This window comes from Setaria viridis, chromosome 5, assembly GCF_005286985.2.
Source record: "Setaria viridis chromosome 5, Setaria_viridis_v4.0, whole genome shotgun sequence".
Taxonomy (NCBI): domain Eukaryota; kingdom Viridiplantae; phylum Streptophyta; class Magnoliopsida; order Poales; family Poaceae; genus Setaria; species Setaria viridis.
The window spans coordinates 19079168-19150878 of NC_048267.2; the positions used below are offsets into that span (position 1 = coordinate 19079168).

The window sequence follows — 71711 nt, forward strand, 5'->3', positions numbered from 1 at the left end:
CGAAGACTTGCTCCTATACATCTCCGCTACTACTCATGTCGTCAACACGGCAATAGTAGTCGAACGGTCTGAACCGGGCCACGCTTACAAGGTCCAACGACCTGTCTACTTCGTCAGTGAAGTACTCTCGGACTCCAAAACTCGGTATTCACCGATACAAAAGCTATTATATGCTATTCTGCTCACCTCCCGGAAGCTGCGCCATTATTTCCAAGAGCACAACATCATAGTCATCTCCGACTTCCCGCTCGGCGAAATTCTCCATAACAGAGATGCCACGGGTAGAATCTCCAAATGGGCAGTTGAACTCGGTGCTCTCACTTTGAATTTCAAACCAAGGACGGCCATCAAGTCTTAGGCTTTGGTCGATTTCATAGCTGAGTGGACCGAAAATCAAGTTCCAACTCCAGTCAAACGACCAGAACATTGGGTAATGTACTTCGACGGATCCCTCAAACTTGAAGGGGTCGGCGCAGGCGTCTTACTCATCTCCCCCAAGGGAGACCAACTCAAGTATGTGCTGCAGATATTCTGGGAAGCATCTAATAATGAAGCCGAGTACGTAGCTCTGCTACACGGCCTTCGCCTCGCAATCTCCCTCGGCATCAAGCGACTACTGGTATACAGCGACTCCCTAGTCATCATAAACTAGGTCAATGACGAGTGGGACCGAAACAAGGACAACATGGACGCTTATTGCAAAGAAGTCCGTAAACTGGAAAACAAATTCTCCGGCTTGGAGTTCCATCACATCGTCCGCGACAACAATGTTGCCGCCTACGTCTTATCCAAAATGGGCTCAACTCGTGCAGAAGTTCTAGCAGGAATTTTCGTACACGAACTACGCAAGCCATCCATACCTGAACAGGTCACACCGCCAGTAGTCCCGACTACTGATGCCTCCCGAGAGATCATGATGATAGAAGTCGACTGGAGGACACTCTTCATCGACTACATCAAAGATCACCAGCTACCATCCGACAAGAATAAAGCTGAGCAAATCTCCCGACGAGTAAAGAATTACGTTCTAGTCGGAGACAAGCTCTACAGGAAAGGTGCATCATCTGGAGTACTCATGAAGTGCGTCACCAGAGAAGATGGCCAAGAAATCCTAGAAGAGATTCACAGAGGAATTTGCGGCAATCACGCCTCTTCGAGGACACTAGTTGGCAAGGCTTTCAGAGAAGGGTTCTACTGGCCAATGGCTCTGGCCGACGCCAAGCAACTAGTCCAGAAATGCAAAGGTTGTCAATTCTTCACAAAACAGCAACATGTGCCGGCTTACAAGCTAGTCACAATACCTCCAACATGGCCATTTGCCTGCTGGGGGCTCGACATGATTGGTCCGTTACCAACTGCGCCAGGAGGATTCAATAGAGTACTCATGGCAATTGACAAGTTCACCAAATGGATCGAGGTCAAACCGGTCACTTGCCCCAAAGCAGACCGAGTCCTCGACTTCTTGGATGAAATCGTACACCGCTATGGTTTTCCCAACAGGATTATCACAGATCTTGGGTCAAACTTCAATAATCACGACTTTTGGGAATATTGCGAGAACAGCGGCATCGACGTCCGCTATGTCTTGGTTGCTCATCCGCGAGGCAACGATCAAGTCGAGCGTGCTAATAGCATGATACTCGATGCTCTGAAGAAACGACTACATGACGTCGGTAACACCAAAGGTGGCCGATGGCTCAAAGAGTTACCCAATGCCTTGTGGGGCCTACGTACCCAACCATGCAAGACTACGGGACTCTCACCCTATTTTCTGGTATATGGCTCAGAGGCCATACTACCCGCCGACATCATGTGACAATCACCATCCGTTGAACATTACGACAAAGAGCTTGCAATAGAAACGCGGCGAACGGATATAGACAGTTTGGAAGAAACAAGATGCGCAGCACTAGTGCAATCTGCCAGATACATTGACGGTTTAAGGCGTTATCATGACCGCAACATCAAGGACCCGGATCATACAGACTCCAAGAGCTCTCAGGAGAACAGGTGCCAAACTTCTGGAATATAGAACACCTCTGTCGCTATTACCCATAGCAGCACTCGAGTACTCACTTCAAGGCAACTACTCGGGACGATTACTCGACTACCGACTTCAAGGGGTGTTCGCTTCGATGAGCTATCAATACAACAAGGATCCTTGCCCTGATACAAAATCTTCATATCAATCTTTACTGACACAAGAGTACATCAAGTTACATACGAGTACAAGGACTCGGCTTACACGAAGACTACAAGCAACTGCCTACTGGCGGGCTGCATTTAAGCCTCAGGCTTTTACTATATCACAAGGCCACTCAGGTCTGCCGACCGCAGGAAGGGCCCACACGCAAGGAAGCTGCACAAACGTAGCCATGCCCAGGTATCCTACCCAAGGCACTGCTAGGTACTCCATCACCGCCATCGCCTGGACAGCGGCAACGCCAAATTCGGCAAGACGCGCCTAGAGGGAACCAAGGCTGCTCTTTTGCTAGCCTTGCGAAGCCCATCTACTCTACGGCCGCACCTCCACCTCTTTCAGAGCGGGATGAAGACCGCGGCACTCATCACCCATCACTCGCGAGTTCCAGCGCGTACTCCACTGGATCAGGAGCTGCAAGATGAGGCGTGCGAAGAAACCTCCTACGAGGATTCTTCTAGCATCGCGGCTATCCCTACGAGCGCAGGAGTCTGTGGAGCGAAGGTGGCCTCAATCTACGAGGAATCTTCTAGCACCGGTGCACTCTTTGATGGCTCTCTACACTCAAACAGAAGCAACCGCAGGCAATCCATCGCTACTCAGGAGCTTGAGTTGGTTCGCCCACCAGATGGCCCTATTTATAGCCGAAAGCTCCAACTACCACCTGCTCAGGAGTTACTGTGCACCCATGATCAATAAGTCTAACAACTCCTGACTCTGCCCATATGACTGAACTCATGCCACAACAGGCAAAGGAGCACAGTACACCCGTGCATCCGCAAAGGACAAAGGAGCATAGTACACCCGTACATCCACAAAGGACAGACAAGTACAGTACACCCGTGCCCCTCAGAAGACGAGTACTCACACAGCATTACGACTACTCGACACTCGGGACTACTACATGCCAAGCATGGCCCACATGTCGGGGGCTTTGACTTCTCCGACCTCAAGGTCGGGCGAGGCGAAGTTCCACCCTCGAAGGGTCGGGCGCATCCGACCCCAGGACTCGGGGTCGGGCGAGACGGAGTTCCACCCTCGAAGGGTCGGGCGCATCCGACCCCGGGACCAAGGGTCGGGCGAGGCGGAGTTTTCACCCTCGAAGGGGTCAGGCTTAGCCGACCCTAAAACTCAAGGTTGGGCGAGACGAATCCCCTCCTCAGAGTTGCAATACTTCGGAGCTACTCTTCGCAAGATAACGACAACAAATTTAAAGGCTTGGCATTTCAAATTATCAATGTACTCAAATACAAGAGTATACAAACAGCTCAAAACTCTTCTAAGGAGACAAACTCCGACATTTTGGATGCAATAGGCTCCGCCTCCTCGAGGTACTGCGCATAGGCCTCCTCTGTGCAGTTGCGAGCCACGCCATCACCAGCTGCCGCCAAGTCTGCCCTCGAGTAGTAGGACTTCACAACCGCAAGAACCTGTTTGCAAACAGTCTTGCAAAGTCCCGCCACTTTACTCGGGGCAGCTCTTAGTCGCTCTACTAGCGATTGCGGTCCTGCGTCTTCCTCCACCGGGGCTATGGCATTCACCAAGTCTTCGGCCGCTCCAGACAACTCTTGGAGTTCACCCCGAAGTCTTCCCAAGGTCTGGGCATGATCTCTACATGCCACCATGGCCATGGCGAGCATCACGCCATTCTGCATCTTTCGGTCCCGCTGGTGCTCGCACGCAGCTTGTGCTTCAGTGAGCGCGGCTCGAAGATGTTCGGCTTCATCTGCCACTCGGTCATGAGCGTTCCTCCAATCAATAACTTGGCTCCTTGCAGCCGCCTTCTGCTTGTTGAGCTCTACAAAGCAAAAGAACTCAGGCAACAGCCAACTACAGTTGGACATACCCAAAGTAGTCGCAATGCTTACCTTGATACTTCTTGTTCAAGGATTTGTAGCGGCTCTCCAGTTTTTCCTGCAGAACCGCGTGATCCGCGCGTTCCACGGCAAAGGACTTCGCCCCGACTTCATGCACCCGAAGAGCTTCTGTCAGTCGGGCACACTCTTGCTCCAACCGATGGCTTCTTTCCTGAAAACATCCAAGTAGGGTATGGTGAGTCTTAAAGCCTCACAGCAACTCGGGTCATACAACAACATCAACAGGGATATCTACCTGGAAGCCCCGGAACACATCAATGGTCCTCTGGAACTCCAAGTTAGAAGGTAGACTGAGTACTGGCCTTTGGGTACTCTCCACAAGATGGGGAATCGTACCCAGAGCAGCACCTACAACATTCACCATGTCAGCTACCAACTACGACTACAATAAACAGACTACATGCATTTATCAGGAGCAGTCGCCTGTTTGGCTTTTCCAACATCTACTACGGCCAGCGATCCGCCAGCAGATGATGACAAAGCAGCGCCTCCTGAACCTGATGCCGTAGCAGGAACCTCCACTGAGTGAATTACGTCTTGCAGCATTGACATAGTAGCTCCAAGACGGCCGGCGTCAACCTCAAGTACCTCTTCAACAATGAAGTCCTCCAGAGGAATAGATGCTGTAGTCAAAGGTTTCGGCACTATCCCTGTCTCTACAGGGATAGTTTCCTCTGCATCCCTGCACCAACAAAGTGTCACTACATGACTCCAAAACAAATCCAACGTCATTCAAAAAGAAATGAAAGCTCACCGGGTTGAGCGTGGCGGCAGTCGCACACGTTTCTTCTCGGCGATAGGCGGCCGCGTACTAGGAGCCGTGGGAATAGCCGCCGGTACCGTCTTCTCACCAAGACCTACAAAACTGAAGTCAAGACTACAGTACTACTCAAATAACTACAATCGAAAGGGACAACGCTTACCACTAGCGATCACATTAGACAGCAAGGTACCAGTAGCAAATACTGGTGACACCTCCTTCGTTGTACCCGCTACTCCAGCAGGCAGCCCTAGGACCTCCTGGTCAGCAATGGGCAGCATGGTAGCCGACGGAGTTGGCGCGGTTAACTCGGGGGCTACCACAGTTTCTGTTGATAGCACCCTCTCCGGCACCGTGTCAACAGACGCATCACCGAATTCAGGGTCGGACACGGCCATTTCTTCAGAAACAGCCTCATCTGCAGCCTTTACGAACCAAAAACAAGATTCACAACGAATTTTCAAGATCATCAGTAATACACAAGTTATCGACTACACACCTTGGTACCCCGAGACTTCTCAGGGGTTGAAGCAGACTTAGCCGCAGCCATCTTGCGGACTACTCTATGTCTCTTAACAGGAGGAGAAGGCTCATCCTCCGACTCCTCGACGACGGCTTCTGACTCTTCTTCCGACTACGCCAAGTAGCCAGCAAGAACTCGGGACTTCAAACAACAAATCGGTGTCAGCAACAAGAATCACAAGTCAAAGAAGAACAAGTCAGGAGGAAAATACTTACCACTTCTGGCTCGTACTAGGATTCATACTAGCGAAGGGTTGCAGGGATTACTGGTACTCCCTGATAGTTCCTAAAAAACTTAGCCAGCAGCGCCTCTACGTCATCATCAGATATGTCCTCATCAAACATACGCGATGGATCCTTCAGACCTCCGTACTTACTTCCCGAGCGAGCACGTTTTTGAAGTGGTTGGACCCTTCTCTTCAGGAAGATGGCCGCCACGTTGATCCTAGTCAAATCGAGCGCTTTCAACTCGATAATCTGCTGCATCAGGTTATCAAGCTCTGGGGTGTCCTCGGGCTCGCTTACCTAGTTTTCCGCATGCTTGGGCGCGTGACCAGACACCACAGGCAAGCGAGGATCATGGTTCCCGATGTAGAACCACCTTTTCTTCTAATCCCCATGGGAGTCGGTCAGATTATACTCAATATACGCATTCGAGTTCCTGAGTTGGAACCCGGCGCCTCCAAAGACTTCCGTCCGCTGGGCACTCGGCTGAGGCTTACAACGGAACAGCTTCCTAAACAACTCAAGACTTGGAGGTACTCCCAGATAAACTTCGCACAGATGTACAAATATAGACATGTGCAGTACACCATTGGGATTCAAGTGGACGAGCTGAAGATTGTAGTACTCGAGAATACCTCTGAAGAAGTCGGAGGTGGGCACTGCCAGTCCCCTTTCCACAAAATGAGCAAGCATCACCATCTCGGTAGGATGTTCCTCAAACTGCCACGCATTGGGAAACGCGGGGCGCCACTCAAGTATCTCCTTCGGCTGAAGGAGCTTGGCATCAACTAGTGCTTGAACAGCTTCTTCCTTCATCACCGAGTGTTGCCAAGTCACCCCAGGTGGCGGCGGCGCAGTTTGGTCCGTCCGCCCCACCTTCGGCGCCGGCAGCACCAACTCTTTCCCCTTCTTGGATTTGACGTTGCCCGTCGCCGGAGCCTTGCCTTGGATCTTCTCGGGTTTCTTACCCATCTTCTTGGTGCGCATTCGATGGACTCAACCTCAAGATAAGAGGGGGCTCACACTCGGATCTTTCTCCAAAAAGCAGGACTATGGCGGCGGCGGCGGTTTTCACGGAGGCAAAAAGCGGAGCGGAGCAGCAGAGGAAAAAGAAGAACAGATCTAATGCCCGTGCGGCGTAACAGCAACCGAAAAGGGGTTTTCTAGATTTATCTCCGCCAGCTCCGGTTTTGACGCGTCAGTTACGCAACGGACAGATTAATCGCGTATTAATCGCCTTAAACACCCAACGGCTACTCTATTCAACGGACTGCTGACCACTTCAATGACAGGAATTGCCTAAGTGCTCGGGGGCTGCGGGTACCGTACCCATTGGTCAGTTTTTTCTTTTTCAAGATCTCCGAGGGTAAAATGGGCAAAAGCTGGTTTGACCCTAAGCCTGATTCTTCGACTCAACCTAAGGCTCGGGGGCTACTCCATATGGAGTGCGATTGACATCGCACTACCATATAAAATTACTCGGGACGGAAACAACTCGGAGAAGCAAAAAGAGTACATTCCAGCCGCGCGACAGTACTCGTGCACTTCAATCTACAACCTCTACGACCAAGCTACTCGGATGGTGCCTGCAGTACCCAAGACTGTGGCGCACGACTACAAAGTACTCGGGGGCTTGTCGGGCATGCTCCCCAAGCTCACGAGTAGGCCTTGGATGGCCCACTAAGGGACGTACTCGGACGAGTCTTGTATGTTTATGGAAAACTACTCGGGCCAATACTGAGTAGAACTCTGTAATAGTACCCGACTAGGACTCAGACTTGTAACCCTGCCCTCCCGGGTATATAAGGCCGGGCAGGGACCCCCCCCTCAAACACAATCCTTAGGACCGGAATATACATCAATACAAACCAACACACAGGACGTAGGGTATTACGCGATCTAGCAGCCCGAACCTATCTAAATCGTGTTCCTTGTGTAACCATTGATTCCTTGATTCTCGATGACCCTTACCGCATAAAAGACCACCCAGGGTACCCCTAGACGGGTTGCCGGTCTAAAACACCGACAGCTGCTCCCTTGCACGGCACGTGTCTGTAACGACCCTGGTTAATCCTTCAAGTTAACCTTAATCCGAGTCCCAAATTCCTCTGTCTCAGCCCTTCCCTGAGCTTAAGCGCTCCACCTCCGGTCAGGGTCCCGACCCCTGAGACCCCGACCAACCCCGTCGGTTCCTTCTGAGTTCCCCAAGGCAGTGTCCCTTCGATCTTAAGCAGAGGAGAAACCGAGAATGACCGGTGGAATGATGGGTGAAATCTTTTTCCCCAGATCTCCCGAGGCAGACGCACTCGAGCGGCCTGCATCGCTTCAGAGCTCTCCCGTCGCGTGGCTCAACTTCTCCGACGCCCGCCGTTCCGCCCAGTCGCCGGCCGCGACAGAATGGATTCTCGCGCCCTCCTTCCCAATCGCAGCGAAAGCCCCTCTGCACCCCTTTCTGCAGCGTCTCGTCTCGCTCGCGCCCTCGCCAGCCGCGCCTTGGTGCTCCGACGCCGCTATGGCAGAGCTTTGCCGCCTGCTGCGTCCAAACTGCCTCGCTGCTCGCGCCCATCATCACCTCACCGGATCTCCTGCTGCAAGGCCCGATGCCTTCCGGTTTTTCCGCCGCCTCTCCACAGTCGCGCCGCCCCGAACTCGCTACGCGACGATTCCTCCATCGTCAACCCTGACTCCGGCCGCGACAGTTCTTTTCCGCCTTGCCAGAACTGTGCCCGGCAGATCGCCGCTCCGCGCTCGCCCGCGCAGCCACAGCCCGCCTATCTTTTCATCTGTGCAGCCTCGCTTGCAGCGTCGTTCCCCCTATCACACCCATCAGATCCGCCGCACGACGACGCGCACCTCCACCAAATCTCAACCACCGGCAAAACCGCGCCTGCGCCGCCTTGTCTTCAGTGCCCAATAGCTGAGGACGCTATCTTCGAAGTCCTGTTCCGCCGCCCATCGCCGCTCAATCGCCGCCATGGCAGCGCACTCCATCCTTTTCTTCCGGTCTTCATGCTACTCCAACTCCCTCTCTCTCCGCGCAGCTATAAAAGGGAATGCCAAAGTCCTACTAGAGTTCCCTTCGCCATCGTTGCCTCACCGCCTTGTTCCCCTGTTTTGTACTTGAGCGCCGCCACCTAAGTTCTTGAGAAACTCTCATTCCCACTCAACACCCGCACCTCCCCAATCCACCCAGCCGCCTGCTCCTCCACGTTGTGCTAGAGCTTCCTTGTTGCTCACAAGAAGCTCCGCCGCTACCGGAGCACCGCCGGACATCGCCTCCACCCAAGCCTTGGTGCTTAAGTGCTTAAGCCCTTCCGCGCAAGTCTACTCCTTCCCGACCCCAAAGCTTCACCTATAAACCGAAGGTAAGCTGCCGACCCCTCACCGGTTTGCCCGACCTTATCTGTTCGCCCGACCCCTTTTCCGTCTCGCCCGACCCTACCTGTTAGCCGACCTTTATCTGCTCTGCCCGAGGACTCGGCTGTATCTTTTTCCTTGACCCGAGGGTATCTGTAAGATTTCGGGGACTTCTCTGTAATAGATATGAGGACCCCAACCACAGTTATCTCTTAAGGTTTAAGAGTCAGATCATAAGTTTCTTCCAATCCGACCCTTGGTCTGTTCTCTATCCACGGAAGCTTGAACCCCCACACTCTTTCCATAGCTTTGCTACAAGTTTCTGGGCTAAGACTTGCAAGTGTTGCTGTTGAAATAACCGTCTAAACACTAATCCCTGCATTGCATGCGTGTAGAGTTCCATCTTGCTGACGGCGTTTACGAGCTACACTCGGTGCCAGAAGACGGAGCCGTAGCTGAGCTGCCAGCTCTAGAAGCCAAAGTCGCCCCAGCTGAAGACCAGCTTCCCTCCCCTCCGCTTGAAGGCAAGCCCCAGAGCATGAATCCCAAAGTTTCCCCAAACTTGCGCATGCCTTCTTTCTCGTGTTTGTGCATTTACATATAGGAGTTGTTTGCAATCGTAGATGCATGACATAGTTCCTTGATCTGAACACTAGTTGTTGGACCGAGTAGTTGCTATGCTTAAATAGGAAAGCAGTAAAAGTCGAGTGATTTCCTGTCACTCGCGAGTTATAGGAATTGATTGTTTCCCTTCTATTACAACTATAAGGACGATGGATGGGGCAGGTTTTTGGTTAACTCTTTGGTGGTCGGCTGATCGTCCCGTCTGTCTATGGAACTTGTTAAGGCCCGACAGTGGTGGTGTTCGTGATCAAGTTTTTGAAAGTACAAATCTCATACCTATTATGGGATGGGGAAGCCTAGTACCTGATTGAACTAGGGCGTGGCTTATACCCCTGCTGTCCCTGGAACGAGGTTCCCATGGTGCATCATGTGGGTGCAAGTGCGGTCACAGTACGGTAGAGGCCGGGACTGTGGAGCATTGCATGCCAAGGGAAGTTTGGACCTAACACGTGCCTGGGAATTGATGGGGATGGCCGACACAGGAAGCGACCCTTGTGGTGCGCGGATGTCGTGAGGTTAGGTTCACCATGCATGGTTGAGAAACTCAAATCGATTCGTCTGCCTCTCACAGTTTGAGACTGCTTGATCGCTATGCTACACTGAGTAATGAAAGAGTCTGATGATGACATGGTTTTGATGATGAGTTTATATACATAAAGTTGGATCCATGTGTGCTTAGAGTAAGATGCCAATGTAGACTGATTAATGAACTTAGAATTGGAGCTAAAAAACTTGAAAGTAAGGACCAAAATTAGTCGCTTTTGGCAAACAAACCCTCAGCCAAAGAGCCTTGCATGTCTAGACGTGGTGGAGTAGTTTTACCACCGGTTGGTTAAGTCTTGTTGAACTTAGCAGCTCAGCCTTGTTTGTGGCTCTCTTTTCAGGTGAAGTCGCAGCTCCTGAGTTCACTTCTGTTGGCACTTGGCCGCCCCAGCTCCCTCCGGGTTGGACGGTTGAGTGGGATCTCTCCTCGGACGGTGAGGAATGGGGTCACTGATGTCCTGATCGGCCTCATCAGGGACATCCGACCCCCGGCGCTAACTTCCGTTATTTTACCCTTTCCGCTGCTTGAACCCTGTAAAAACTCTGATTTTCGTTTGGATGTTGAACTAAATGATCAAATTTGGTTAACTCAGTGGATCTGTTGTATTCTCTGGAACCACTCACCTTCGTGTGAGTTTGCTAAACTCGGTCCTGTTGAGTGGTTTAATCGGATGAAATCCGACGGCACTTCGAGTTAACTTGACTAAGGCATGAGTGTCGCGTGTCAGGCGACTTAACTATGCTTTAATCAAGGTAATCTGAGGTGGATCCGCCACAGTGTCCTTCCATCTTGATTGAAGATTCCACATCGTTCTCGTAAGGGGATGTTTGATACTAGCGGCTAAACTTTAGCAGTGTGACATCGGATGTTTGGATGCTAATTAGGAGGACTAAATATGAGCTAATTATAAAATTAATTGCAGAACCTATACTAATTCGTGAGACAAATCTATTAAGGCTAATTAATCCGTCATTAGCAAATGGTTACTGTAGCACCATATTATCAAATCATGGACTAATTAGGGTTAATAGATTCGTCTCGCGAATTAGACTCCTATGTGTGCAATTAGTTTTATAATTAATCTATGTTTAATACTGCTAATTAGCATCCAAACATCCAATATGACAGGTGCTAAACTTTAGTGGGTGTATCCAAACACCCCTAAATCAGGTGCACCACCTTCTCCCTCAAATCCGTCTCTTAAATCAGGTGCACCACCTTCTCCCTCAAATCCGTCCCTTTCATCAATGTCACCCTCCCCTCTCGACCTTATTCCCAGCGCGTTCCACCGTCTCCTCCCTCCTTCCCTCCCTAGAATTCCTAAAATCTAATTGTCGCATTGACGGATTAATTCGTTGTTGAGCACAGCTCTGACCACAGTATGTGATGCGAATGCTATTCTTCCAAAGTCAGCCTGTTCGATCTTAGATCAGTGCTTGGGAAGAATCGAGAACGGTGGCGGCGGCGGGTGCACCGGTCTAGATCTAGGTTATCAGACCTGGTTTTAGGTTCCTCCAACTCCTATGAGTAGTTGTGCTGGTGCTGGTGCTTCGGGATGTTTAGGGGCGTTTGGTTCCCTTTGCTTATTCTTAGCACGTGTCACATCGAATGTTTAGATACTAATTAGGAGTATTAAACGTAGACTATTTACAAACCCATTACACATATGGAGGCTAAACGGCGAGATGAATCTATTAAGCCTAATTAATCCATCATTAGCAAATGTTTTCTGTAACAACACATTGTCAAATCGTGGACTAATTAGGCTTAATAGATTCGTCTTGCCGTTTAGCCTCCACTTATGTAATGGGTTTTGTAAATAGTCTACGTTTAATACTTCTAATTAGTATCTAAACATTGGATGTGACGGGTGTAAAAATAAGCCGGTGAACCAAACGGGGCCTTAATTTTTTTTTGTCATTCTAACGAATGGCCAGCTTTTAAATGCAAGTTTAGAATTGTGCTAACATTTTTAAAGAGATGATTTGTTACGTCTGCACCGTTTTGCTGATGTGGCGCGACACACCGGACGTTCAGCACGGCGAAGCAACGAAATGACACCTTTGCCATCGTTGGCCCCCTCCCTACCACCTCCGTCTCCCTAGACGTCATCGCTAACCTCCGTGGACGGGAGCGAAGCCCCTGATCCAACGCGCCGCCGGCCGCCGCCCTACATCCGTCGTCGCCGGTGAGTCCCCTCCCCCCGCCCCTTACCCCTCTTCTCTCTTCTTCGCGCGCGAGTGCTCGTCCCTGCGCGCCCTGCAGCCCCCGCCCCGTGCGCCTCGGGCAATCGGACTGCTGTCCATCTAGCGACCCAGCGCCGCCGGCCCGCTCTCCCCCAGACCGAGCAGCGACCCTTCTCTTGTCCTCTTCCTGCTGAACAAAAGGGAGCCGCGCCACCTGAGGCTTGTTTCTGTTCTTCTCCAATCGGAGGCAGCAGCTCACCCCTCTCCACTATCTCTCAATCTACCCCGCAGAGCAAACCAGCAATCTAGCACCAACTCCAATTAATTCAGCTCCTATCTTGTCCCAATCGGCAAAAACAACAGGCAGGAGCTGATCTTCCTGTGAGGAACAGCTAAAACGAGAGATAATCCGAGCAGGAATCGTAGAGAATTCGAAAGAGAACAACAAGAACTCGAACAGCAATTGGTAAGATTAGCTCTGCAGTAAACTGAATCGGAAAAACAGGAGTTCAGTACCCGATACAGACGCTGATTATGAGACGGTGAAGAAGTACAGAAACTATCCTAACCTAGGGTTCTTACGAGTTCACCTCCTTCAATAACCCTATTACAAGCCAGACCAGAACCTAAATAGCAGTGGTTTGGTCAAAGTGAATTAAAAGAAGCATTACAGCTAAACACTGTTTAACATCTGGCAAAACGGTTTACGCAGTAATGTAAATCATCTTGTTGCTGAGCCGTCAGATGGGCGATGAAGGGTTGGATTTGAAAATGGTAGACTTGAGAGAGTATCTTGTTGGTTGAAAATGGTACATTTGAAAAGGGTTGTATGATAGGTTTGTTGGTTGTGTTGGGGTCTGGCAAGATTATCTTGTTGCAGATACTTTGTGTTATGCATTTCTTCTGAAGCAGTGGCATAAAAGGCTTCAAGCTCTTGGGCATCCCAGGGGCAATCATCCCATCAAGCTTGTTGGGTGGACCAGTTCTGATAGTCTTGGTGATAGTCTTGTGGTTTCCTCAGCCAATCATTATCACAGTTGTGATTGATATGAGCTTGTTGGGCTGGAGGTGGTGCGTAGAATTGTCTTTGGGCCATCACAGATCATGTTCCTCCATGTACAGATTTATTTGTGTGCACCATGACCTTGGGATCTTGTGGCTGCAGGTTGGGATGAGGATCTTCAGAAAACTCATGACCTTTAACATTGGAACCTTTGTCATAAAAGGTTTGTGGACATGAGATCATTATGCTCCTGTTGTTTCTTCATGAATGAATCAAGTGTGCGCCTGATTCCATCAACTTCAACAGCTTTTGCATAGTTTATTTCTCCACAAGATTCCTCCACTTCGCCCACATTAACCATCTTGCTCACTTGTGAATTCGGCTTAGGATGAAACCCTCCCCACAAGATTCACAAATGCAGTCTACCGCCGCCAAGGTCGCGGCTTTGGTCTTGGAATTTTACACAAGGACAAGCCTTGCAACCCTAACCATAGAGCAACCTTCCTCCTTTGCCTCCACGGATAGGAATCTGTGTTGGCTCCTGGCATTTTACGCAAGAACAGCTGTCTTGCAACCCTCGCCTGAACTGATACTACGGTTAGTGTTGGGAAAATTTGGGAGTTCCTCACAGATCCGGGTGGGTGGGTTTTCACCTAGGTGAGCTGCAACCATCAACCATCGTGCCAATCGGACAAGATCCGTGAGATTTGGCTCTGGAAAGGAGAGTTCGTGCCAAGGATGCACTGGCTCTGAGTACCAATTGTGAGGAACAGCTAAAACGAGAGACAATCCAAGCAGGAATCGTAGAGTATTCAAAAGAGAATAACAGGAACTCAAACAACAATTGGTAAGATTAGCTCTGCAGTAAACTGAATCGGAAAAACAAGAGTTCAGTACCCGATATAGACGCCGACGATGAGACGGCAAAGAACTACAGAAACTATCCTAACCTACGGTTCTTACGAGTTCATCTCCTTTGATAACCCTATTACAAGCCAGACCAGAACCTAAATAGCAGTGGTTCGGTCAAAGTGAATTAAAAGAAGCATGATAGCTAAACACTGTTTAACATCTGGCAAAACGGTTTAGGAGGTAATGTAAGCCATCTTGTTGCTGAGCTGTCGGATGGGTGATGAAGGGTTGGATTTGAAAACAGTAGACTTGAGAGAGTGTCGCCGACATGCTCTGAATGAAATGAAGGTGTCTTCGCTGACTGAAGGACTGAAATTCTTGATGCTCCCACACGCCACTTCTCCTCCTCTGAATTTCCTACAACACAATCAGCTTTAGCTGCCTCCAATCCACCAGCACTAGCACTCGTGCTCCAAATCCAAACCCTCCACCAATCAGAGCAGCGCGCACACCATCTGCTGCTTCGCTTCTCCACAGCCCACAGGACGTGAATGGGAGGGAGGAAGGAGTTCGAGAGGACTCAACACCGAAGGCCATCGCGATCCATGTGCCAGTGGCTCACCCAGCTCGAACCGGCGGCCATGGCGTGCTTCTGAGGTAGAGTGATGAGTGACTGTGCATGTCACGCAGGCAAAAATGTCACAAATGTAAGAAACCATCTCTTTCTGGTGGCAAAAGTGTATGAGCAATTCTAAAACTGGCATTTGAATGCTGGCCGTTCGTAAGGATGGCAAAAATTTAAATATCCCTGGTGCTCCTTGTTTCAAGGTGAGAGTTTGGGCATTCCCTTTTGCTCCATGGTCATCAATGGATTCTAACTCCCTAGCTAAAGGAAACAACCCATCTTTTGACATCAGATTTCACAATCTAGTTTTGCTGGATTGTAACAATCCGACAATCAGCTTAAACACTTTCATGGATTGTGAAATGCAAATTTACCAAAGTGCTCACCGGACTTCACCCTCCTTGCCACCCAATCCTACCTCAACCAACACATGGCATGCCCTCGTGGTTCGCCTTGACCATGTTGTTCCCTCGTGCTGTCTCCGCTCGGCCAGCGCAAGTTTTTATGGGCAACGATTGAAGTTTATGGATAATGCATTTTTGTTGCAATTTATTAACTATGGATTTTTCTTTTTTTTAGGAAAAAGTTCAAATTACTCCCCTCAAGTATAGACAAAGTCCAGATAACCCCCTAAACTATTTCTTGATCCATTTTACCCCCTAAACTATTTCTGATCCATTTTACCCCCTAAACTATGCCATTTGATTCAATTTACCCCCTAACACAATTTGTCCTTTTTATTTCTCCATGCACAATTTTGAGAGATGATAGCAGACATCATAACACATGTTAGAAAAAATACATCATGAATTTTTTTATCACTATTTTGATAGGATATGATATATAATAATAAATTAATTCTTGGGATAAAAAATATATGAAAAATAATGATGAAAAATTCATGATATATATTTTTGACATGCATTATGATGTCCACTATCACCCTGCAAAATTTTAAATTGAAATTCATATTGTGTATGGAGAAACAAAAAAGATAAATTGTATTGTGGGGTAAATTGAACTAAATGGTATAGTTTAGGGGGTAAATTGAACCAAAAAATAGTTTAGGGGTTATCCGGACTTTGACTATACTTGAGGTAATTTGGACTTTTTCCTTTTATATAAATGAGTTGCAAACGTGTCACAAAAAGATAATCATGCCTCCCAAAACAGTTGAGGGTATTATGAATTTTGACATCCAGAAATAGCAATCCAACCCACCTAGAGTCTGGATTGCCAAACAGCCATTGGCTTTTGGACCCTCAGCTTTCTGCAATCCAGTACAAGCTGCTTTTTAGAACAAACAGGTCCTTAGTCCTTGGAATTGGATCAACGTCCAACTAATTATTTGTTTAGGTGTCAGGTGTTGATTCTGTTTGGCAGGGCTTGAGCTCCATCGATTTGGAGCACGGAGGCTTCCAGTTTTGCTACTTTTTGGTGCCTGAAATCACCTTGTTTTTGTTTTCTAAATTATCATCATAGTCCATGCATCAACACCCAACTTGGTTCTGAGTTATAACTAGGTCCCTGTCATGTCTAGACATTCAAATGTAATGACAGTTACTCTATCCCGTTTTGGGTTCCACAGGTTGAGTGCAATCAACACATTTAAACATGAACCTTCAACATCTTTTTGAGTATTTTGATTGAATTTGAAAATGTTTCATCTTGATTCCTCTTGAAAAGAAGTTTCAGAATGGTACAACTTTTCTATATTTTGCTTACATGTTACTCCCTCTATTTCAAATTGTAAGTCGTTTTGGCTTTTCTAGATAGATAGTTTTTCCTATGTATCTAGACATAATGTATCTAGATGCATAGTAAAAGCTATGAAGCTAGAAAAGCCAAAACGACTTACAATTTGGAACGGAGGGATTATACTAGTAACTAGTTGTCAAAGTTGTCACCGGAGGAAATATTTCATGTCATTGTACCTGGGCAAATAAGCTGACCTCATGAAAATAGGTCAAAAGACTACCAGTCCCTGTAAATATTACTAACAATACCGCTCAATCACATTAGGTTAAGATAACTCATTGTCTCACGAATGCTGCCCTGCCAGGCGCTTTGCCATTCTCCTGTCCAAGTTTAAATCACATGAACTTGTCATCCACGCCTTCTCCACACATGCATCAGGCATAGTGACAACTTCTCTTGTTTAGCTCTCCTTTTGGGCATATTATTGTTGTGCTATTATCAGATGAATATTTGCTGAAGGTATTGTTGCTTGTACCTTCAAATAATTCCGCGGACAGTTAATGTTGGTGACCGGAATAAGAAAACCTGCATATTGATATGTTGCATGTGCTTGCAGCCACTAGTCTCATTATATGGTTATAGTGGATCTGACATCTGAGTTCCTTATGTTAAGCACCCTCGGTCGCTTAGATTCAAGAATTTTTTTGGTAGCATCTGATGGCAAATTTGTCCTATCCACTGAATTGTGGAAAAAACCACAGATGAAGGTAGACATAGTTATAGTTGCTGTTCCTAGCATTTACTGATGGTAACTTTCTTCATCAAGGAGCTTTTATTTTCTTACTTTCTTGGTATATCTCATTCATGCCATTTTTTTTATGTAAAACAGAGACCTTTTCTTTGTCCAAGAGATAACTTATCCTGGGCTAGGCTAGAAAAAAGCCCATATGAAAAGTTTTTGTTTACTCATATTTGATTTGTTTTTATTATGTTGTTTTAATAGTTGCTTTTGCTATCTGCGTCTTGGTTGGCTTTGGAGCACCCTATGATAGTACTAATTTTTTGCTGTTGGTAAAATTTTGTATGCCTATAGGTTGGGTGGCCAGAAATGGATATTATGCTGCCTTTTAAAGTTGGAGACAGAGCAGAGTCAAGGTCCTTCTCTCTTGGTTTCAGGGGTGCATGGTTCCGCAGTAAGGTACACCTTGTAACCAATGGAAATCATGCGTGCTCATGTATTTAAATGCCTTGAAGTTACCATGCATTTGGAAGATTCTTGTGTTATAACCATGAATTTTGACCTACACACTTTCTTATGCTTTCCACAGCAGTCACCCAATACTAATCTTGATTCATGAATTATGCAACCTTATGCAGCTCTTGGTTCAAGAGGGTTTTCTGTGGAAAATTTTGATAGACAAAACTTTTTAGCATTTTCTTGAAAGAGTGCTGCCGAGACCGCGCTCCCATACCTTGCTTCTCTTAGCTTGTGCCACATGCTTATCTTTGATAGTCTCTTCAAGGCCTTTTCGACACCCTTTTTCTCCTCCACAGGTCTGGCTTCTCCTGTTGTCTGATGTCAGGTTGGCATTGTGGCATGTTAGTAAAAATTGCAAAGCAAAAATGCTGGGTTCCACACTTGACGCTCTTGTTCTGACTCCATAACCCTGGCCTCTCTTATTGTTGTCTGATTGGGCATGCCTGCGTGTTGCGTGCACTATGCTTTTGCAATATCAAGGCGCTTATGCCAGGTTCCATGCTAGCACAATGCATGCTGCAGATGTGGGTAGATCCTAACCAATCTTGTTTGGATCTATCATGAACCACTCATGTTAAAGGGCCTAATATGTTTTCAGAGTGATGTGTCTAGATGATTCAACGGGACATGTTTAGGGGCTGCCAATTTATTTTACTATTGAAAATGCGACAAGATGGTGGTGGTGGTTGGGGGATTTAAGTGCACGAACAGGATAGCTGGGGGTGTAACATGGAGTTTTCCGTCGATTGAAGTGTGCGAACAGGATAGCTGGGGTAGAAAAATGGACTTTTTTTTGCCAGACTAAAAGTATTGAACTATTCTTTTCAGATAAGCCTTATGTGTATAAGGCAAGGTCATCTGGAGTGTCTTTTGGAGTATCTCGACTTTCCAGATGAAAGTAAGCAATTCTTTCTACCTTGGCCTGCTGTTTAACTTTTTCTGAGGATCTAGCAGTATATGATGGTAAGGTCATTAGGACTTACAAAATTTTCATTTGGTATGCTACCTTGAGCTGGGATATCCATTTTGTTTGTGTTCTTTGTCATGCTTTGTATAAAAAGATTTAGCATGATCTTTAATGCACAGTTTTTCCTATTTTTTTTTGTTTTAGCTGAGTTGTGGTTTAGCTCGTAATTTGTACACTGCTGGATATGCATTGCAAATAACAAGCACCATTACTTGGCCTCAGCATCCAATTCTAGGTGTTTGTTGCTATTGAGAACCACCTCACATTGGGTTGGTGAATTCCTGGGGTTATGACTTATGATTATGCCAATTGCCAAGTACTGCCCAGCCTCTATTTCCAGGCATTTGCTAGGGGATGCACTTGTGTGTGTGTGCATTTGTGTGTATGGTGCATTTGAGGTAGTGGTGTGGTGTGTGCGTGCATTTGCCTTATCACCTCAAAAAAATGAAAAAAAGAAGAAAAAATAGTTTGGTACTATCTTGGATGACATTTTCTATGTTCAACTACACAACTCCTGTTTCTTAAAATACACGATGCCCTTCTTTCAGAGAAATCCTAAATTCTTAGTTTCTTACATGCAGTGCATGTGACGTTGTTAATGCATACAAAATTTCAAGGTTCAATTCATCCGCACATGTAGTGCGTGTGATGTTGTTCATGTATACAAAATTTCAAGGTCATCTGCAGGTTAAGAAACAACAAAACAAGCACTAAATGTGAATTGTGCTTGGTACAAAGCTTATTCTATTTATTACTCCGTGGGAAAGGGTGGTTTACCATTAAATTTTTCAAAAACTGAAGTAGTGTAACTTGTAGTTGTAACAAAATTTTCAAATTGGGGATGCGTGCATAGAAACACTAGGTAATTTCCATTAGTTATTTCAATGTGAATGTCCTATAAATCATGAGGTCTGGTATTATAATGTTGGCCCAAATTGATCTTTTTCATTGACACTCCCACAAAGGGGTTTTGGGGTACATATAGGCCAACCATGGGTAGGTGGCTTAGAAGCTAAGCAAAGCATCTGAAGAGCATCTAAGGCCCTGTTTGGCATGGCTCCAACTCCGGGTGGAGCTGCTCCACTCCAGAACTCCACATGGAGCCAGCTCCGCTCCAAAACTCCAGAACAAAAATGAGGTGTTTGGCTAGATGGGTGCTCTCAGCTCCAAAAAAGATCGATTTCAGTGTGGATTGCCATTGTTGCCCCCCAATTAAGGCCCCACTTGTCATCCTCTCTATCCCATCTTCTTCTTCCCCTTTTTCCACTGCACTGTGCCGCACACGGGAGACCCTCCACGGGCGGCGGGGTGGGTAGCGATGGGGCGGCGGGTGGCGACGGGCGACGACGGGCGGCGACGGGCGACGACAGGCGGCGGGCGACGACGGGCGGCGGGCAGCGACGGGCAACGGGCGCGGCGGCGGGTGGCGACGGGCGGCGGCGGGCGACGGGCGGTGGCGGGCGATGGGCGCGGCGACGGGCGCGGCGGCGGGCGGCGGCGACGGCGGCGGGCAGGGCTCTGGCGGCGAGTGGGGCTCGGGAGAATAGAAGGGAGAATAGAATGAAACGTTTTTTTGTGTAACCAGTGGCATTGGTGGGTAATTACCCACCAACTCCACGAGAAGGTTCGAAAGAGAGGTTTCTGGAGCAGCAAAAGAGGTGCTCCAAAACTCCACCTCCATTTGCACTACAGCTCCATGGAGTTGGCAACTCCATGGAGTTTTGGAGTTGGGGTGTTTGGCTGAATTTTTTGATGGAGTTGCTGGAGTTTAGGAGTGGAGCCGTGCCAAACAGGGCCTAAGTAGATAAGGTGCACACAGGCACATTGATAGATAGATAGCACACCCAACACACATGAGTTAGTCTATCAATCTCCCCCTAAGTCTTGTGTGTCTTGAGCAGCAACTGGACCATCCTAATCCTAGAGCAAAGTTCTCGGAACTTGATCCTTCCAAGTGACTTGGTAAGAAGGTCGGCGAGTTGATCCTTGGTGTTGATGTAGTTTGCCCTGACACTCCCTTCCTCCAAGCTACCTCGGATGCAGTGGTACTTCACTCTGATGTGCTTGCTTCGCTCGTGGAAGATGGGATTCTTCGCTAGAGGCAGAGCAGACTTGCTGTCCACCCTGAGCTCCACTGCTTCAACGTCCTTGCCAAGGAGATCACTGAGCAGCTGAGCAAGCCAGAGTCGAAGCGGAAGAAGCAGTGATGTACTCAGCCTCACAGCTGGATAGGGCCACCACCTGTTGCTTGACCGACTGCCAGCAGACGAGGCACTTGCCAAGGAAGAAGAGCATCCCGCTCGTGCTCTTGCTGGTGTCGATGTCGTCGGCGTGGTCGCTGTCACTGTAGCCGATGAAGTGTGCTGCCCCGGGACACCTCAGGTAGTGGACGCCGTAGTCGAGAGTCCCCGTGACGTAGCGGACGATCCTCTTGATGGCCTGCTGGTGCTCCGTCGTCAATCGCTGCATGAACCGACTGACGTAGCCGACAGAGAACGTCAAGTCTGGCCGCGTGTGGTTAGGTAGCGAAGGCTCTCCACAAGGCGCCGATACTGTGTAGCATCCACCTCCTCAGCCGTGCTGCCGCGGCTCAGCTTGAGCCTCTCCTCCATCGGAGTGAGAGTCGGGTTGCAGTCGGTGAGGCCACCCAGCTCAGCGACGCGCTTGGCGTAGGCGGTCTGTCGGAGTGTAATGGCGGAGTTGTCCTGGTGCGCTTCGATCCCCAGGTAGAAGGAGAGAGGCCCCAAGTCACTCATCTAGAAGGCGGCCTTCATCTCTTCCTTGAATGCCTCCACCTCCTCGTCCTTGGTGCTCGTGATCACCAAATCGTCGACGTAGACGCCCACCAGCAGGGCATTGCCTCCATTGCCCCGCCGGTAGACGACCGCCTCGTGCGGGTTTTGCTCGAAGTCCACAGTCTTCAAGGTGGAATCTAGCTTGGCATTCCAAGCTCGCGGTGCCTGCCGTAAGCCGTAGAGGGCCTTGCGCAGGTGCAACACCTTGTCCTCCATGCTGGGGATGACGAATCCCGGCGGCTGGTGGACGTAGACCTCCTCCTTCAAGTCGCTGTTGAGGAACGCCGACATGACGTCCATGTGGTGGACGCGCCAGCCCTCTTGGGTGGCCAACGCAAGGAGGAGACGCACGGACTCCATCCGTGCAACAGGAGCGAAGGCATCATCGAAGTCGACCCCCTTCTGCTGATGGATAAGTCTTTGTTTAGTCTTTGCGGGGCTGCAGCCATAGTACAAACCAAGTGCTGCAGCCCCACAAACTGCAGCCCCACAAAGACTAAACAAAGACTTATCCATAATTCTCCCCCTAAGTCTTGTGTGTCGTCTTTTGGGAAAGTTGGACCATCCCGGTCCTGAAGCAGAGCTCAAGGAACTTGATCCTCCCAAGGGGCTTGGTGAGTAGGTCCGCAAGCTGATCCTTGGTGTTGATGTAGCTTGCCTTGATGCTCCCTTCCTCCAAGCAGCCTCGGATGAAGTGGTACCTCACCCGTATGTGCTTGCTCCGTTCATGGAAAACGGGGTTCTTTGCCAAGGCCAGAGCGGACTTGCTGTCCATCATGAGCTCCACTGCTTCAGCGTCTCTGCCGAGGAGATTACTAAGCAGCCGAGCGAGCCAGAGCGCCTGAGTTGAAGCGGTGGAAGCCGCTATGTACTCAGCCTCACAGCTGGACAAGGCCACCACCTGCTGTTTGACCGACTGCCAGCTAACGAGGCACTTGCTGAGGAAAAAGAGAATCCTGCTCGTGCTCTTGCTGGTGTCGATGTCGCCAGCGTGGTCGCTGTCGCTATACCCGACGAAGTGTGCCACCCCGGGACACCTCGGGTAGAAGAGACCGTGGTCGAGAGTCCCCGCAACGTAGCGGATGATCCTCTTCACCGCCTGCTGGCGCTCCGTCGTCGGTCGCTGCATGAACCGACTGACGTAGCCGACGGAGCCGACGAAGAATGCTAGGTCCGGCCGTGTGTGGGCGAGGTAGCGAAGGCTTCCCACAAGATGCCGGTACTGAGTAGCGTCTACCTCCTCCGTCGAGCTGTCGCGGCTCAGCTTCAGCCTCTCCTCCATCAGAGTGAGAGCTGGGTTGCAGTCGGTGAGCCCAGCTAGCTCTACGACGCGCTTGGCGTAGGCGGTCTGTCGAAGCGTGATCCCGGAGTTGTCCTGGTGTACCTCGATCCCCAGGTAGAAGGAGAGAGGCCCCAGGTCACTCATCTGGAAGGTGGCCTTCATCTCTTCCTTGAACGCCGCCACCTCCGTATCCTTGGTGCCGATGATCACCAAGTCGTCGACGTAGACACCCACCAGTAGGGCATTTCCTCCATTGCCCCGCTGGTAGATGGCCGCCTCGAAGCCCATCCCTTTGAGCGTGGAATCCAACTTGGCATTCCACGCCCTCGGTGCCTACCACAAGCCATAGAGGGTCTTGCACAAGCGCAACACCTTGCCTTCCTGGCCGGGATTGCAAAACCCGGCGTCTGGTGCACGTAGACCTCCTCTTTCAAATCGCCGTTAAGAAATGTCGACTTGACGTCCATGTGATGAACGCGCCAGCCTTCCTGGGCGGCCAGCGCAAGGAGTCGCACGGACTCCATCCGTGCCACGGGGGTGAAGGCATCGTCGAAGTCGATCTCCTCCTGCTGCACGAACCTGCGTGCCACCAAGCGAGCCTTGTGCTTGACGATGGCACCAGCTTTATCCCTCTTCAGCTTGAACACCCACTTAAGGGTGATCGCGCGATGAACACGATGGAGGTCAGCAAGCTTCCAGGTGCGGTTCTTCTCAACCACGTCCATCTCCAACTGCATTGCGGCGTGCCATGCAAAGATTGAGGCTCGCCGTCGTCGCACGCAAGGTGCAACTGCGCCTCCAGGTCGTGAGGCACCAGTCTCGGTACCGGCTAGTCACCGAGAAGGTCCTCCATCGTACGGTACCGCAACGGCTCGCCGTCGTGGTACGCGTCGATGCGCTCCTCGTCGTGAGAGAGCGGAGTAGCGAACTCCACCGGGTTGTGCCCGACATGAGCTGGTGCCGGAGTACATGTGCTCGGAGGGGTGGCTGTCGTTGCTGGAGTACGTGGCGACGTCGGCTATGGTGGTGTTGGTGAGAGACTCGTCGCTGCCGGAGTCGTGGCTGGAGAGTGTGGCGCTACCGGGGTAGCTGGCGCCGGAGTCGGTGGAGGTTCGAGACTGGGGTAGGCATGCTCGGCGAAGAAGAGCTGCCTACTCCCCCAGCTCCCTTGAAGTGGACGTACTCGATAGTGAAGTCGTCGTACGTCGGAGTCGAGCCATCGTCCACCGCCTTGTCCCACGCCCATCCTCGCCCTTCGTTGAACACAACGTCGCGCGCCGTGCGCACACATTGTGTCTCCGGGTCGAGAATGCGGTAGGCCTTCGAGCCCTCCGCGTAGCCGATGGGCACTCCCGGAGTGCTCCTGTCGTCGAGCTTGCCGATGTGGCCAAGCTCCTTGGCGAACGCGAGGTAGCCAAAGACCCGCAGGTGGGACACCGCCGGCTTACGCCCATGCCAAGCCTCGTGCGGCGCCCTGCCATCGAGCGCCTTGGTGGGCGAGCGGTTGAGGATGTAGACAGCCGTCACCACCGCCTCTCCCTAGAAAGCAGCCGGCATCCCCCTCTGCTTGAGGAAGGCCCGAGCCATCCCCACAACCGTCTGGTTGCGCTGCTCGACGATGCCGTTCTGCTGCGAGCTGTACGGCGCGGAGTAGTGGCGCTGAATGCCCTCACCAGCGCGGTACGACGCGAATTCAACCGCCGCGAATTCGCCGCCGTTGTCGGTGCGCAGCACGCGCAGCTTGCGGCCGCACTCCGCCTCCACAGCAGCCTGCGCGCGCCTGATGGCGTCCACAGCCTCTCCTTTGCTGCTGAGGACCACCACCCACATATAGCGGGAGAGGTCGTCGACAAGCAGCAGGAAGTAGCGTCGTCTTCCCGGTGTGGCCGGTGTTACCGGGCCACACAAGTCCCCGCGCACGAGCTCGAGCCGCTCCTTGGCTCGAAAGCTCGCCTGCTGGGGAAAGGGGAGCCGCCTCTGCTTTGTCAACACACAGACGTCGCAGAACTGCTCCACTTGGTCAAGGCGTGGCAGGCCTCGCACCATCTCCTTGGCATTGAGCCGCTTCATGGCCTCGAAGTGAAGGTGCCCAAAGCGCTCGTGCCACTGCCACGCCTCGTCATCCTGACGAGCAGTGAGGCAGAGGATTACCTTGGCAAGAAGGTGACAATGGCGATCACAAATCCTCATGACTCTGTCCTTGACCTCCACGCGCGAACCGTTCTCATCCAGCTGTCCCAAGCTGATGATAGAGTTCCTCAACGCGGGAATGTAGTACACTCCGGCGAGCAGCCTGTGCTCTCCAGACTCGGCGGTGAAGATGATGGAGCCGACGCCCTTGATCTCCACGCCGGAGGCATCCCCAAACTTGACGGTGCCTTGGACGCTAGAGTCAAGCTCGGTGAAGAACTTCCGTCGACCGGTCATGTGTTGGGTGGTGCCGGTGTCGAGGCACCACCCATCAAACTTGCCGTTGCTGGAGCCGTCGCTGAGGAAGGCGCATGCTGAGAGCTCGTCAAGGTGGAGGAGAGCCGCTACGGCTGATGCCGCTGGAGGTAGCTCGATGCTTGCGTGTGCCAGGAGCAGAGCCGGCTCCTCCTCCTCTGCCAGTGCGACGTGAACCTGGCCGTGTCTAGGTTGCCGACAGTCCTTGGCCCAATGGCCAAGCCTGCTACAGTTGCGGCACGCGTTGTCTCGTGCTGGCCTGCGCTCGCCGGCGGCACCACCCTGGGCGCCTCCTCGCGCGCCGCCGGCACCACCCTGGGCGCCTCCTCGCGCCTTGGGCGCCCTGCGCGGCTTGCCGCGCCTGCGGCCGCCTGTCGAGGGAGAAGGCTCCCTTCTTCCGATCCTCCCACTGCTCCTGAGTGAAATGGAGCTCCCCGCCAATGATGACAGGCTTTGAGGGAGGCGATGGCTCGTCGCTGTCGACGACCTTGAGGCAACTTATCGCCTCCTCGATTGACATCCTTGAGAGGTCCAAGAGAGACTCGATCGAGCGAGCGATCTGCTTGTACTTCTCGGGAACGCAACGGAGGAGCTTCTCAACAGCTCTCTCCTTGTCGTAGGTGTCGTCGTCGTACTGCACCATCTTCTGCAACAGAGTGTTGAGACGGAGAGCAAAATCATTGACGTCCTCACCTGGCTTGAAGGTCAGGTTCTCCCACCCCTTGCAAAGTGCCTGCAGTGTGGATTTGCGGGCGCGGTCGCTACCGATGCGTGCTGCAGCAATGGCATCCTAGGCCTCCTTGGTAGTCCGCTTCTTGGAAAGCGAGAACTGCATCTCGGTCGGGACTGCGGCGATGAAGGCATCCAGCGCCCGTCGATCCTCATCGTAGTCGACGTGGCCGTACCGGACTGCCTCCCACATGTGCCGCACCTGGAGCCTCACCCTCATCACCGCGGCCCACTCGACGTAGTTAGTCTTGGTGAGGGTAGGCCACCCACCACCGGAGCCGACATCCCTGACAACAGCTAGGGCCCCGTGGTGACCATGGCACCGGTCCGGGGAGGGAGAGCCGCGCTACCTATAAAGGCCGCGCTCTCCATCAACCCGGCCGCTGCGCCTCCGGTTGAACTCCATCTCCGCCTCCAGCTGGGTAGCCCTCTCCCGCAACCGCCGGACCTCCAGCGCGGGGTCGATGCGCGAGTCACACTGGGAGTCGCGATCGCCACATCCGCCAGGAGTGCGGTCGTCGCGTGCGCCCCTACTAGGAGCGCCGCCGGCGCGTAAACGCCCGTCTAGGCTGCCGCCACCGTGCCCGCGGGACTGCGCGGTTGCCCATTGCGTCGTCCGCTCTCGCGCCGCCTCCCTCGCCAGCTCGAGCTCTACGTCGGTGCTGTCGTCGGCAAAGATAGAGCTGCCGACGCTACCGCCGCGTAGGGCCTCGAACTCTGCTGCTGCCTCCGCTGCTTCCGCTTCCGCCCTCGCTGTTGCCAGCTCCGCTGCCGCTAGCCTTGACGCCCTTGCCGCCGTCGCAGCGGCCTCTGCCGCCACTTGCTCGCGCTCCTCTACCGTTGCGAACTCGGCCTCCTGCTGACGCCGCGCGCTCGAGGTGACCGAGTGCTGAGACTGTCCTGCGAACATAGCGCGCCTCCGGGGGCTGCTGCGTGGGGAAGAGGTGGCTTCCGACGAGCTGCTGCTCGTCTGCGCAGAGGGAGGGGAGTGAGCAGGCACAACCGGTGTTTCTGCTACCGGCTGGGGACGAAGGGTGGTTGGGGAATGATGTGAGCAGGAGATGTTCAAACTACGGGATATTACGGCTCTGATACCAATTGTTAGTAGCTGAACTGTTACTCTCATCGAGAGGATGACGCTAGGAGTTGGGGCAATTTTCTGATTTTCTTCTCATACAATGCCATGGCCAACCAAGGGGTTGGGGATACATATATATAGGCTGGTGGGCAGCCAAGCATATGCTAGATGCTAGTCTAAGATGCTACCCTAATGCTGTCCTAGATGCTGTCCTAGTGCTGTCCTAGATGCGTAGATGTTGTCCTAGTGCTGCAGCCCCACAAAGATCAAGACCTTGCAGCCCCACAAGCTGTAGCCATAGTACAAACCAAGTGCTGCAGCCCCACAAACTGCAGCCCCACAAAGACTAAACAAAGACTTATCCATTATCTGTTGCACAAACCCGTTTGCCACCAAACGAGCCTTGTGCTTGACAATAGCACCAGCTTCATCCTTCTTCAGCTTGTACACCCACTTAAGGGTGATCGCGCGGTGATCGGCAGTAAGATTAGCTAGTTCCCAATTTCGGTTCCTCTCAACAGCTTCTATCTCCAGCTTCATCGCGGCGCGCCATGCTGCGTGTTCCTCAGCCTCAGCGAAGGAGCGAGGCTCACCGTCGTCGTACGCGAGGTGTAGCTCCACCTCCAAGTCATGAGGCACCAGTCCCGGCACCAGCTGGTCGTCGAGAATGTCCTCCATGGTGCGATACCTCAGAGGCTCGCCGTCGTGGTACGCGTCGACGCGGTCCTCGTCGTGAGAGAGCGGAGTGGCGAACTCCACCGGGCTGTGCTCGTCGTGAGCTGGTGCTGGTGCAGGCATGCCCGGAGAGGTAGCTGCCGGCGCAGGAGAGTGGCGTGGCCGGCTGTGGTGGTGGCGGTGGAGAGCTCGTCGCAGCCAGAGTAGTACTCGCCGGAGTCGGTGGAGAGCTGGGGACTGAGGTAGGCATGCTCGGCGAAGAAGAGATGCCCACTCCTCCAGCTCCCTCGAAGTGGACGTAGTCGATGGTGAAGTCGTTGTACGTCAGAGTCGAGCCGTCATTCACCATCTTGCTCCACGCCCAACCTCGCCCTTCATCGAACACAACGTCGCGCGCTGCGCACACACACTGTGTCTTCGGGTCGAGGATACGGTAGGTCTTCACCCCCTCAGCGTAACCGATGAACACCCCTGGGGTGCTCTTGTCGTCGAGCTTGCCGACGTGGCTCAGCTCCTTGACGTACACGAGGCAGCCGAAGACGTGGAGGTGAGCGACCGCCGGCTTGCTCTCATGCCAAGCCTCGTATGGTGTCATACCGTCGAGGGCCTTGGTGGGCGAGCGGTTGAGGATGTGGACGGTCGTTAGCACTACATCTCCCAGAAGATGGCCGGCATCCCCCTCTGCTTGAGGAGGGCTCGGGCCATGGCCACCACCGTCTGGTTGCGCCGCTCGACGATGCTGTTCTGCTGCGGGGTGTACGGCGCAGGGTAGTGGCGCTGGATCCCCTTGTTGGCGCAGTACGACACGAACTCAGCCGCTGTGAACTCGCTGCCGTTGTCGGTGCGCAGCATGGCGCAGCTTGCGGCTGCACTCGTTCTCTGCAGCAGCTTGAGCGTGCTTGATGGCGTTTGCAGCAGCTCTCTTGGTGTCGAGGAGGACCACCCACATGTACCGGGAGACGTCGTCGACGAGTAGTAGGAAGTAGCACCGCCCTCCAGGTGTAGCTGGCGTCACTGGCTCGCATAGGTCGCCGTGCATGAGCTCGAGCCGCTCTTTGGCTCGGAAGCTCGCCTAGCGAGGGAAAGGGCGTCGCTTCTGTTTCATCATGACGCAAGTGTCGCAGAGCTGCTCCACATGGTCGACGCACAGCATGCCCCGCACCATCTCCTTAGTGCTGAGCCGTTTCAGGGCCTCGAAGTAGAGGTGCTCAAAAAGCTCGTGCCACCGCCAAGCCTTGTCGTCACGGCGAGCAGCAAGGCATAGGGGCTACGCAACCTCCGTGTAGAGGACGTAAAGGCGGTTGCTCCCTCTCTCCACCTTGGCGAGCAGGCGCTGTTGTCGATCCCAGATACGGAGCACTCCGCCGTTGATCTCCACGCGCGAGCCACTCTCATCCAGCTGCCCAAGGCTAATGATCGAGTTTCTCAGCGTGGGGATGTAGAAGACTCCAGTGAGGAATCGGTGCTCGCCAGTCTTGGCGACGAGAACGACAGAGCCGATGCCCTTGATGTCCACGGCCGAAGAGTTGCCGAACTTGACGGAGCCGCGTACGTCGACGTTCAGGTCGGAGAAGTATTCCCTGCGCACGGTCATGTGGTGCGTGGCACCACTGTTGAGGAACCAGCCATCGATCTTGTCGTCGCTGGTACCGTCGTCGAGGAAGACGTGCGCGCGCAGCTCATCGAGGTGGAGGAGAGCCGTCGCGGCCGCCGCTACTGGAAGAAGCTCGATGCTCCAGTGAGCTAAGAACAGAGCCGGCTCCTCCGCCGCACCCTGCGCGACGTGGGCCTGGCCACGCCTTGGCTGGCGACACTCCCTGGCCTAGTGGACAGTCCTGCCACAGTTGTGGCACTTGTCTCGTGCCGGCTTGCGCTCGCCAGTGGCACCACCCTAGGCGCCTCCTCGCGCCTTGGGCGCCTTGCGCGGCTTGCTGCGCTTGTGGCCGCCTGTGAGGAAGAAGCTCCCCCGTCTTCCGATCCCTCTGGCGAGCGAGCCACTGCTCCTCAGTGAGGTGGAGCTTGCTGCTGATGGTGATGAGCTCGCCAGACGTCAGCTCCTCGCGGTCATGATCGCCTTGAGTCGCCCCGTCAGCTCCTCAATCGACAACGCTGAGAGGTCGAGCAACATCTCTATGGAGATAGCGAGCTGCAAGTACTTCTTCGGAACAACGCGCAGGAACTTCGCAATGGCTTTTTCCTCGTTGATCTCGTCATCGCTGTACCGCTCCAGCCGCTGCATCAGGCTGGAGAGGCGGAGGGCGAAGTCGTCGACGTCCTCGCCCCGCTCGAAAGCCAGACGATCCCACTCCTGCCGAAGCTTCTGCAGAGTGGACTTGCGGGCGTGGTCGCTGCCAACTCGGGCCGCAACGATAGCATCCCAGACGGCCTTGGCAGTCCTCTTCCCCGAGAGGTTCGCCGCCATCTCCATCGGGACCGCGGCGAGCAATGCCTCAAGTGCTTGCCGGTCCTGGACCGCGTCCCACATCTCCCGCACCTGGAGCTTCACCTTCATCATCTAGGACCACTCCATGTAGTTGGCCTTCGTCAACATAGGCCACTGTGTGCTGCCGACGGACTCCCGGATGATGGTCTTCACGTCCTTGGGGTTCGGTGCTCGGAGTCGAGATCGGAGTCGTAGTTGGAGTCAAGGCTGGACTCGTGGACGGAGCTCCTCTTGCTCCGAGGACGCCCGCCTTTCGTGCCTCGACACGAGTCCTGGACCCATCGGTCCACCTCCGGCTCGGGACGACCGCCCTGCGTCGTGCGTCTCAGCTCCTCCTGGTCGCGCTGCGCCATCTCGCGCGTCGCCTTCGCCTCGTCACGCAGCCGGTTCGCCTCTAGGCGCCGCTAGGTAGCGGCCGCTGCCGCCTGTGCCTCCTGCGGCGAGGCAGGCTGCCTCGGCTGCCCGCGCCGCCGCGGTCTCCATGGCCGCTGCGCGTGCTGCGCGAGCCGCAGCCACCTCCCGCAACTAGGCGTCGCGTCACGCCGCTGCGCGCCGCTAGCCCTCTCTCCTCGCGGCCTCCGCCTGCCGCTCCTCCTACTCCTTCCGTGCAGCAGCCGCATGCCGTGCCCCCTGCCGCTCTGCTGCTGCCTCCTCCTTGGCCGAATGCGCCGCTCCTCCTCCTGGCGTGTCGGTATTTTATACCTGGCAACCTACCGAGGGATATACCGACCTAGTAGATTGGTTGGTGGGGGATCGTCGGACCTGAAACTCGAAGGTAAAAGCGAGGACACAAGACACAGATTTATACAGGTTCGGGCTGCCAGAGTGGCGTAATACCCTATGTCCTGTTTGGTGTGTTGTATATTGCGCTCTGCGCTTGGGTGTTGTTTGGTGTTGAAGATTTGAACCTTTGTTGTGGTTCTATGAGATCTTCACCCACTGATCTAGGGACCCCTGCCCTCCTTTATATACTCAGGGGTTGGGATTACTAGTCATTTATAAGGTAGGAGTCCTAGTAGAATTAAATGGTATGAGTCTTAGTAGGATTATAGAGGAATCCTAGTAGGAGTCCGTCTTCTTTTTTCCTTACGGGTACTGGGGATCTATCCCCGACAAGCCCTCGAGCTTTTCATAGTCGAATGCAGTAGCCTAATACTTTTCAGATCCTCGCCGATTAGTTTTGGTGCTTTTTGAGTAGTTTGTCTGCCTGAATCTTCAAAGTTACTCAAAGCTGCCGTGAGGTTATGGTGTGCTCTAAGCCCTTGATCGTCTTGATTTTGTAATCTTCATCTTTGGAATGTGATATAGAGGGCGACGGAAGTCGCACTTCATATGGAGTAGTCCCCGAGCCTTAGGTTGAATCGAAGAATCAGGCTGAGGATCAATAAAATCTTGAATCTTCTTCTTTCATCTTGAAAAATTTAATTGTTGGGTGTAGCTTATCAGCCTTAAGCCTTGGAATGATTAATTAATAAATCCAAGGGTCTTTAGTCTTCACACAAATCATCCGAGTAGTTTTGCGACGTCCAGTCACCGAGCTTATGCGCCAGGTGAGCCATAAGAGCCACGTCGAGTAGGTATTGGCGCTTATCCTGAGTTTTAGAGCTACCGGAGCTACCGGAGGTATTCCGAGTAGTAATTGGCGCTTTAGCCCCTGAGCTTGGAAGTTAGCTGAGCTACTGGAGATATTCCGAATAATAATTGGCTCTTAGCCCCCGAGTTTGGGAGCTAGTGGAGCCATTATAGGTACTCTAAGCGTCTTGTGGAGTCGTCGTCAAAGCTTGATCGGAAAAAAAAATTATGCATACATTATGTAGCATATTGTAGAATATTGAAACTACTGAAATTTATTCAATGATGAATGTAATATAAATGTTGTGTGTCATGCTCTTGTTTTGGTCATATTTCTCTCGAGTAGTTAGCCTATTATGTTTAGGCTCTCAGTCGTTGTTTAGCCATTGCTATTGCGTGTGAGATCTTTGTCTCGTGTACGCGTAATGGCACTGCTGCTACGGACATCTTTGTCTCGCGTTCTAGCGTTTAGGCATGACAGAAGATCCGAGGCTATCACGAATTAAGGCGTGTTCTGTCAAGGATATTGGCGACCACTAAGAGAAGACATTTAAAATAATTAGTCGGCATTGCGACAAAAAGAGAGCGCGATTGCGCTTAAAGTAGTTGTTGAGACTTTTCTGCCTTTTGGCGAGAAGAGCGCGTGTTGCCGTGCATAGGATTTGCGCCTCCTTAGGGGGTAGCCGTTGCGAGCCTCCAGCACTCAGTGCACCAAACTTTGTGGCAGAGCCTCCTAATTCGGTGTACCAAGCCTGTGGCGGAGCTTACGGAACTCGGTGCACCAAAACCCGTGGCGATAGCCTCCGTAATTCGGTGTACCAAGCCCATTGCTGTCGGTCAACATGCCCCAGGTATAATTAACAAAGTGTAGCTTTGGAGGGTAATTCCTGTTGAGAGGCGTACACAAATAAGTAGTCGACGTGTTGTCCTGCACGCGGAAACAAGTCGGAAAATTTATAGAAAATAATTAAAAAAGTGACTAAGCTTGATTCGTGGACGATTGTCGACGAAGCTGTGTCGATTGTTGATGAAGCCAACTAGTCAGAGTCGATTCCGACTAGTTGGTGATCACGTGGAACCCGCCCTCGACTAGTTTTCTAGTCGAGACGAGTAGTCGAAGTAGACCGTCCTCGACTAGTTTTCTTGTCGAGACGAGTAGTCGTAGCAGTCGTCGGCGACTTGATTATTTGCCTCAATATGCGCGTGACTTGATCAACGAGCCGTATGCAGCAGCCTGCGGCGGAAACCGACTCGGTCTTCGATTGGAACGCAGAGCGCATCAACTCTGTCTTGATGTAGATTTGTTTGCTTGGAACTCCGACTGGGCGACTTGCTTGTTGTCGAGTAGATTGATCTTGATGATGAGGTCCTTCAAGCTTGCCCGATGATCTCGACGATCACTTCTACCTGATGCGCCAAATGTCGGTGTTTTATACCCGGCAACCTACTGAGGGGTATCCTGAGATAGTAGATTGGTTGGTGGGGGATCGCCAGACCTGGAACTCGAAGGCAAAAGCGACGACACAAGACACGGATTTATACAGGTTCGGGCCGCCAGAGTAGCGTAATACCCTACGTTCTGTTTGGGGTGTTGTATATTGCGCCCCGCGCTTGGGTGTTGTTTGGTGTTGAGGATTTGGTTCTCTGTTGTGGTTATATGAGGTCTTCGCCTACCGATCTAGGGACCCTTACCCTCCTTTATATACTCAGGGGGCGGGATTACTAATCAGTTACAAGGTAGGAGTCCTATTAGGATTACATGGTATGAGTCCTAGTACGATTACAGAGGAATCATAGTAGGAGTCCGTCTTCTTCCTTCCTTGCGGGTACTGGGGATCTATCCCCAACACGGCGCGCCGCCGCCGCCTCCTCACACTGCTCCTCCTCCTCGGCTGCCACCCTGCGGCATCGCACACTGCTCGTGGCTGAGCGGTGGGAGGAACTTTGGGTGGAGCCCTTGGAGCTGGCCGGGAGTGCCGGCACCACACTGGCCGGCGTTGGTGTGCTGACCACCAGAGCCGCATCGTCCGCGGGGCCGGCGCCGCTTGCACCTTGCACGCCGGCGCCACCCGTACCCATTGAGAAGGTGAAGGAGAGCCGGTCGGGCAAGAAGTCCTCGTCCACAAGCTGCCCTCATCCGCCGCACTACCCGCACGCGCCTCCTGCTCGCGCCGCCACCCGTCCACAAGCCGAGCCGTGCCGAGCCTGAGCAGCAGCCGCCACTACTCCGCACCACCGCCCGCGTCTGCCGCTTGCGCGCCTCGCGCGCCGCCGCTCGAGGATTCGAGTTGCCGGCACCTGATCCGTGCGCGGGACAGGTGGAGAAAGGACCCCGCCGGCTGGATCTGGCCGGAGAGGCTCGCCGCCGCCGCCGCCGCCTGGTGGGCCCACCGCGGGCTAGGGTTGGCGCTCGGGTGCACGGGCATAAACAGAGGAGCACGGGAGAAAGGAGAGAGAGGAGGGGTGGTAGGGAAAGAATTAGGCTAATACCAATATTCGGCCCAAATTGATCTTTTCCATTGACACTCCGACAGAGGGGTTTTGGGGTACATATAGGCCAACCATGGGTAGGTGGCTTAGAAGCTAAGTAAAGCATCTAAAGAGCATCTAAGGAGATAAGGTGCACACAGGCACATTGATAGATAGATAGCACACCCAACACACACATGACTTAGTCTATCATATAACAGGGGCCATGATGTATTTCAAGCTAACAAAAAAGAGTCAAAGCCCAAGTAGCTCCAGTGTATCAGAAAGCAGTTAGACTGTGTACAGTAGTTTTCACAGCTTACGTGTTCCTTTTTCCTTTGATAGAGAAGACATGGACTCGGCTATACAAAGTTCCACCAGGTAGCCGTAAGCGGAAATCAAGTGAGAGTAGGATGATCATGGTAAGACCTACCTTTCCACAGTGGTACCTGGAGCATGAAAAACCTAAAGAGCTCCCAAAGGCCAATGTTGTAGCAATTGTCAGCAGTCCATGGAAAGTAGGTGACTTGGTGGAATGGTGGTATACTGATTGTTACTGGACCGGGAAGATTGTTGAGTTACTTGGTGATGACAAAGTTAAGGTAATTACGCTTTCACATAGTCGAATTACGTCCATTTTTTCTGAAAGATAGCAATTAGCATAAACATGCTGCACTATCAAATTTCACTCTTTTTTGGCCAATATTCTACAGCATCATATTATTCTTGTTTGTTGCATATGTTGGCTATGCATGCACACAGTATTCTTTTTTTTTCTTGGTATGTTTACGGAACCATGTGAGAATGGTAGGAATATGAGTAATTTGCAAACAATGATTATTAAAGTTGTAATGATTATTGTACTTAACAAATAATTTCAGAGATGTGTGTAGTCTTTAAAGAGTGCAAAACTTTTGTCTTTTTAGTCAGCTAATGCTATACTTCATCCATGTTTTAGGCATCTCTTGAAAGCTTATAAAACTTGAAATCACTTCCTCAGAAAAATGCAACTCAGTGTTCCACTAACGTTTGGGACTAGGTGCCACTTGGTGGTTCCTGAATAAGGCAGTTTGATTTGTTGATGTGAATGTTAAGGGTAAAAGCGAATGGGTATAGTCTAGGGTTTCCCTTAACAGTAAATATTGTCTGTATCTTGTTGGAATAAAGGACTTATCTGTCTTCTAATTGCATCACTACTTATTACAAGGAATATGCATGATCATTTGGTGATTATTTCGATTCACAGTTAATGTATTTCAATAAAAGATACATTGAGCTATTTCTACTTGGCTTTTGTCTTCAGATAGCTTTGCATGAAGAGCCAATTGGTGAAGGTGGATACTATGATGCTTATTGTAAGGATCTGAGACCAGCCCTTGATTGGTCCCTTGGAAAAAGTTGGAGCGTGCCTCTTTCACAGGTAATTATTACACAATGAAGTGCTCTTAGTACATCATATTTTTTGTAATTTTGTCATATAAACATAATTAATATAGAAAAGTTTGGGTTTTTACATTAAAGTTTGATTTTACACATTCTTGGGTGTCATGTATTTGAGAGTGAATGGAGTACCTAAGTGAGTTCCTCAATAATTAAAAAGTTTGTCTGGATTTTGATCCCTTGTTGCAAGGGTCTTGCAATTCTATGGTCCTCCCGGATCATGTTGATCTGCGATAGGAGCTATGAAGCTGCTACAATCATGTCATTAATGTTGCAAAATGCTAGAAGTCTCTGAGTGCACAATATTGTATTTACCATCCTATTCTATTCATATGTCAATCTAAAATGACCCTACCTGCCTATGATCGTGATCCTTGTCGTAATTATGATTTTGTTTCTGTGTACATAAGTTGCAAGTTAATTAGTTTGAGCAAATAAATATTCTTTTTCTTGCTTGGATAGATTGCTATCAGTTAATTATTTGATTATCATCTATAATAGTGTTGTCAGTCCAAAAGTGGTCCTACTCGATCATCGACCTAACAAAGCTCCAATATGATTTTTGTTGCAGACACAGTTACCCAATTAGCAAGTTCCCTAAGACAAACAAAAAAAGTACACTCCTTAATGGTTTCATAGATTGACTAACTAATTAGTTTTAAAAAAGATTGTATTAATTACCATTTATTTATTTGTTCAGGGAAATGGAAAGTCCTGGTATACCGCCCAGTTGATTATACAGAGCACAGGTACTAATAATCTTCCGATTTCTTGTACTCTAGTATGTCTTTGGGTACATTTCTATAACGAGCCTGCTACTCTATTCAGTTTCGACATCTTCACGCAACATACTGCTGCAGTATCATTCATGTATGGGTAATTTTTGTCTATAGGACACTACAGGAATGTGGCTTTGTCCCTTGGATACCGTTATGTTCGAGTTTGGCTGTAGGACACTGCGGATTTATGGTTTTATCTTCAGGACACCAGAGGAAGGTTAAAGACCATCATGGAGTTTGTAAACAAAAATCATGCTCATGGGAAATAGAACATTGCATCATTTTGCAAAAAAATCAGGATGGATTATAACCTGTGCATGGAGAAAACAATAATGAGATTTGAAGCTGATCCCCACCCCCCCCCCCCCACCCCACCCCCCAGTGTCCTGGAGACAAAATCAGTGTACTGATAGCCAAAATTGAACGTAAAGTGACCTGGAGACAGGCACATGCTTTTAGTGCCCTAGAGATGAACTTCCCTTCATATATTGTTGAATGGATCTTTATATATGGGTACTATGTAGGGGAAGTGCAATTGCAACCCAACAATGCTTCTCTTGAATAAAGGGGTTTGTATCACCTTTGAAAAATCTGCAAGAACTGTATTGACCTACCCAGTGCAAAAAGAAAAGAATGGCAAACAGATCCTTTCTTTTGTCTAGTTTCTAGTATTAATTATTTTGAGTTATTATAGCTACGACATGAACAGGAAAGTAATAGGGACTGGAAGTGTACCAATTTCAACTGCTTTCTGTGGATAAATCATTTGGTGTGCAAATTTTGTAACTATAGTGCCATCGTTCAAAACTCCCTCTCCAGCACTGGTGCTGCCACCGGCACATCTTATTTCTGTTTGCCATGCTTTTGAAAGTAAACAATTACTGAATAAATAGATAGGCATGGTATTTCCTTTATGTCAGATAAGAGATTGCACTACCATTATATGAAGATTCATACTAGTTAAAGCCCTTCAATAAGCAAGCTGTATTGTAATATTCTATGTGGCTGTTCGACACAGATACTTCAAATACAATTCATGGAACATTTAATGTTATGGTCCTTTTAGTGTAGGGCTATGATATTTCAACTAACCATGCTAAAATTTCTCATTGGCTGTATAGTAATGGCTGTTGATATGCGCTGTCTTGCTCTTGTCTGGAGAGGGAACTATACTTTCGTAGATAAACAGCTGCTTGTACCCCTGATTGTGCTTCTGGTACCTTTGATTGCAATCACCATAATATTTATTCACAATCTTAATGCAGATTCAGGAAGTAGCAGCTCAGATGAGGACATTGAGCAATCTTGTGATTGTGAAGAGGTACAAAAATGCTTGGATAGGCCATCTGATTTGCCTGCAGAAGCCATGGGCTCTGGCACAAAACTTTCGGCAAACGTCAGTGACGAAGTTTTCATCAACAACCAAGGACATGGTAAAGAGGAATCTCCAGAATGTTTGAATGGAGCTTCCAATATGCCTCAGGAGGTTACTGATTCAAAAGGGGAACTTCCACCCAACCAAAATGGCCATTGCTGCATAAAAAGTGAAACAAATAGTCCTATTGCCAAGCAAGGTGAATCTCCAGAAGCCCTTTCGGATGGTAAATCAAGTCCCATCAGCCTCAAACGACAGAAAACTTCATCTGGAGATATTTCAGTCGAGGCACCTCCTGATTCTGTTGATTACTCCATAATGAAACTGGAGAAAGTAGCAAACAAAATCAGAAGACTCGAAAGTCTATTGCTATCTGTGGGGTCTCCTCCATCAAAAGTGGCGAAGCCATCCTGGAAGTTCCTCGAGGAGGATGCATCACACAAGTGAACTCATGTTTATTCTGGTAACCCTCTTGCTGCACATCTCGTATCTGATAGCCTTCTTCAGTGTTTAATTCTGCAAATAATATCTATTTGAATCTAGATAAATTGACAAGTTGACAGACCTTTTAATTATTGCATTGTTTGTCGGTTGCAGTGGCTAGGACGATGGTAGAGTACAGATTGACTGACCCTGACTCAGATAGTTTCTGTCTGGCTGTTTGTGAACACGGAACAGTATCCAACTAGATACCACAGTGCAGCTTCTAGATTTGCACTTTATTGGTCAACCGAACTTGCTGGCATTCATATATTTGATTGTTATCAAACTCGTCTAACAAGATTAGTCTAGTTGACTTACTCTTCAGGTTCATACCAGTCGTGTAGTGCAGGTGCTTGCGAGGTCCAGGGCTCCAAGCAGCTCTACTTCGACGAGAGAATGTCCAAGCTCAGATGAAAGCTATGCAAACATAGGATTGGCGGGAGGTAGAACAATCAAGAGAGAAATAGACACATGTTTGTCAAACCTTTCAGTGTTATTCAACTATATGTGCTTAGGCCCAGATTCTTCCTTTTGCTGCTGGTTTGCATCTGCCTGCCCGATCTGGAAACACACCGATACTGCTAACTTGTCATTCGTTGCCCGTTCGTGTGTGTAAACAGTTCACAATTGATCGTGATCTTAGATTCTTAGCAAGCATGCTATATTGCTTCATCCAGATTTACTCCTGAATTTCTCATGTCTTGTATTAGCATTATTAGCTGGTGATGCATCGATGTCCGATACCAACTGCAGCTTAGACCAGCCTACGTGCACAGGCTGGATAATCCTCCTTCACAGTTGACGGTTAGAGCAGCTAAACGGAAAGAGTAATTACACCCGTACAACAACTTTATAGTTAGGTTCAGTTTGGTCTAACAACCTGTGAAATTTTAAATTTAGTACAGGATTCAACAACTAAGTAAAATGCCCAATTTAGTGCAATAGTAATTTGTGCATACGGAACCCAAAAGTTACAACGATTACATATTTACTAACGCTAGGTGGCAATCAAGGTTATATTCACGCCAGAACAAATTATTGAGTATTATTTTGCCACTGACGTTTAGAGAATTAATGTTATGTCTTCATGTTAATCATTCCTTGTATCGTGATTTAATTTTGATTAAAAATATTTAATTTCATATTCAATATCGATAAGTTCGGGTTCATTGTTTTCTACATGTTTGATTATATATATGCATTGTGCAGCTAAAAAAACAATATGTTGATATGTACTAACAATACCTTTTAAGAGCTTGGCATAATTATTTTTTAAAGCCTCTCTTACTTTTTTTAGAAAGGGAAAATAAGCTAAAAGATAGTTTTTTCATACATGAGCAGAATGAACTTAAGGTCCTACGGTTTCTCTCATGGATTTCAGTCTTTCGATAATGCCAATGTCGTAATTTTAGAATTTGACAGAATTCTAATTACTAAAAAATATGTTATATACACAATTGAGAACCAAAAGCCTAATCACAATTAACAACTTTTATTGATGAAAATTAAGAATTATTGATGTGAATAAAATTCACAGGTTCATCTACTTTGCTTAATACGTTATTGTTGTGTTACTTTGCTTAATACGTTATTGTTGTGTAATGTTTGGATTGTGAATACACCAATTTGCTAAGTTAAAAACTAAACATTTTATAAGTTGTTGGACTAATATGCACCACATATCAAGTTATTGGACCTATTTACACCCAATTGATAAGTTGGTGTATTGTGGGTGTAATTTACTCAATGGAAATCAGACGACAACTATATCACGAGATAGAAATCAAGCGGCAACTACAAACACTCGAAAGGCCTTTCAAAAGCCAAGACCAACTTAATTTGAAAAAGTTTTAGGTTCATATTGTTCTTCAAATAGGTGTACCTCATATCCAGATATTTTAATGCCCCCCTTACACATCTTTCTTTTAAGAGAATAAGAAGACAAACAAAAATACAAAATACTTTGACATGAAAAGATCTATAGGAAAAAACTACAGATATGTCCTTATTTGAGGCTATCTTTCTTTCTTTGAAAACATGCTGCTTGCTTGACATTGAAAAACAGTAGTTGATGTAGATTTCATGCTTAATTTTGCAACTAGTTGCCACCGCGGCAAGATTTTGCAACTGCTAAAAGAGTATCGGCTAGGGATCCGACCAAACCTAGAAATTTCTAGGATGAAAGATAATGGTTCTTGCCGTAGAGTTGAAAGAAGATATTGAAGAAATTGTTACATCCCTTCGTGTTGAACACCGCTAGACTCCTATGAAATGGTCAGCAAAAACTGAAGCTTGTAAAAAACCTCAAATTTGCTAGACCTCACCTTACTGAGGGGGTGTTTGGATATGAGGTGCTAAACTTTAGCAGGGTCATATCGGATATTCGGATGCTAATTAGAAGGACTAAACATGAGCTAATTACAAAACTAATTGCACAGATGGAGTCTAATTCGTGAGACGAATCTATTAAGGCTAATTAATCCATCATTAGTGTCGTTGTCAAGATTATCCGGTCAAGACTTAGACTAGTAAATTTCTTTTATGCGTGTAAGGCTTGAGATGGTGGCGTGGGAGACACAGGGTTTAGACTGGTTCGGGCAAAGGAACGCCCTACGTCCAGTGTCGGGAGTTGTTCGTGTTGCCCACGCGGGGTTCTGTAGTAGGGGTTACAGGAGTGCGAGAGCCCGATCCTTCTTTTATAGCGTAAGGAGACCACCGGGGTTACAGGCGAGACCGAGTGTGGGGAGCAGTAAAGAGATAAACATAGCTAGGTAAAAAAACAACACGAAGGGAGGAACCGAGTTCCCAGGCTCCCGGCGTCCTCGCCGGCCTTCGACTTCTGCCGGCGCGTATGCCGGAGGGGGACGGCCGCCGTTGCGTCCTGTCGATGGCCTCCTCGGTGGCTGTAGCCGCCGGGCGTGATGATGGCGTTTCGTCGTGAACCCCGTGTCCGTTGGGAGGCGGCGGACCCCGCCATCCTGCTGACGGCCCGCGGAGAGCGGACGTCGCATCTCTGCCGCCGGGCGCGCGGGGCACGAGATCGGGCGAGGCTTCCTCCTGCTCTGGGCGGTGCAGGCCATGAGTGCCCTGTGGCCAATCGGAGGGGGTCGCAGCTACTGTAGCAAGTACTGTGCGGCCGCGCATGGGTACTTGCGGCGGGTTGCGTGGGGGCGCGGATATCCTTCTCTCTGACAGCTTTGCGGCGCATTTATGGCGAGATCGACAGGGGGCCCACGGGATCTGCGCCCGATGCGGATTTTGGTCTGGAGAGCCCGAGGTAGCCCGACCCCTTACGCCTGGAGTCGGGCGAGGCAGAGACCTTCGGCGGGGGGTCGGACGCTCCCGACCCCAGGCCCGCGGTCAGGCGAGGCGGAGCTCGTTCCTTCGGAGGTTGGGGGCACCCGACTCGGGGCATGAGGTCGGGTGAGGCGGAACGTGGCTCTCGCCTCCCATGTTGGGCCGACGGCAGTCGTTGTTCCCTTAGGCAGGCCTGGGCTTTTGCGTCTTTTGTTGTTTCCATGAGCTTCGAAGGGTCGTTAATATTTTCCCCCGACAATTAGTAAATGGTTACTGTAGCACCACATTATCAAATCATGGACTAATTAGGCTTAATAGATTCGTCTTGCGAATTAGACTCCATTGTGCAATTAGTTTTGTAATTAGACTATGTTTAATACTTCTAATTAGTATCAAACATCCGATGTGATAGGTGCTAAAATTTAGCATGATTTTTCAAACACCCCTAAGTTGTCGTTGTTATCGGAGAAAGTCCTGTCGAGGTGTGGAATGACCCAACGGTCCCTATTTTCGAGCGAAATCATCATCACCACCTCGACGATCTTGCCATTAAAAAAACCAAAACCACTGTACATCCTTGCCATCATCGAGAGGGGAAGGGGCCACCAAAGCTCCACAACCGAAAAGTCGATACGTGGAAGCCTAAACCCTATACCTAAGACTATGCAGTGGATTTTACAAGTGTGCACCGCACTTAATCTCTAAGCTCAAGGAAGATCAAGGTACCCTTTGTAGTATGACCAAACAAAAGTCATAAAGTACCCGAAGTGTTTCTCAACTTCAAAAGTTTTGATGAGTTTGATATTTTTGTTGACACTAGAAAGATTTACAAAATTAATTTTTGATTACTGAGTTTTGTGAACATTTCATGAGTTAGATATATACTTTTTAAGTAAATTAATAACTTTGCAATCATCTTGATATTCTGCTGCAGGAAACTACAACTTCCTCTGAAAGCTAAGCATGTGTTTGGTTTTGGGACCAAGTGGAATGGATTGGCTCCGTTCCAGTTTTCAAAGTTGGGTCTGACCCATTTCATGTTTGGTTGAAGGGTTCGACCCAATTTTTTGTTTGGTTGGAAGGGTTGAGATGGGTAGAATGGATATCATTTTAACACCGTTAGGAACAGCTATACATGGACTCCATATGCCATCATGGGACCCACCTGTCATCCTCCTCGTCTTTTTTAATTTTCCCCTATGCACCTTATCTTTTTCCTTACGAGGTCACCTTGGAGGAGCTCAAGCTCTACCTCGAGCGCCGCCCCACCATCTCCTCTGTGCCAGCTGCCGCCCATCGCCCTGCTCCTGCGCTAGCCGCCACCCCTCCCTCCCTCTCCCCAGCGTCCGCCGCCCCTCCCTCCCTCTCCCTAGCGTCGGCCGCCGCCGCCACCCCTCCCTCCCTCTCGCCTGCGTCGACCACCGGCCGCCGCCTTGCTTCTCCCTCCCCTACGCCGCTCGCCGCCCCCCGCGCCCTGCTTCTTAGAATGGATATCATTTTAACATCGTTAGGAATAGTTGTACGTGGACCCCATATGTCATTGTGGGATCCCCCTGTCATCCTCCTCTTCTTTTTTTTTCCCTTGTGCACCTTATCTTCTTCCTTACAAGGTCACCCTGGAGGAGCTCAAGCTCCACCTGAGCGCCGCCCCTCCATCTCCTCTCACCGGCTGCTGCCCGCCGGCCTGCTCCTGCGCCGCCCGCCGTCGCCCCTCCCTCCCTCTCCCCAGCACCGGCGCCGCCTGCCGCCCCTCCCTCACTCTCCCCAGCGCCGCCCACCACCCTTCCCTCCCTCTTCCCAGCGCCGGCCTCCGCCGCCACCCCTCCCTCCCTCTCTCCTGCACCGGCCGGCGGCCACCACCTTGCTTCTCCCTCCCCTGCGCCAGCCGCTGCCCACGCACCCTGCTTCTCCCTCCCTTGCGCCGGCCTCCGCCTGCACCCCCAAATGACAGAGCAAGACAGCGTGACGGGGGAGTGATGTGGGTTGGCGTGGTCTGCTCATTTTGGGCGGACTATTCCAACCCGCATCTACGGGGAATACTATTGGGGATGAACTCAACCCAACATATTTTAAACCAAACACCATGCAAATTAGGTCCGACCCAACTCAACTCGCTACAACCCTCAAATCAAACCCACCCTAAACCTCCTCACTAGACTAGAGGTTTAACACTGTGGACCCACCTGTTATGGTGAAGGTACGATGGCGAGAAATTTGTTTGTTTTGTAAGGAAAAAAAGTCAAAGTAGTAATATGCCTCTACCACGAACACGAGAAGTATTTTTTCAACATGTATTTAAAATAATTATAAGGCTTTTAAAAATTACTAGTATTGTTGGTTAAATAAGTTAGGATTGATCATAAACTTTAATTTAAATGGATCTATAATCGATCGTTTGCTACTTTCATAGTATTATCGTGCTATTTGGAGTTTTTTCCCTTGTCTTTCTCTAGTTCCCATTTTTAATACCTTAATACAATCGAGTCCTTAAGTATATATATAAAAAATATAGTTCCCGTTCTTTCTTTTTGTTGTTCTAGTAGCCGATATAGGACATGTACTTTTATTTTCATGCTGGTTCATTTTTTTGTGAAATAAAAAAAATGAAATGTGTCAACTGACGTGGCCCCCGCAAACCCGCCTCAACAACCAAGGAGCGGAGACGCGAAACCTCTGTTCTCGTTAGCCGCCACCGCAGAACCCGAACAGAACACCACCCTAGCACATCGGCCAGGCACGCAGGCGGCCATGGCGGCGGCGAACGCGGGGGACGTGGAGGTGGTCGACTTCGACTCCGATGACGACGACCTCATGGACGACGATGCCCCCGAGGCCAACCCGGCCCCGGCCGCCCCGCGCCTCCGCTCCACCATCGCCGCCGGTGGGGACTCCGCCGCCGCCACGCGCAAGACCAAGGGCCGCGGATTCCGCGAGGAGCCTTCCTCCTCGCGCCCCCTAGCCGGCCGCGCCGACTTCGACTCCCTCGGCTCCGACGACGGCCCCGGACCTCTCAGATGTAAAATTCTTTGGGCTTCCCTCCCTTTCCCTCTCCAGATTCATCTCCTTAGTGCGTAGCTCCTTGAGACCTTGACGTGGTTTTGGTGGTGGTAGTTCTTCTTTTCTTGGCCAGATTTGACTCTGGCTGTTGGAGTCCTAGGATCTTGCTACGTCTGAAGCAGATGCTGTGATCTTGCGCAGTTTGTAGGGTTTGGTTTTCTTGGGTGATTCGCCGCTTCCAAGCTGACATGTTTCTTGCTGGTTGTGCTGGACTATTAGCTACGAAAGGTTGTTACTTTGTAGCCAGTAAAAAATCAAGGGACCTCACACATTAGGGTTCAGAACTGATGCTGTAGTTTGCCTTGCTCAGTGGTCAATAGATTCGAGGGTTTGCTACCAACTCTTTGTATAAAACAATTGAAGCATGATAGCGGCAAGGAGCTTTGATCTTGGCTACTAAACAGTGGTCACTTCCTATTGGTTTCTGAATTGGCATGTTGCAAACTTTTTCTGGGTGAAGGTATTGTCATTCTGAACTTGGGCTAATTAATGTGGATTTGGAATTACTTTATTCATTGGTTCTACATTCAAAGAATTGGAGCAACAACTATACCAACATGAAATCTTTAAGTCTTAAGCAAGTTGGCTAGAGATGGAACTCCAAATGAATGACTGGCAGAAAGGAGTAATAACATATAAGAAAGCCTTTTCGTTCTGCATTCAAAGAATTAAGTTTGCCAAAATTGACTGTTCTTGCTTTACTCATGTCAGTTTGGTATTCATTCAACTGTTAATGTAAACGCTGGTTTGTTGATCGATTCCAAAACGTGTCATTTGAAAAAAAATGATTTACCTTTTCCCTCATTCTTTCTTTCAAATATATTCATTATTTCTGACAAATAATGCCAGTTCTCAGGAAATGCGACTTACTCCCTCCATCCCAAATTGTAGGCCGTTTTGGCATTTCTAGATTCATAGTTTTTGCTATGCATCTAGACTTAGTGTATATCTAGATGAATAGTAGAATCTATGAACCTAAAAGTACCAAAACGACCTACAATTTGGGACGGGAGGGAGTACATTCTGATGTATTACCTCCCATTGTATGCATGTGGAACCTTTGAATTAACAACTTAAAGTCAAATTGTAAGGTTGTTGCTGTCCATATCAGCAGCATATAAGTACACTTTTTGTAGAGCTTTCTGTATGAGCAGGTGTAGCATTGTTCGTTTATAATATGATAGCATAAGTCATGTGTGTGTTGGGTGTAGTTGGTGCTGCATGTGCACCTTATCTATCTATGTAGTAGCTACTTATTCCTAAATTACCCCTGCTACCTACCCCTGCCTTATCTCTATATGTATCCCCCAAACTGCTATCTATGTGTGGTAAATGAGAAAGAGATCATTTGGGTCAACATAATATTGAGGTGAATGTGCTAGAAGTTAACAATTTTATGGTAGTAATATTGCTTTTTCCTTAGCTCTTTGGGTGGTTGGATTTTATAAGTGCATGATAAAGTTGAAATTGATTGTGTTTTCCTTAGCTCTTTGGGTGGTTGGATTTTATAAGTGCACGCTAAAGTTGAAATTGACTATGTGCGCGCAGGCGCGCTCTCACAACAGGGATACATGATCATGGAAGTTCTGCTGAGCACAACATTTTGATATGTGACCTTTCCTATGTGGTTTGTTATACTTATGTCTTGTTCGGTTTGAGATACATATTAGAGATCTGATTTGCTACAAGCTGCATTGACCAAACTAGTCAGTCTCTTCTGTCTTATGATTACATATTGGACGTACTGACTTGTTAGCTGGTTGTACTCTTAGTGACCAAGGATTGATAAAACTATTTCATAGCTATGTGCTATTATGAGATAGTATTATTACTTTTTTAGAGCCTTGCATACGACTACATGTGCTTGTATGAAGTTTTAGTTGTTGGTTGATCAAATATTTATTGCCAGTTTAAATTTGTTCTTTTCCAGCTTTTCATAATGTCTGTCAAAATGTTTATATCCTGAAGTTGGTATGCATCTTTTTTTTTTTCTCTTTGGCTTTCAAACATGTAATCCACTGTTTTTCCATGTTGTAAGGGCAGTTAAGCTATAGCATTTCACTTTGATCTTAATCAACTGCAAATTTAAGGAAGTTTAGACAAGAACAAAGTACATTGCTTCCACTGCTATTTATCTTCGATTGAAGTGCTACGCAGATAATTGACCTTATTGCTTTAACTCATGTACTTGCCCCCTTTTCTTTGTGTTTGCAGCTATTGAGGGGTGGATTATTTTGGTAACTGGCGTTCATGAAGAAGCACAGGAGGATGACCTCCATAATGCTTTCCGGGAATTTGGGCAGGTCAAGAACCTGCATTTGAATTTAGATCGTCGTACTGGGTTTGTCAAAGTAAGTATTTGTTCATTTGTTACATTTGCTTTTGGTGGGAACTTTATCCAATTCAAGTCGATGTTTTCTTTGATCAGTAACAAAATGGAAATCTAAGCAATTGTTGAATATGTTAAAGGTTGTACAAGTGTTATAAACAGTTCCTCTATCAAAAGATATCCTTTGGTTGCAAATTAAAGTGCAAGGCAAATACCATTACTTATGTTTTGTATGCTAGATTATGATTGATTCAAGATTACAAAACATTTCCCTTTTATCATTGAAATTTGACATTAAGTTGGGAAGTCTAGTTAGGGTCTTAACTGTATACTTGCTTGAGCAAGTTGAAAAAGAGCTATATTGGACAGTTGTAAGAATGAATGAGTTTACTTTTCCTTCCTTTTTATGTTTATTTGAAGCATGGGGTTTGGTGCCTATATACAAAGTAAAACTAAATTGACAGTCTGGAACCTGCTAAATACTAAAGCCTAGATTCTGTTTAGTAATCCCTGAGATGTGTGCTTATTGAGTTGCATGCACCGGCCAGTTCAATCGAAAAGCTTAAGCTGATGGGGAGAGGCGGGCAATTCACTTATGCTCCAACACTCCCCCCACGTGCAGGCTCCCTCAGGCTGCATACGTGGAGATTGGAGTGGGCTGCAATTATTTATTTAATCGCGCCTGCCAGGATTCAAACTCGAGACCTCTGGTCCTGATACCATATTGAGTTGCATTCATCAACCAGTTCAGTCCAAAAGCTTAAGATGATAGGGAGATGTGGGAAATTCACTTATACTCCAACACTCCCCCTCACGTTGCAGGATCCCTTAGGCCGCCATACGTGGAAATTGGAGTGGGCTGCAATTATTTTATTTAATCGCGCCCGCCTGGATTTGAACTCGAGACCTCTGACCTTGATAACATATTAAGTTGCATGCACCGACCAGTTCAACCCAAAAGCTTAAGCTGATGGGGAGAGGTGGGCAATTCACTTATACTCCACCATCCTCATGGTGCCTCCTCGTGCGCCCGCAGCTTCATCTGCTGCTATCTCGTCTTCCGCAACCTCGACTGCTTTGTTGACCATGGCTATCCTACGCACGGCATCCTTGACCATGGCTACTCGTCCTCGCGCTCGGCTACCTCGACATCGGCACAAAAGGGCTACCGCCTTGCTTGAGCAACCTCTAGTCTCAGCATCTGCGATGCATCGACCATTACGTCAGCTGACAACCTTCAGCTTCTCCAGTCTCACCGTCTACGCCGCTTCCGCTGTGACTGCGGGGGGATGTTAGTATATTGGGATATCTTGAGATATGGTATATTAGGATCATTTGTAATCCCAGCTTGCCTTATCTCTAAGGGAGACTACCTGCTCCCTAAGCAATGTACTCCTATATAATCTGCCCACGAGGCTCAGCAATACAATAACCAATTTCACCAATTCTATTCTCCTGCAGTGCTGATCCCTCCTTAGACGAAAGATCCCTGGACATGCAGAAAATAAGATGCTGCTTAAGGATACTAGGCTTTAATGGTTTGTGTTGGATAAAATTGCTACTATGACATTTTTAGTAACCTTTTAGACATTTTTAAAATGTTGTTTGTTTGTTGGTATGGTTGCTATATTGTTGCTTGTGGCACAAGCTGGGATTACAACTTGTTGAGTTTTCCACTTTTCCTGAAAACAGGATGTTGATATTTCATTTTCAGTTTAGGAAAGTTATTTCTCAATTTTGCTATCATGGTATTCAAGATAACAAAATGTATAAAGTTTTAGGTGGCCATTTCATATTTGCCTGTACTGCCCTGATAACTAATTATTCTCGTAAACTTGGTTGTCACATGCTGGTACCAGTTTGCTTAAGCTTTTTACATTATGGGCAGCATTACTGTTCATGTAAACAGATCTATGATTACTTGTGTATAGTATTTATTCTGTGTACTTCCGATGAATGTGAGACACTCATTTCTTTTATTCCTGTATGCATTTACTCCCTAAATTCTGGCAAACTTTGAATTGTTCATGCTCTCTTTAAACTTGAAACATTATGTCAAAAAGTAGAATTTTCTTAACCCTGTATACGACCTTGCTAATATCACCAATTTACACAAGAAAGAAGATGTATGAGTTTTTAACTGTTTTCTGTGTATCATATGCAGGGATATGCTTTGATTGAATATGAGAGCTTTGACGAAGCCCAGGCTGCAATAAAAGCAATGGACAGAACTGAGCTTGTTACACAGATAATAAATGTTGACTGGGCATTTAGTAGTGGTCCAGTCAAGCGAAAAAATGTTCGCAGGAGGTATGTCTTTGTTGATATTATCAATTGAATTTGGCCCTTGATTTGCATTGAATTTTTGGTCTGGGCATCAAGCTACGTAAGTTCCAAATGAAAGAGATGATGCAGCCCACAAAGTTTTGTACACTTGTACTGTCATTCAAACTCATAAAGTGCTTATACAGGAAAAAATGATAACTTTTCTGCAAACAGTAACATTTGTCCATTTTTTTTTGTAGCATAGCATGTCGTAATATTCCAGTTTCTTCTTTTGACATAGTAACATTTTTTTATAATTTTATTCATAGGTAGATTAAATTGTAAGTACAGTATATTTTGACTTTATTTTTTGGGGCGTTTTCTTATTGATCTAGTACTTGCGAAGCGAAAGTATTCCTTGGTTGCACCCTAAAGTATTTTTGGGGCTTATTAGATACATCTTCGTCTTGATCTTGTACTCGTCATTTGTTAATTCTTTGCTACATCAAGGGGAAATTTTACATATGTAGTTGCCTTCCAACTTAGGCATTTCAGTCAAAAAGTAACAAAAGATGTCAGTGAGTTCACAGAATATACGGAAACATTTGTAGTAGCAATCTACATGCTTTGTAGGCACCAATGCTCTTCTTTATATGTTTGGTTTTGTACCATTTGGTCGTCGCTACAGTTTAACATTTATCATGATCCATTTTGCAGATCAAGGAGTCCTGTCAATATCAGGAGAAGATATTGAGCTTGCTTTCTCCTTGTCATAAGGAGCGTTTGTGTGATGAAACCTGAGCTTGCTTTCTCTACCTTGTCATAAGGAGCGCTTGTGTGATGAAAAATTGTCGGATTTTCAAGCTTTCCTTTCCTTATTTTGCGAGTGAAGTTTGATGCATGATGGTTTCCTATATGTTTCCAACTACCATGTCGTATGACTGTTGTATCTCATTTCCTGTTTCCTTTTGGTTTTGATGTATTTGGTGTGTTTGTTCAAACATGCCATGAGCACAAAGTCACGGATTGTAATTGTGATCTATGATACTCAGGAATGGATCATGGATCCTTGAACTTGTATGCTATCTTTGGTACCGCAGGCTCATTGTGCACCATGGTTTACATAGCATGGACTTCAATACATGTAGGAAGCCATGCATTGTGAATTTAAGGTTACCACTGTTGAATAAGACTTGGACTATTGCAGTATTAGAGCACAGAGCAGTACCCGAGAGGAAAGCTATGGTAAGTTGGTGATTAAGCGGTTGATTCAGATCGAGCTCAAAGTAATTTAACATCATTGGAAAGTAAGTTTCCATGTTTGAAATCACAGTTAAAGTTTTAACTTGCTCAAGGTTATATTGAAACCGTAGGTCGAAATAAATGCACATAAGAAACAAAATTGTATCTACGGAAGGATCGTTTCAAAATATTGTACCTTTTGCTATGTGTTGACGCAAAAATTGAGAGACGACTCCCGTATCCTAACACTCGGGAGCAGTAGCCCAATCGATTCGTGGTATACCAGTCAATCTGACATGTTGATTGACAAGGATAACACCCGGGAGTAGTAGCCCTATCGATTCGTGGTATGCCAGTCAAGCTGACATCTGACATGTTGATTGACAAGGACAAGTAAAGTGTCAAATACAAGAGCAAATCGGCTGACGTTCCGAATTGCTCCACAGGATATATCGGCAAGACTGCCGACACAAGTAAAAGATAATTGGCTAGATCAGCCGATGTGGACGTAGTAGATGAAAGGAAGCGTAAAATACAACATGAACAATACTACATGAACAACACTCAAAACAGATCTAATCGGCTATGTGATGGTAAATTGGTACGAGAAAATAAAGCAAGAGCCGATCGGAACGTGTTCTAAGCTGGATAACTTGTGATAAAAACTAAAACAACAAGATTTAACGAATAAAACTTGAAGATCTAACAAATATCGATAACTTGTGAATAAATCTAGACGAAACGACAACAATGCGCTCGAAGTTAAAGCCTAGGAAGTATTCGCGAACGCAGAAATTACAGTCTAGCCGGAGATCGAAGCGATGTAGCCCAACTATCTTGGAAGAACTTGTGAAGCAAAGAAAATGATGGCGAAGTCGCCGACATGAAAGTAAATTGCGAAAATAGTAGATTTGTATTGATTATGATGTGTATGTCTCCAGACCTTACAAGACCCCTATTTATACTCTATACATCAAGATTTCTAATCCTAGTCGGTTACGACAAATTATAAGGTCTATCTCTAACGAAACAAACTTTCTAAAAATAAAATAAGGAGTCGGAAACGAACTTGGCCTTTACCGGCCAAAACTTGCTCCCCGTTGGCCGAACCTCCAACATTTCCAATCGGCTAGAACCCTCCTACTCGCATCAGCTGACTCCATCGGCTACGCCTCCATAATCTTCCATCGGCTGCACCCTTGTGATCCCATCGGCTAGGCTTCTGTCTTCCTCTATCGGCACAGCTTTCGCCATCATCGGCCGATCTCTTATAACTTCATCGGCTGAGCCCTCTACAACCTCATCGGACCGTTGTCTCTCCACTATGCTTTAGCATCTCTGCTTCCTTTTGACACCATTTTTGATGTATGACCAAAAATGGTGTCAACACTATGGCAGTACAATTTCAAAATATTGTACCTTTTGCTATGGTAGTACAAATTCATCAACTAAGATGCGATGTTGCAAACACTCATCTGATCAATTATGGGAATGTAAATTGCATGCGCAGAGATGAAATTAGAGTTGTTGAATAAAAAACACACCTTATTTATTACATGACCAAGTGAAATACTCTCCATCTTATTTATTACATGACCAAGTGAAATACTCTCCACAACAGTTGTTGGGTACATACAACATTATGCAAATGGAGCTGCTATAGTCCCTACTCACCTTCCATGCGTCCCCTTTTATCCCGGTTTAAAGTTGGCTCGGAGTTTTAGTCCCGGTTAGTATTTGCAACCGGGACTAAAGCCCCCCTAGTCTCGGTTGTAACGGCTAGTTACCAGCCATCGATGGTGCCCCCCTTTTGTCCCGGTTGGAAGGTTTACTCCTGGTTGATAATTCTAACCGTGACAAAAGGGGGAGCCTTTTGTCCCGGTTGGTGTTTCCAACCGTGAGTAAACTCCCAATCGGGATAAAAGGGATTTGTTTTTTGTCCCGGTTGGAAATTAAACTCCTCCCCTATAAAATCGCAAGACAGAGGTCTCTTATTCCTCCTTCAGCCCAAGCTTCTCCACTCCACAAGACAAAGAGCTTCCTCCTCCTCTCCATGGCGCCGAAGAAAGCCTAGGGGAGGTGCTGCCCAAATAATTTTTCCTCATTTCCGTGGGGATTTCACTCATCCAAAGTGTTGTGAAGGTTAGCTACTTCATCCTCCTTTCATTTATTGTTGCTATGCTTTATTTTATGCTTTAGAGAGGGAGAAAAATGAGTTGGTTAGAATGAGGAAGAATGGAGAGGATGTGTGTATGCAAGCAGTGCTAAGGTATGAATTTTTGTACATAGAGATGACTTCTGTTGCTGGAGGTAGTGGCGATGGTGGGGGCGATCGTCGTTCCTCTCGCGGCAAGGGGAAAACCATAGTTGGCCCTCATGATAAGTCGAAGAAAATGAGCACGTGGGAGAAAGCAATGCTTCGTTATTTGCAAAGGTGTCATGAAGATGCTGTTGCAGTGGGTCAGGAACCTCCTTTTGGTGGTCGTTATCCTCCACCGCCAGTCCTAGGTGTTTCATGTCCACTTAGTACTACCGTTGAAGGAGGCACAAATAAACCACAGGATGAGGCTGGGTTAGCGAAACCTTCATCTTCACCGTCCAAGGATGCTTAAAGTCCTCCTAGATAGTACTCAGTGGATGGTTTGTTGTAGTGTATCATGTTGTTTGGATCTGAAATTTAAATATGTGTATTTCTATCTATATCTAAACTTTCAGCATTATTTGCACTACAAAGTTTGACATGCTTTCAATCGTTAATAGCATGTAGATAAGTCGTAAAGCGTATCAAATAACGATCAATAGACAAGTAAAGATGAATTTTGATGCGAAACGAAAATGACACACTTATTCGCAACAAGAGAACCTAATATTTGTAATTATTGAAGGATGAAAAAACAATATGTTTGAATTGGTAAAAAAAACTACCATATAACCTAATATTTATAACGTTGGCAAGATATTAGAGACATGCATGCTAAAAATCATATTAAAATTAGCTGTGTACAACAGAAATAAAGAAAAGGAAAAAATGCGTAATCCATTTTCATGCGTAATACGATGCAGATGGACTGGCAATGGATGTATAACGCGGACAGACAGCAAGGAGTTTGTTAATGGCTTGCATGATTTTCTCAAAGTGGCCAAAGCGAACAAGAATGTGTTCATATGTTGTCCATGCTTCCAATGCAGTAACAAGAAGGACTATTCACAGGCTTCCTGCGGGACTATTCACATCCACTTGTTTAGATACGGTTTCATGCCTAACTATTTGGTTTGGACCAAGCATGATGAAAGAGGGGTTGTAATGGAAGACGACAAGGATGATGATGATAACATTCCGGATTGGGCTGCAGGCCAAGCTTTTGCAGATACTACAATGGGTGAGCCTGATGAAGATGAGTTTGCAGAAGACGGCCCTACTGATGTCCTTGGTCAGGTGCTACGAGATGCACACAGAGATTGCGAAACTAAGAAGGAAGCAGCAAAGTTGCAGCGCATGATAGATGATCATAAAAAATTATTGTACCCAGATTGCTAGCAGGACCATAAAAAGCTGGGCACCACACTAGAATTTATGCAATGGAAGGCCAAAATTGGTGTGTCCGATAAGGCATTATAGGGGATGTTGAAAATTGTCAAGTAAATTCTTCCCGAGAATAATGAATTGCCGTCCACAACATATGAAGCTAAACAAATTGTTTGCCCTCTAGGATTGGAGGTTCAGAAGATACACGCATGCCCTAATGACGGTATCCTCTATCGTGGTGTTGAATATGAGAAATTAGATGCTTATCCCATGTGCGGAGCGCTACGGTATAAGATCAGGCGAGATGATCCTAGTGATGTCGAGGGACAGCCTTCCAAGAAGAGAGTTCCCGCGAAGGTGATATGGTATTTCCCTATAATACCATGTTTGAAGCGCTTGTTCAGGAACAAGGCGAATGCTAAGTTGATGCGATGGCACAAAGAAGAACGTAAGCAAGATGAGATGCTGAGACACCCCGCTGATGGGGCCCAGTGGAGATCAATTGATAGAGCATTCCCGGACTTTGAAAATGATGCAAGGAACATAAGGTTTGGTTTAAGTACTGATGGATTCAATCCATTCGGTGAGTTCAGTAGCAGGCATAGTACTTGGCCTATGACCCTATGTATGTTCAACCTTCCTCCTTGGCTGTGCATGAAGTGAAAGTTCATCATGATGCTGGCGCTTATCCAAGGCCCAAAACAACCCGACAACGACATTGACGTGTACCTAAGACCGTTGGTTGATGATCTTTTACAACTGTGGAAGGAAGAAGGTGTATGTGTATGGGATGAGGATAAACAAGAGATCCTTAACCTACGAGCCTTGTTGTTCGTAACCATCAACGATTGGCCTGCACTGAGTAACCTTTCAGGACAGACAAACAAGGGATATCGGGCCTGCACCCACTGTTTAGATGATACATACAACATGTATTTGAAGTACTGTAAGAAGGTCATCTATATGAGTCATCGTTGATTTCTCCCTGCTAGCCACCCGCTAAGAAAGAGAGGGATGCATTTCAAAGGGGCGCTAGACAATCATAAAAAACCTGCACACCATAATGGAAAGCGTGTCTTTGAGATGATAAAGGATGTAAGGGTAGTCTTTGGAAAGAATCTTGGTAGCGAACCTATTTCAAACGATGATAACGGACATGGACTCATGTGGAAGAAGAAGTCAATATTTTGGGAGCTACCTTATTGGTAAATCCTAAAGGTCTGCAACGCAATAGATGCGATGCACCTGATGAAGAATCTTTGCGTGACGTGCTAGGCTTCATGGGTGTTTATGGGAGCTCAAAAGATACATTGGAAGCATGACAAGACCTGAAATGTATGGGGCAACAAGATAATCTACATCCGAAAAAGAGAGATAATGGATAACGCTACTTATGTCTTGCCAGTTACACTCTCAGTAAGGAAGATAAGGATAGCATATTTGAATGCTTGAATAGTATGAAGGTCCCATCTAGGTACTCCTCGAATATAAAGGGAATAATAAATATGAAAGAAAAGAAGTTCACAAATCTCAAGGCCCATGATTGCCACATGTTGATGACCCAGTTGCTTCCGGTTGCACTGAGGGGTGTTCTACCAGAGAATGTTCGATTGCCTCTCGTAAAGCTATGTACGTTTGTCAATGCGATTTTGTAGAAGGCAATCGATGTAACCAAGCTATGAAAACTGTCGAACGATGTGGTGCAATATCTTGTTAGTTTTGAGTTGGTATTTCCACCATACTTCTTCAATATTATGACGCACCTCCTGGTTCACCTAGTAAAAGAGATTACTATTCTTGGACCAGTATACCTGCACAATATGTGGTCTTTCAAGAGGTTCATGTCAGTCCTAAAAAAACTATGTTCTTAATCGTGCCCGTCCAAGGGATATGGAACAGACGAGGTGATTGAGTTTTGTGTTGATTTTATTGAATCAATTGATTCGATTGGGGTTCCAACTTCACGCCACGAGGGGAGGCTGCGGGGAATGGGCACCCTTGGAAGGAAATCAAGTTTGAGCAATGATACTGATTTGTTCGACAAGGCACACTACACTGGTCTGCAACGGTCAACCTTTGTGGCTCCGTATATCGATCAACACAGGTAGATGCTAGTTTTTCAAAAACCTGACGAAATCCGATGCCTAGCTTATACATCATCACATGGATACTTTTCCCTCCTGGTTGCATCAACAACTTATGGGTAACTCTAAGATTCACCCACAGCTCGCTTGGTTAGCCAAGGGACCTTCTAGCACAATCGTGAATTTTCAAGGCTACGAGATAATGGTTATACATTTTACATGAGAGCCCAAGATCAGAAAAGCACGAATCAGAATAGTGGTGTCCGCATAGATGCCATAGACAGAAATAGTAGCAAGGACTCGTATTATGGTTTCATAGAGGAGATATGGGAACTCGAATACGGACCGCTGTACATCCCTTTATTTCGTTGCCAATGGATGAAGCTAACTAGCGTAACCAAAAATCAGTATGGAATGACAATAGTGGACCTGAACAATATTGAATACAGTGATGAACCATTCGTACTTGCTAATGATGTGCATTAGGTTTTCTATGTGAATGAATCCAGAAGAGCCATGCGAGTCAAAGCGCCACGTAGTTCTTTTAGGTAAAAGAAAAATCATGGGAGTCGAGGACAAAATAGACCAATCAGATGATTATGATTAGTTTGATGGCATGCCTCCATTCGCTGTTGAAGTTGACCCAAGCATCATGCTATCCAAAGAAGAGGCTCCGTACTCACGCCGCGATCATGATCACAGAATTCTCGTGAAGAAGAAAGTTTTTAACGTTACATTATAATGCACTAAATTTGCTTCACCTTTATGTAAAGTTACATTGTAAAGTTCTATGATTTCATGTCTACCTGATACAATTTTTAATTTAATGTATCTATGATTTCATGTGTGTTTAAATTAGTTGAGGTGAAGATTTATTTGATCAATATGAACAATGTTAACCACATACATCAATTGAAATTTTCACGTGTTGAAATTATTTAATTTGATGATAGTGATGCAGTAAAATAATTATTTTAGAAGCTAAAAGAACTAGTATAGAATTAATGACTCATTCAAACTTATTGAAAATATACTTGCTAATTTAATATATTTTTGCATGTTTGAAATATGTAAAGTTCTTATTTTTTCTTTCCTGAAATCCAGTGAAAACATATATAAAATCTATTTCCAAAAAATAGGCGGGAGACGAAAATAGGAAAAGGTCCATTTGTCCCGGGTGCCAATTGCAACTGGGACAAAACCTTTAGTCCCGGTTGTAAATTGAAGCCGGGATAAAAGGGTATTTTTTGATTCCTGCTCGGAACGTACCCTTTTATCCCGGTTTCATTTTGCAACTAGGATCGGGTGGGGGGGGGGGGGGGGGGGGAGGAGGGGGGGGCTTTTGTCCCGGTTGCAATTGACACCCGGGACAAAAGGTCCCTTTAGTCCCCGGTTCAATTAGTAACCGGCATACCGGGGGGGGGGGGGGGGATAAAAGTAATAGTCACCTTCTACCCCCCACCCTTCAACACTTAGGAAAATTTTTCACCATCTCCAAGATTTGCACCTGTCTGCTTGCTCTGTCGCTGCCTGTCCGCCTCTGTCGCTGGCCGCTGTTCTCCTCGTCGCCTACCGCACCAGCCGCCTTACCCACACCCGAACCGCCGCCTCCTCCGTCGCCCCGGAGCGCCGCCTCCTCCATCGCGCCCCCTCGTCGCCGCTGCCTTTGTTGCGCCGCCTTGTCACCGCCTCTATCCTCATCACCGCCATAGCCCTCGTCGCTGCCTCCGTCCCCGTCGTCGCCGCTGGCCTCCGCCCGCGTCGCTACCGCCTCTGTCCCCGCTGCCGCCGGCCTCCTTGTTCCGCGCATTGCCACTCTGCCGCCTAGGCCACCGTCGCCCCGCCGGCCCGGTCGCCGCCTTGGCCACCGTACGGCCCCCTCCCCCCGTCGCCACCGTAACCCCCGCCGGCCCTGGCTCCCGCACGTATGGTGGGGCCCTTGCTAGCGCAAGCCACTGGCCTGCTGATGTAAGAGCCTTTTTTTATTTTTTAGTTAGAAAATCAATAGAAATTTGTAGAAAATCAGTAGATTAGTAAAAAATCAATAGGAAATTACTATTATTAGTTGAAATTCAATAGGAAATTACTATGATTAGTAGGAAATTAGTATAATTTAGTAGTTCATATGCTTTGTATAATTTTGTATAACTTTTAGAAATTACTATGTTTTATTATAAATGATTCGAAAATTAGTAGAAATTTCTAGAAATTATAAACACTTATTTAGTATAAATGCTTAGTCTAATTTTGTATATATTTAGTATATTTTTTTATTACGTTACCATGATTTAGTACAAATGCTTCGAAATTTAGTAGAAATTTGGTAGAATTTCTTCGAAATTACTAGAAATTAGTAGAAATTTGATAAAAATGCTTAGAAATTAGAAGAAATTTGGTAGACATTCTTAGAAATTATTAGAAATTTGTAGAAACACTTCGATTGGTAGAATTTCTTAGAAATTAGTATAAATTTGTAGAAACACTTTAAATTTTGTAGAAATTCTTAAAATTAGTAGGAATTTGTATAAACACTTCAAATTTGGTAGAAATTGGAATAAATTAGTAGAAATTTGTATAAACACTTCAAATTTGGTAGAAATTCTTAGAAATTAGTAGAAATTTGTATAAACACTTCAAAATTGGTAGAATTTAGTAGGAATTAGTAGAAATTTTGTAGAAACACTTCATGTAGGATTCATACAAGACTTTCATGTATGGTTTCATGTTGTTCTATGATTTCATGTATATACCTTAACGTACATGTAACTATGATTTCATGTAACAAATTAAAGACATTTCATGTAAGTTTCATTCAAGACATTCTTGTGTATTTCTTGTAAGTTTTCATGTAAGTTTCATTTCGTGTATGGTTTGATGTGTACGTTTCAATCAGTTTGTTTTTTAATGGTTATTGTATGATTTTATGTATATACCTTAACGTACATGCAACTATGATTTCATGTGTGTTTAAAGTTGTTGAGATGGCAGACGATGAGACCGCAAGGTATCTAATGGAGTAGATTATTGCTGGTACTGGTAGTGGCTCCAACCTTCCTATAACATACACTGATGAAGAGGGTAACCAGGCGGACATGTTCCTCAACATGCCCGGCGATGGCAATGAAGAGCCTGAGCCTTAGCAAAACCTTGCCGTGACGGAAGGTTCCGACGAGGTATATATCATTTCCAATATTTTACCCCATCTATAATGTCTTATTCGTTATTACTATGTACTAATTAATGAATCTTGAACTGTTAGCCCTCTGGATCGATGAGCCATCAGAAGGCCCGAGGTTGTACAAGGGGGATGGATGAAAGGCTTATCATCACGGAAGTCACATAAGAGGGTAGGCCGGTTGCTCCTGAAAAGTGGCAAAAAAGTGCGTGAGTCAGATTGAGGCAATCGTATGGGACAACGTGCCCATCAACATCAGGGAATAGAAGGGCAAAAGTACTAATCCATACGCACTCCCGGATACAGAAAAGAATATGCTGTGGGAAGATGTCAAGAAATATTTCACATTTCCTGAAGCATGTAATGAAGATGATGTGAAATTATGGACGCTGAAGAAGATGGCCACACAATTCCAGATATTCAAGAAGATGTTGGATGCCAACTTCATCAAGAAGGGATGAACTTTGGATTTTGATGAGTAGCCAAAGTTGAGGGACCACTGGGAGGCATTTGTCAAATACAAGACGAGCAAAGATGGTGCAAATATGGTCAAGACCAACATTGCAAATGCTGGCAAGAAGGAGTACCATCATCATCTAGGGTGAGGTGGTTACGACACAACAATTCCTAGATGGCGCAAGATGGAACAAGACCTAATCGATCGGGGTATCATACCAGCAACTATTGAAAGGCCCAATCGATCGAAAAATTGGTATTACGCTCATGGAGGCTTCCTGAGCTAAGAGGATGGGATGCTGATCTTCAATGAGACAATACGTCAGAAGGTCGAAAGGCTTATCAAGAACATTGAAGATCCTAAGGCTGGGAGGTTGAAGGTGGACCGAGACAATAATGAGCTCACATTGGCCCTTGGGAATCCCGAGCACCTAGGACGTTGCCGAGGGTTCGGGGTCGTTCCGTGGAAGTTCGCTTTTCGAGGTGACATCACCTCGTACAGAAGCCACAAGCGAAGAAAGGAACAGGTTGAGGAGAGCTGGCGGTGCATGCTAGAATCCAAGGTGCATTCACAAGAAGTAAGAATGGAGGAGGAAATCAATCGTTGACTGACCCTAGCAGTTGCGAAATTGGCCCAATCTGGAGCATTGCCGGATCCAAACATCGCTAGCCCTTCTTAATGCCTCAGAAGCAGTTGTGCTTCCACAGGGCTCCACAATACGCAGACACCAAGATTACGCGTGGACGAGCAACGGTTCGCTGTGGATGTCATCACGCAATGCACCTTATGTGAGCTGCATACACCGGTCGGCAACCTCACCATTAAGGTATATTTATGCAATTTTCTCAATCCATCCACGCCTTGGGATCGGAGTTTAATAACTTCTTTATTTCTGCTATATGTACAGGTGGTGTACAGGGGTGCCTTACCAATCCTGCCAGGGCAGACATGCCATGGCATGGAGATTCCACCTAGCTACGCCAACGTCATCCTAGAGCAGCTCGTTGATAGCCAATATGAAGGCCTAGAGCTCGACCTCCTGGGAGGCGATGGGGAAAGGACACTAGGAGATGCGCTTCACGGCATCATTCTATGGCACAAACACTACATCATCATCCCCGGTACGGAGGCATCTCCTTAAAGCTCAAGACTGCTCCCCGCAGATCCCCAGCAGCGACCATCTCCTCAAAGCTCAAGACCATCATCTCCACCATGGCCTGCTCCAGGACCATCATCTCCAGCACAACCTGCACCAGGACTGAAGCGTCCCCACATAAGTAGAGACTAAATGTGATACAAATATCAGTCCGAAGAGGCTGATAACACATTTATTCAACAGATGGTTCAAAAACCGTACAACTCCCGAAGGAGCGGGCGAGCAAGCCACAGCCAAAGGAGAAACAAACCAACAACGATACATATCAAAGTTGCAGTCTAGTCAGACCTCGGGCTGCAATCAGAACTAAGCGACAGCGGAAGCATTCTGCAAAGGCCAACACCACAGGCAGCATTGGGTGCGGAAACGACCTCCTACTCGAACTCCTCGGCGATGAAGTCCGAGTCTTCCTCTAAAGCAACAAAACAAGGGTGAGTACAAAAGTACTCAACAAATCCAACCCCAACCATGGAGGGGGATACAAGCAAGAATATGCACATGATATAACAAGGATAAGGCTAAGGTTTATTTGCAGTAAAGCTAGATTTTAACACATGCAAGGGTTCATTTTCAAAAGAGTTTTCACAAAGCATTTCTTTTAGTAACTGAATCATTAAGTGGGGTTGATCCTACATAAAGGATCCAAGTTTTAATGCTACCGGACTCCCCGTCCGCAATAGCTCAAGGCACAACTATCGTACACTTCCGAAAATCCAACACACGCCATGAAAAACATCCATCTCCAAGTACTAGTTATGTGACCAAGCCGTAACTCGTCCAATGCCGTGGACACGACTACCCGGATAGGTTTTAACTCTAAAGAGGTTGTACACTTTTCCCACAAGTAGGGTACTGCAACACGATCACCTTAGTGTCGATGCAGATCCTAACAAAGCCATTACCCATCTTAGCTAAGCCTGACTAGTCAACACGGAAGTAACCAAGGGGTTAATGACCCACCAACGAGGTCTTAACCGGGACCTATGTTCACACAGTTCTTACTCCTTCTCCATGGTCTCCCGTTGCTCACCAGCTCTCCTGATGACTAACAGACTAGCTAGTGGGATTTATGCTAAGCCGTTGCCGCATACAACGGTCGAGTGGTTGCACGATGGTTGGGCTAGGCAAGATGACACATCAACTCGGTCTGTAACCATGAAAAGATGGATATCTTCCAACCTTGCTCAACCACAAAGGTACGAGCCCAACTTATTGGCATTTCACACGAGAAACACCCATCCATCTCATCTAAGCATTTCTTTCCTTTATTTCCGAAAACTATTTTCCCTTTTAAAAACACTCACACATTTATTTTTTAACAAAACACATTGTAGTCATGATTGAATTGAGTAACAAGATCCTAAGCATTCTGTCAGTAATTATCATCCAAACAGAGCAAGCCATATTTAGAGATAATTATAGGACAAGGAAGGAATATTCATAGCAATCAAGGGGTGGCTATGCAACCATGTTTCAGTGGTAAAACAATATGCAATTTATAAAACAGGCCAATAGGTTGTGTTTGAAAAATTTAGGATAAATATGCATCAAAGGGTGAGATTGGACTTGCCGTCCTGAAAGCCTTCCGGGAGTTCTTGCTCGTGGTGTTGGTCTTCGGGCTTGGGCTCGCGGTCAAACTCCTCCTTGTGCTCCTCCTTGGGTATTCCGCGATCTACGCCACACACAATCGGGCACACAATAAATAAAAGAAAATTAAAACTTTACCCATTGAGCTCGAACAGAGAACGCGAACGAAAAATAGAAGGAATGAGTATTTTAATGAAATTTGGAGATGATCGGCGGAAGTATATTGGAGGATGCCGTGGTCGAATTTTGGATTAATTGGAGGAAGTTTGGCGCATGAAATGACGAGATAACCATGTATTAGGGGCTTAAAAGAAGTTTTAGGACTAAACTACGAGAACCAGGGACCTATTCATGAATATTTCTGGAAGGTGGAAGGGCATATTCATGAGAGAACTTTGAGAGAGGTGGGAGGGATGGTTTGTGAATAGGGAAAAATAGTGGATTAGATCGAAATTGGAGGGGATTTTCCCTTCTTCTTCCTGGCGCATGAGCACAGGGAGGTAGGGGGCAAAACCGGTGGCGGGCCGACCGGCCAAGCTCACTGGCGGTGAGGCCTACGGTGGGGGAAGGTAGAGAGGGTCGTGGGCCCATTTTGGCCCTCACCTTGGGCGGATGGTGATGGGAGAGGGGCGCCGGCGGTGGACAGGGAGGCGATGGTGGTTGGCCTTGCGGCGGCACGCAGGAGCGGTGGTGTAGGGGAAGTAGGGGGCGGCAAGCTGGGAGGTGAGGATGAGGTGGTGGCGAGGGACGGCCGGGCCTTGGCCCTTTTTATAGCCAGCGGGAAGGGGCGGGCGACAGCCGGTGACATTAATGGCGGCCGTGATTCCCGGCCGGTGGCGTGGTGGAGTGGAGCTTCGCGTGGGGGGTGTGGCGGGGCCGGGCTTGGGCGGCGAGGAGCACAGGGTGCACAGTGCATGGGAAGGTGCGCCGGGGAGGGACGGCGAGTGGCGGCCAATGCTCGGCCAGGAAGAAATAAGAAAATGGAAGGAAGAAGAAGGAGGAAGAAGGAAGAATGGAAGAAAGAGAAAGAAGAAAAGAGAAGGGAAAAAGGAGAAGGGGAAAAAGAAAAGAGAAAAGAGAAAAGAGAGGGAGAGTCGACGAAAAATGCGGAAAATGGTCGGGCACGCGTGACAGATTTTGACGAGCACGCGGCGGAATTTGCAAAGGAAGAAAAAGATGGTTGTTGGCGTTAGGTGCTGGGATGGCGAAGTCGGCGGGAAGGAAAGTGTGGCGGAACCGTCCAACTTAAACTGGTTTAAATGCGCCTAATTGCTACCGACGCAGCAATTATTCGAAATGCATTTAAAACAGTATAAATCCGGTCGTCCGTCGAGTGTCTCTAGGACTCCTCGAAAAATCCACGTTGTGTTTCATAGCCATACATCAGGATAGTATCCGTGATGGGATAACATCAACAAATATTACATTTTTACATATATAAAAGGTACGAATTATTACATAGATTGAAGCAAACTTAACAGTGCAGTGTTAGACAGAGTTCTAAGATTTAAAACATAAACAGTTCAGGAGGAGATGAGCATTTAAAAACTTCTTCTTAAGGGTATTGTGAGACTCATAACAATACCCTAGGGCTTCGGGGCTTCCTCCTTTGTAGACTCCTGCGGAGCTTCTGAAAGATAACCACAAGGGATAACCCTGAGTACGGGGTACTCAGCAAGTCTTACCCGACTAACCAATATAATAGTTTTCTTTGGAAGTGTATGCTAGCTTTTTGGTGTACTTGGCTAATACAACTTTTGCCGAAAAGCTTACTATGAGTGATGCCTTAGTTTTATCTTTTATTTGGGTTAAGTTATTACCTAACCATTATAGATGATGAGAAAAGAGTAAATACAACAAAAAGGTATTTAAGCCATACATCACTTATTTATCAGAAAGGTATATCCTTCATGAATTTACACTACGATGCTCAACAGTGATCAAGTGCATTCATAACCGAGAATTGCGGCGATCCGGATCCATTTACATCCTGCAGGAGAGTACCCTGATCACCAGCTTTATACGACTGTCCAGGTCGTACATAACAACCTTTCGATTAGCAAAATCAATGATTGGGAATAAGACTACCCGGACCCAGGGACGCACCCCCACATGGGACCCCACGTCTGGCCCGATCACCATGTGAGTTTCAGGCTACGCCCCTGCCAATCTCCAGCACGTCAAGCGCGGGTACGAAGTATTCCCGATCATAGAGTTTACTAACCTACTGGGCTTTACTGGTCCCATACCCAGTAAGTGATCAGATGCTTATCACTTGATCAAAGGTTAAGACAACGAATCGGGCCTTAACCAAATTAATCTAGCAGACAGAACTACATCTTTAGCTTCTGTCCGCTTCTCAATTTCCAAGTTATCTTTTCATAAGCAACAGGTATGACTCAAAAGTTTTCCTTAAGGTTGGTAAACCAAGTATGTAAGCAAGTAAGCAATTCTAGACTTGGGTTATCTACTAAAGGGTTGAACAAGTGGCAAAGATGTCCTTAAAACAAGGCACGATCATACACAAGAATAGGTTTCAAGCAACTCCTAGACTTAGTGCATACATATAGCAAATAACCGATAATTGGACACATGAAATAATGACTCCAAAATAGATAGGTATAAATGCACCGGGGCTTGCCTTGTTCGCTTAAAATGTTAGTATTGTCCGACGGGTTGGCTTCGTAGGGGACCAATTCAAAGACTTCTTCGAATTCCGAAGATCCTTCTGAAAATTCCAGATAATCTCCTTCTGGTGCTTCGGGATCTATAGCACAACACATGCAGGGGTTAGGAATGCAAATTTTTGAATAAAAGACTATACAACTTTCCTTCATGATAAAGTTGCAAGCCAACAAGGACTATACAATTTATCATGATAAAGTTGCAAGCCAACACACAAAAACCCCAAAGATTAACCCACAATTTTTATTTTCTTACCTAATCCTTACTTAAGGCCTTTCTTTTATTTTTAGCAAAGGTTATAATTATTTTCTAACTTGAAAACCTAATTTCCTATGGGTTAAGAATAATTTGTGATTAAGAAAATGTTATTCCATATTTTATACATTTTATAAAGATTAAGTATTTATTTAATTACCTTAAAGGAAAGGCATTAAATAAATACCCAAATTTTTATTATTTTTCTAGGGTGTAAAAATTTTAATGCATAAAGGAAAATAAAACAAGCCTAACAAAATTGGTTTCACTAATTTTGGACACTCCTAGAAATTTCTGTGATTTAAATGGTGAAATTCGGTTTTAAACTAATTATTCTATAAAGGAAATCTAATTTTCCCGAAAAACACCCCCGGAAAACTTTTCTCACGCAGCTCGATCTACCCTCTCTCATGCGCGCTGGGCCCACGGCGCGGACCCACCTCTTCCCTATTCCTTTTCACCCGCCGGCCTCTCTCCCCGGACGGGCCTCTTGGGCCGTTTTCTTTTTCTTATCCTCTTTCTTTCGCGAGTGCGGCCTGCCTCCTACTGGGCCTCCGGCCCCTTTTTCCTCCACGGTCGACCGTCCCCCGGCTTCTTGGGCCTCCGAAGCGCCGGCCCACAGACACCCGCGCCCCCGGCCTCCTTTACTCCCCTGCCTTCTCTGACGCGCGGGCCCAAGGCTCCAGGCGCTTCTTCCTCCTCCCGCCAAAACGGCGCGCGCGACAGGGGGCGGCGTGACTCGCCGGCCGGCGCCCTACCGGCAGCGGGACTAGGCCAAGACAACACCTCCGTGCCCTCACATACCCGTGCGCGGCAACAGCTCCTCGGGTGATGGCCGGAGCCATTCCCTCCACGGCGGCGGGCGGCGGCACCTTCGGCCGGTCGCGGCTACGCACGACGACGGCACAAACTACTCGAACAACTGCTACTACACCATCCTAGTATCCTAAGGACCTGCCTAAGACTACCCAAGAAGGAAGGGAACCAGCGCAAGGTGGTGCTCACCGTGAGCGGGAGGCGCGGCGACGGCGGACAGAAGCGGCGGCGGTTTAAGGCGTGCCGGCGAAGAAGCTGGGCAACAAGCTGCTAGGGTTGTTGGTGGGATGTGGGCGGAGGTGTGGACGGGTGGAATCGACGGGAGCTGCGGTGTGGCGGTGGAATTTTACCCGGCAGCGGTGGCTTGGACAGAGGTGCTGGCGGCGGTAAAACGGCGGCGCGGGAGCGGTAATTATATGAACGGCTTACCGCACGCATGGGCGACACCGTGGCCTACTCGTAGGCTTGCGTGGTGAGGAGGTGGCGTAACCGTTGTGCTGGTGAGCGACCGACGACGGCAGTGGCGACACGTTGAGCTCGCTGTGCTGCTCTTCCCCTTTCTGATTTCGGGTGCCCGAAAATTCAGAGCTTCCCCACGGTCGATTTCCAATCCGTATAAGTGTCTTAACCGAAGTTGTAGATAAACTTGAACTCTTCAAATTTTATTTTGGCTCTACCCCGAGATAAACATCCGAGCACAGTGTAATTTGAATTTCTTTCTCTACTTCCACTGAATTTCACTGAACTCAAAGTTCAGTTCGTCAGTAATACCACAGTGTCATTTGCCTTACTTTGGGAACAAATTTGGTGATCCAAACCCTCCTTTTCCAGTCCAACTTCTTCCCATTCATGTTCTACCATCTCCAAGGTTTCCATTTTGCCCAAAAACACCTACCTCTTTTGATCCACATTCCTCTGAAATCCATTTCAAAGTCGGCCACCCACTGCTGTTTCAGACTTAGTCATTTCGGCAAGACAATCACCTGTGACAATGTGCTGACTTTGAGCTTGGATTCGAATTTGTTCCCCTCACTATTCCTGATCAACAACACCCAATTCTAGGAGTCCAAAGTTCATACTTCAATATGGTATAGTTGTCCTGATCCACTTACTTGAAAAATTCATCAGAATTCAATTTCCAAAATGGACTCTGAGGCTGTTTTTCTGAATTCCTGTTTTCGGACAATGAACAGTAATTTCAGTTTTCCATTTTCTTTCTTTGATTATTTTGAGACATTTTGGACCAGTGCTGTTCCAAATTTTGATCCTCAAGTTCTAATCACTCTTATAGTTTTATTCCATATTGTTGCCGAATTTTTCTGAATTTTAAATTCAAAATTCGAATTTCGGCCAAATTTGACCCAAATTTGATTTTCAGCCAATTTATTTTTCTTTTCTTCTTGAATTGCTTTCAATTCTTCAAAGTTTCTTTAATGACTCAAATGGCAGTTGTTACAGAAAGGATTTTCGGGAGCTCAATGGTCAAAAGATTTTGAAAACGAGTTTTAGCGGATGATTTGAGTTAGTAAATTTTACGGATGTTACAACGATCGTCATCACCACCAGGACTGTCGCTTCCTGCTCGATCAGGGTCTCCATCTCCACCACATCCTTGTGGTGTGAGCGATGATGATGACAACAACACCCCTCCACGATCACCGTCGTTTGGACTAAGAGCAGACCCTGCAGCACAAATTAAGAAGTCACGACCACCACCTCCCAAGACAAGACAGAGAAAGAAGAAAACAAAGAAGCCTGAAGTGACTCCTGAGGAAAGCCGGGAGGCAATGACAGAACACTAGGCCTAAACCCAAGTAGAAGCCAGAGAGTGGTTCAGGAAAAGGGCCAAAGAAAAAAAAGTAAGGGAGATGGAGCCACCGCTAGTAGATCGAAGAGAATTAATTTTTTTATCAGGATGCAAGAAGGAGCCAAGAAGAGGATACCACTACTATCGAACTATGAACGAGCGCAAGTCAAGGCTGATGAGAAGAAAAAAAGGAAAGGAAAGTCATCTTCAAGTGGTGTTGTCCCCCACCTTGGGCATCTACCAGAAAGAGACGCTAGAAAGATAGTAGCAATGCGCTTGGATCAACAAGCAGAAGTATTGAAATTCATGGAAGAAACAGGTGTGGGACTTGCTGAATGTCTAGGGCAAGCTGAGTAGCTAGCTGCACCGCCAGTTGAACTGAAATGGACATTTGAGCTAGGCAAGCCTCCGATAAGGCTTGAGTTGGTATGGAAGCTATCAAAAAAGATGTACGAATTCTATGAATGGTACATGAAGTTGTCCGCCGATGAGAGGGAGATGTTCGGCCTTAAGATAAAACCAATAACCATATATGAAGTGTACCATCATGATGCCCTTGATGTCTCTTTGATCAACGCCTGGGCTCTGTAAGTGTCCATTAATCTATATGTAAATGTTGGTTCATATCATTATTTTTTGTACGTGCGTCACCGTACTAACTTCATCTTCCATTTTATGTAGGATACTAATTTAGACGTGCTGACGAGAAGCGTACCTCCATGTTGGCTTCATGAATCCATCACTAGTTAACCAAAAACAAATACGGGAGCAGCTAAAGAAAAGGTTGGTGGAAGTATACAATTTCCTAGATAAACAAAATTTCAATGATTTCATACTACTTCCACACAACTTCAAGTAAGTGTGTGTATACTGTCTATTTTTATTTTCTTTTTCCTCACTTGAGTAATATTAGTTAGCTCTAACATATATGAACATTTACGTACGCAGCTACCACTGGATCCTCATAATAATTGAGCCTGAAAGAAGCCACGTCACTCTCTTCGATTCGTTGAGAAAAGCTCCAGCGAAGTACCAAGACATTCAAGACATGCTAGGCTTGTAATAATTCTGGACCTTTATCTCTATGCAAAAGTTTGTTTCCTAAATTTTCACCTAACACTATATCATTCATTATTTAATCCGCAGCGCATGAGAGAATTCATTAGGAAACACAAAGGTCCATTCAAAGAAAATCTTGCATGTAACACAGACTTCCCGGTACATATGAAGTTTGCACATTTTGTACATTCTATAGCACGAAGATTTCATAACCTGTTTTTCCCCACTGAAGTGCTTAAGACAGGAACCCAGAAATAATCTATGTGGCTACTACGCATTAGGAAGTATATGTGTATTTTAGGATTATTTTGTCACACCCGATTTTAAGGACAAAACCGAGTGGTTTCAATACATGTGTGCCAGGATCAAGTTACACACATGTATGACATTAGTGAATAACAAAGATAGTGCTAAAGCGAATAGAGGGAGTATTAAACATTATTACATGATCGAAAGTCTCAATAAAACACAACGCCTCCCCTCTTGCCCTTTCGGTAAGATTACCCCAGACTAGAGTTTCTAATTATTCAGCCAACACCAGAGTCATTTAGTCTTGTGGTAGCACTGTTTTTCTGGGTGGTCGCTCCATGTTCCGATTAAACATTGGTGATCTTGTATTAATGAAAGGTATAACAAAATTAAAGCAAGATTAAACATTGAGTTCAGTTAAACCACCATATACCAAGTAAGCACTAAGCATGAGCTACCCAAGATAAAAGTAAACCTGGTTGGTCAAGGCAAAGGTAGTTTCAATCTAGGCGAACCTTAATTGGGACCCATTAATTTAATCTTAATATGTGCATAGCATAAATGTTGAGTACGAGAAAGTAAAGGTGTATAGGACTGAAAAGTAGTGATCAAGGATACAACTTGCCTTCTTGGCCTTGCTTGTGCTGTTCGTACTCCTCGAAGGCTTGATCTTCAAATCCCTCCAACTGCTGAACGTCTACACGCGTCACACAAGCACATACAAGCAAACATGGGCAAAAAGTAAGAAATAGTACACCAATCATAATTAAACAGAGAAAACAAGCTTGTAAAATCGATCCACGCTTTAAAAAGAACACGTGGATATAAAGAACGTGAAAAACGGAGTGAAGATGCAAAAGATATGATTAAAACAAGATCCATGGCTAATCTGCGAGAAAAAACAAAACTTCTAGGGTCAAACTGCGAAAACTGAGGGCTTATACGTAATTATGCATATAAACCGAAGGTTTAACGCGCAAAAACTCCAAAGCGGACAGCGGGTTGATTTTAGAGAAACTCAGGGTTTAAACCGAAAGAAAATAGGACCAAAACACAAATACTTTTGAACTAGATTGGACCTCGGGTTGATTTGCGGAAAAGGCGAGGGCTTAAGTGCAAAAGCGATGCGGCGCGGTGCGGTTGACCGGTATGCGATCATGTTGACCCGCTGTGAGCCGTCAGATCTGGATCCGACGGTCGCGCGCGTCGGCGGTAGCGCGGCGACGGCGGAAAAGGCGGTAGACGGCGGCGGGGTCGCCGGAGTTGGCCGAAAAGGCGCTCCGGGGCTTGTTCTCGCGTGCGGATTGCACGGGAAGAGAGCGGGGGACGCGGTGAACTCATTTGAGCCCTCGGGTGAGCCAAAAGGCGGCGGGCCTCACCTCACAGCGGTGGCTTGCGGCGGAGAGAGGGCAGCGGCGCTGGAGCTCGGGGCTAGGGTTTGGAGGGCGCTGCTGCGGGGTGCTCGAGGCCGGGGGGGGGGGGGGGGGGGGGGGGGGCGGCAGCGGCTTATATAGGGGTGGCACGCTTGGAGATAGGGGTGGCCTCAGATTTGAACGCCCGAGGAAATTGGAGCGGGGGCGAGGTTGTTGCGGAGGCGGCGGCGCGCGGGTTGCGGGAAGAGTCCCGGCCGGAGGTGGGAGACGATGGCGGGGCCCACCTGTCGGTGGCCGTGGGGCGGGGACGGGCTGGCGCGGTTGTTGGGCCAGCGAGGCTTCGTGGGCCATGGAGAAAAAGGAGAGCGGGCGAGCGGGGAAAGCGGAGGCTTTGCGGGCCGGAGGAGCTGGGCCGCGGGGGGGAAAAAAGAAAGGAGAGGGAGAGAAGAATGTGGCCCAAGAGAAGAAAGAAGAAGAAAAAGAAAAAGAGAAAAGAAAGGTTTTGAAAATTGGAAATTGAATTTGAAATTCAAATTTGATTGAAACTCAAGCAATCAAAATAAATGCACCAGCATGAATGTACAATAAACTCCTATGGTGAATTAATTAAATTTAGAGGAAGTGAAATTAAATGCCTAGGAATTTAAATGGCATCCTAATTTGAGCAATTTTAGTGAATTTAAATTCTTTAAAAATTTGGGTGTTACATATTTATCCTTTCCTTGTACACTTGATGTATTCCTTGTATTTCAAGCCATATTGGCCATATATATAGAGGTCACCCCCTCATTAGGGTGTGTGGTGTCTTCCCATCCACTTCTCTACATGGTATCATGAGATTAGGTCATAGGACTCCTCTCCCTGCGCGTTTCCCCCGATCCGTGCAACCATAGGTGGTGCCCCCCACTACATCGCCACCACCCACCCTCCGTTGCACCTCCTCGACCAGCTCCCCCCCGGCCGTGCGTCATGTCCTCTGCTGACTCCTCTGTGTCCGGCAACACCATCGCTCCTGCTGCTAATCCTATG

The 71711-nt window shown here is 47.5% G+C and overlaps 2 protein-coding genes across 3 annotated transcripts; both read left to right on the forward strand.

The window, feature by feature from the left end:
- Positions 1-12138: 12138 nt before the first annotated feature.
- On the forward strand, positions 12139-38935 carry LOC117855965 (uncharacterized). Of its 2 annotated transcripts, XM_034738370.2 has the most exons (9): positions 12176-12297; positions 13461-13521; positions 17567-17671; positions 18560-18629; positions 34532-34788; positions 35490-35606; positions 36327-36375; positions 37671-38243; positions 38378-38935. In XM_034738370.2, the coding sequence occupies exons 3-8, from the start codon at positions 17582-17584 to the stop codon at positions 38225-38227; spliced, it is 1140 nt and encodes a 379-aa protein (XP_034594261.1). In that variant the 5' UTR covers positions 12176-12297; positions 13461-13521; positions 17567-17581; the 3' UTR covers positions 38228-38243; positions 38378-38935. The 2 variants fall into 2 exon arrangements, with proteins under 2 accessions (XP_034594260.1, XP_034594261.1); XM_034738369.2 differs by lacking the exon at positions 13461-13521 and having other exon boundaries at positions 12139-12297.
- A 5298-nt stretch (positions 38936-44233) lies between these two features.
- LOC117858055 (RNA-binding protein Y14A) lies at positions 44234-50296 on the forward strand. The gene is made up of 4 exons (XM_034741040.2): positions 44234-44576; positions 46832-46968; positions 49111-49256; positions 49929-50296. Exons 1-4 carry the CDS (start codon positions 44309-44311, stop codon positions 49963-49965), a joined length of 588 nt encoding a protein of 195 aa, XP_034596931.1. The 5' UTR covers positions 44234-44308; the 3' UTR covers positions 49966-50296.
- The last annotated feature ends 21415 nt before the right edge of the window (positions 50297-71711 follow it).

Bases quoted from the DNA above. Each gene is read 5' to 3' on its own strand.
- LOC117855965 (XM_034738369.2), top strand. From the start codon at position 17,582: ATGGATATTATGCTGCCTTTTAAAGTTGGAGACAGAGCAGAGTCAAGG. The intron at 35,607-36,326 runs GTAATTATTACA...TTATTTGTTCAG, and splicing joins GGAGCGTGCCTCTTTCACAG to GGAAATGGAAAGTCCTGGTA. The intron at 36,376-37,670 runs GTACTAATAATC...ATCTTAATGCAG, and splicing joins GTTGATTATACAGAGCACAG to ATTCAGGAAGTAGCAGCTCA.
- LOC117858055 (XM_034741040.2), top strand. From the start codon at position 44,309: ATGGCGGCGGCGAACGCGGGGGACGTGGAGGTGGTCGACTTCGACTCC. The intron at 44,577-46,831 runs GTAAAATTCTTT...TTGTGTTTGCAG, and splicing joins CGGCCCCGGACCTCTCAGAT to CTATTGAGGGGTGGATTATT. The intron at 49,257-49,928 runs GTATGTCTTTGT...TCCATTTTGCAG, and splicing joins CGAAAAAATGTTCGCAGGAG to ATCAAGGAGTCCTGTCAATA.